General features: G+C 41.2%; 1 protein-coding gene across 1 annotated transcript; it reads right to left on the reverse strand.

Moving 5' to 3' along the window:
• Positions 1 to 15,126: 15,126 nt before the first annotated feature.
• LOC124767438 (glycine-rich protein 2-like) lies at positions 15,127 to 35,152 on the reverse strand. Its single transcript, XM_047249150.1, has 4 exons — positions 34,994 to 35,152; positions 23,198 to 23,296; positions 17,818 to 18,010; positions 15,127 to 15,226 (listed from the first exon to the last, which is right to left on the reverse strand). Exons 1-4 carry the CDS (start codon positions 35,055 to 35,057, stop codon positions 15,211 to 15,213), a joined length of 372 nt encoding a protein of 123 aa, XP_047105106.1. The 5' UTR covers positions 35,058 to 35,152; the 3' UTR covers positions 15,127 to 15,210.
• Positions 35,153 to 72,089: the final 36,937 nt, after the last annotated feature.

The raw sequence follows: 72,089 nt of genomic DNA on the forward strand, positions 1-72,089 counted from the left end.
GTTACTGTAGAAATTTTAGACACACAAGTTACTCCTCAGAGCGGAGAAAGTAGAGTGCATGATATGGTCTGAATTCCAGTTGTGGCGAGCAACATTACAATTGCACAAGTCAGGGCACGCAACCTAGCATTTAGTGGATCTGTTAGCCAGCGATCACTCTTGGAGTACTTAACGGACTTATAATGGGAATGAAGCAGTTAAAAGAAATTTTAGAAGTTTAGACCAAATGTCCAGGAGTGTAAGTGAAATGTCAGGCCAAAGAATTAAGAGAAGTAGGTAAAAAGTTGGAGGGTAACGTGGAAGAAACTAGAGATGGATGCAAAAGACACTTCACTAAGTTCACTAAGATTGACGAGGGCCAAAACACTGTACAACGATTTCGCAAGTTTGTCACACAATTAAGAGAAGAACTTAGGAAGGAACAGGTATATGAAAGTAAGAAACTAGCAAGGAGGATTGAAACGATTCAGGGAAAAGAAGCCAACGAGCAGTAGTGTTACTTGACTTGAAGCTCCTGAATAGCCAGCAGAATAAAGATAAGCATAAGATCGTAACGGCAGTCGGCAGCGTAATTTCGGAAAGTATGATAGCTTTCATGAGCAAATTTTGGGACAAATCCAAGAATTAGTAGATAAATCTGGGACGTTGAGTTGACCGTTAATGAGACAAATATAAGTTCGAGAAACGAATTTGAAAATCCAAGAGAAAATGACAAAGAATTAGGTCAAGCATTAGATCAGCGATTTCTGCTTGTCTCCCTTTCACCTAACTCCTCAAGGCTCTGTCTGTTCCGATTTTGCACACAGAGGTAATAAAGTAGTTATTTGAGTTCAAACAAGGGCAGTGCGAGATTAACAAGCAGCAGTGAAACTTAACCAATAAGTTCTGTGAACGGCTTGTGCACTTACAAAGGAGATTAAGTCTTGAAGTGGGTGGGGAAGATAACATTTCGAGTGCAAGATGAGACGATTATCATGACTATTCGGATCTTGAAGGAGATTATGATCAAGGATCGAACCATTGTGGGATGGCACAGTGGGAGCGTATAGGGATCTTCATCATGAAGGGATATGGACTAATTCGATTATGAGCATTTGCTTACACTTAGAAAATTCCAAGTGTTCCGAAACTCTTTAAACAGAATTCTCTTACAAGTCTAGATTGAGCAATTTTATTCTGGTCTACCTCTGGCATGGCCAAATGATTATCGGGTATAGCTCCTGTGCAGATATTTGAAGGCAGGAAACACCATGAGAATGTGAGCAATGGCTACAGAATATATGAATTACAATCAATTTTGTCGGACGTTCCTCGATGTGCGTTGGTCAAAGGCAGAGTAGGATCATGTGAAATACAGGATGATAATGATGCCCACCTTCTACCAGCCCAGTTTCGCCAACCTCTATCAAATTTTTTGAGTACATGCTGCAACAGAACCAGTCACTGTATCAGCCATACTGTCCATCGGCTTTTACCAGAATTTGTTTCACTAAGTTACCAATGCATCTTGGAGCACATTGTATTGATGGGTAGATACAGAGACGGCCTTGAAGCCTTTGAGAATTTGCTAGAGGAGCTAGATTATGATATTGAAGAGTGGCCACTAAATAATAGGTGGCGAGAAAAAAAACTACACTAATACACCTCAGAACACATGATGTAGCAGCAACAGATTTAACGAAGGTGACAGAATACGAAGGCCAGGGCGATCTGAAAGACATAATCACCTGTATTACAGTAGAAATTGGAACAGAAACAATAGCCAAGAATGTGGCTGGGGTCGCTGTAGGGAGAGTCGAAACAGGAGGAACAGGTAGAGGTCAAATTTCGGTAATGTAAATCTTTATGGACCACAGTCAAGACGAAAACTTTGTGGTACTGAGCAGGGTAGGAACTCGCTCAGCCAATCCAATGAGGAGCCCACCGGTAAATAGGCCATCAACGTCACAGTGGCGAGTAAATGAGGCATAAGGTGAAGGAGAACTGGCAAAATCAGACGAATCAGTTGTAAATTTTGTTGCCGGGGAAGATATAAGAGGGGTTCTGTTTGAAGAGGCGAGGGGTATCAGCCGTCAGTCCAGTGACTAGTGTCTCTGTTGGCTCGATAGCTCGTTGTAGTATTTTTGACATAGGGATGCTGGGAACATAGCCAGAGTTACGATTGCAGGGAATTCGTGTAAGAATACGAAGACGATAGAATCGGTCAGTTTCCAAGTGTCTGGAAGTGGCATGTTGAGGTGATTTTAGGCACTATTTCCTAATTGCCCACATAGAGGTACCGAACCTGGGTGGAGAAGAAGTTGTCGTGAATGTAAATGGCGCTGAAAAAAGAATCCGGTTTGAAGATCAAATGATGAGCAAATAGGATAGGTTGTCTGAAGGCAATTTCAGAATCAAGTTTGCCTAACAATTCCGAGGAACCTATCAGTCATATCCAGGTCGACGATTCTGGGATGTCTTGCCAATAACAAGACATACAAATAACTAATAGTGGAAGAGAGAATACATGTCGTGTCAGAGGTGCGCCCAAAGCGGAGCAAACAGAGCTATGCCAAGTACTGCAGCGGTATGGTAGAGTGTTTTCAGAGGCACAAGCTGTTATTAAACATTCGTTTAAGAGATTCGAGTCAAGGAACTTGAAAAGTTTGCCATGGGAACCAACCAAACCATCTAGCACAAGAGGAGAAAGTGAAAAGAGGAACTCAGGACTTGATAAAGCACGAAATAATTGAAAGAGCTGTGTATTCATATAATGTCCATTGGTAATTACGCTGAAACAGTCACACTGGTTTTGGAATTGAGCCAGATCCACACCATAATACTTCCTGAAACAGGTAGCCCATAACGCTTGTGTGAGGTCTTACAAAAATTTCATGGAGTGAGAGTGCGGTCTTCCTTTGACTTGCAGTCTGGGTATTGGCAAGTTGTATTAGATCCCATGTGTAGACAATCTACAGCATTACTCTGTTGTGCAACCTGTTGTCAATTCATGCAGCTTCCCTTGGATCTCAACATTTTGTCAACCACATTTATTAGCGCCCTCGATTCTATACTCAAAGACGAGTTCAAATCAAGAGTAATTATTTATGTCGATAAGATATTAATCGCCCAGTAAACTTGGTAAGAGAACCATAGCGTTTTAGATCAGCTACTTGGTGTATTTGAGAGGGAGATGTTACTATCAATCTTAATAATAATTTGGGCAACGGAGCATGGATTTACTAGGACATATTGTTTCTGGGGTAGTATTCGGACTGGCGCACACAAAACAACAGTAGTAAAAAATTATCCAGTTCCAAAGACCAAGAGGCAACTGAGAGCATATTTTGGGTTAGTTAATTTTCATAAATGGTTCATGGACTCTACAATTCTGTCGACTCCACGGTTGTGCAGCCTGACGGGAAAAGAAGAGGACTGTTGATGGGACGAAACAGCACAAATGAAACTTAATAGTGCTAGTTAACGCACTAATTTTGGACCACCGTGATCTAAACAAATCTTTTTGTATTACCACCAAACTTTCGGGAACTGGTCTCAGGGTGTTGCGCTTCCAAGAGACCGAAAGTAATCACCCACAATCATGGAATACAATCTCATTTGCGAGCCAGATATGTTACCTTAATTATTTCTTGAGAAAATAGGAAGTCCTGGCCATTGTAGGGGTCCTTACAGAACTTAGGTATTACCTTTTTGGATTCAAGTACGAGTCGTGCGCTGGATGCTGTATTTACAAGAATTCCAGTTCAGTACTGAACAGATCCCTGGAATGAAGAACATGACTGTGGAAGCCTTGTTGCGGACACCTGACAGTTCGCTGCATGGTCCCAATGGAGATGGACAAAACAACAGTTTTAGTTTATCCTGCTTAAAAAATGCAACGTTCCAAAATTCTGTAACAACGTCTCTTGAGGCATTAAGGGATGTAAAAGTAAAATGGTGTGAGGTATATCAAGCTGCCTTGTGGTAGTACTGTTTAATTAAGGGAAATGTGTTGTTCAAGAGAAGGAACCCTGGGGACTCTAGGTGGCTGCTCGTCATTCATGAGAAACTAATTAAGAAGTTGGTTTGTTCCACACGTCTGAGCTGATGCGAATATTGTGGGTAACAAGTGTTTTCAAATACTGAGGAAGTCCTGTTATTTTAGGGCGTATGGAGGAGAGTGTGTCAAGTACTAGAAAGGAGTAAAATTTGTAAAAAGCGAAGGAAGTGGGCGTGTCGTATGCAGCCCCAATGTATCCAAAAATTCTGTCGAGATTATGAGAGTCGGAAGCAGTTGATCTATTTGGACCAGTCCTGATATACATTCTGAATTTCCATACATATTAGTGACCACTGGGTTAACATCGAAGTTAGTGGTGCTTATGCTCCTACAAAAGGCCACAGGAATAACGATCAGTGCTGTACTTGGAAAAGCCGGCCGTTGTGGCCAAGCTGTTGTAGGCGCTTCAGTCAGGAACAGCGCTGCTGCTACGGTCGCAGGTTCGAATCCTGCATTGGGCGTGGATGTGTGATGTCCTTAGTTTAGTTAGGTTTAAGTAGATTAAGTCTAAGGGACTGGTGACCTCAGATGGTAAGTCCCATAGTGCTTAGAGCCATTTGAGCAATTTTGTACTCGGAAATTACTTTTTATGTAAGAATTTCTGACAATGAGCCCAGTTCAAATCAAAATTCTTGGTACAAATGATGAAGTGGCGAGGGACACAACCCGTTTTCATCGCTGTAAAAAAAATGGAAATGCCGTGTGGCTAGGGCCTCCCGTCGGGTAGGCCGTTCGCCTGGTGCAAGTTTTTCGAGTTGACGCCACTTCGCCGTCTTGCGTGTCGATGGGGATGAAATGATGATGAAAGACACACAACACCCAGTCATCACGAGGCAGAGAAAATCCCTGGCCCCGCCGGGAATCGAACCCGGGACCCCGTGCGCGGGAAGCGAGAACGCTACCGCAAGACCCCGAGCTGCGGACTTAATCACTGTATAATCTGTATCATCACTCATCGAAATGACCAAAAATATGATGTATGACATGGTAAAAAACTCTTGGTTATTCTGCCACAACTAATATGGTGCGTGGAAGAAATGTTTAAAATCATTTCCAGACATGCTCAATGAACTGCCTAATGACTCCATTCAGCTACCCCCACTGCTAGTATTAAACAATAAGAGACCTTAGTTTGATTAAGGAATCTGTTGCATGGCCAAAGAGTGTCTTATACGTCGCACATTTACCACTGACCTCGTTGTGAGAAATATACAGTAAGCAGCCAAATGTAGAGAAACACCTGATCACAAAGGGAGAAGACAAATCGCGTTCCATGTAGAACATAAAGTTCTCATGGGGTCTTGTAGACTATCTAATAAAAGAAACTTTCTGAGCAAGAAATTTTTTACCTCTTTGCAGTTGCCATATTGGTCATGCCAGACCCACATCTAAATACAATTGAAGTTGAAAATACAAGGGCCTACAAGGCACTCTGTTATAAATTAATTTAATGTGCTAAGCGAAAGATTCAGTTGTGTCACGTATCACCGTCTATCTGAAATCCGTGATAAGTTTTCGTTATTCGATTTAAAAAATAATTGAGGCACATATATCCTCCTGAACATCGTTTCTGCCTGCCTTCATGTAAGGAGGCATTTTCTTCTTAATTACGCCATTAAAGATAATAAGAATAGTATTCAAATACACTTAAGTGTTTATTTCACAGTGGTCCAACAAACAGATTTTTAGTGATGATATGTTCAGAATTTTTCTCTGTTTCACTTTCAGTTACATTAGCAAGCGATTGGTTTGGTGACACATCGACCGGTACACCATATACGTGCCATTATAAGCAGATTTTCAGTCTTTACAACTGGAAGTTTGCAGTCTAAATTTCTTGTCACAAAATTTTTTTTTGTATGATGCAAAACATTTTATCACTTTATATTTCATATCATCAAAGTCTGTCATCACCAAGCACCAGCAAACAACAACTCTGAATCGACCACTACGAAACAAGGTAATGGAAATTTTTTTTTGGCCAACAATAGGAGTGAACCTAATCATAATTGATCTCCTTATGATTTATCTTGCTTCGTATGCTCCTGTGATCGCTGTGATACATCCCAATGCCAAACAATATCTTTTCAGAGGAATTAAGTACACTCATTACTTTTGAGTTACATTTCTTCATTTATTTTGAATGGGATACGGTAAAGCTCCACCATATTATAAATGTAAAGTTGTCGAAAGAATAGTATGATGAAACATAAAAAGAAGGAAGTCTGATTTGTACTGTAATGCGTACAGTATATGATGTGTGTGGTAAGTGATTCGTTCTTTTCCTGCATATATAATTCTGTATGCTGTACATTGTTGCACTGATTAATAATACTATGATTAATGCCAGTAAGGCATTATTATTATGTGCTGTACAGGGTGTTCCACAGCGTCTTGACGAATTTTAGTGACGCACAAATTAATCGGTAAACAAAGATGAACATTTTAGACAAGATACTATATTATTCAAGTTTACTTATGAAATACGACATCAGGCAAATGTCGAATACTTGATGCTACTCAATACTCGAGACATTTCACTCAGTTTTTGAACACATCTTTCGTAACTGCTGGAGGAATTCTGTAAATTTCATCCTGAATTCGACTTTTTAACTGTTCAAGCTTCACGGCCGGACGGAGTGCACTCTCACCTTCAAATAACCCCACAGGTAAAAGTATGGCACTGTTAAATTGGTTGAGCGAGGGGTGTTCTCGGGAGTTCGGACGGTTTTCTGAGGGTTGACTTTCGATTAGATGCGCTGGCAGTTGCGCGGAACTTTCTTATCCTATTCAGTATTGTTCCAGGAGCAGGAATTGGATATCGCGACTGAATCTTGAAGGCACGTTTCACGCGCAAATACACAGTAGCGAAAACAGCACTCCACCGAGAACGAACGATGTTGCTTCGACCAGGACGACATGATTACTGACCTATATATGGGATGAAACTTTACACCCTGCACTACTAATAAACGGTGCGATCGTAGCTGTGTCTCATTTTTAGCGCGCCGTTTTCAAATTTAAAATCGTCAGAACGTTGTGAAATACTCTGTATTCGGTGTGCATGTACATAATCATGAAGAAAAGTAAACAAAAATTCCGCTATTTGTTCGCAGTACAGGAACTGTGGAGATTAACATGTCCGTGGATTTCAGTAAATATGGAGCAGTACAAAACAGTAACAAAATTTACGTACGTTGATTCAAATGAGAAGGATCTAATCCAAGTAAAATCTTTTTCGCAGATGTAATATTGCCAGTTCAAAGTCTGGTGACGGTTAATACAATACGTTCTGTGTTTGAATCGTTGAAGAAATGCGAAGATGTAAGGCTGAATAGCTATAAGGTGGGTCACTCGCATATATAAAGAAATGCTAGATTTACATCAACCAATGACGAATACATCTAAAATGATCATTACATGTGGTATCGTTCATTACACTTTCCCGTCCATAAAAAAGTAGTACATAGATTAGCAGTTATAACAGCATAGAGAAAACAAGATGGCGCATCAAGTAATACAATTCTTATGATATTGGGTGGGACTCAGAAACTTATCTGTATGATTACGGGTATTACCGAATACAGTTCTGTGCTCAGTTTCAATACCATATTTTGTTACAGATTCTTTCTTCGGAGAGTGAACGAGGATACACCCGTCATGTTCTATCCAGAGTCGAACTACAGCGCTCTCTGACTACCCGATATAACAACTTCTACACCCTTACGGTGTTTCCAGGTCTGCTTAATCCTTCATCACCCCCTGAAATTGTATTTTTGCTACTTTAGTTCTATAAATAGTTCTACTGGTGTATCTGGACTTTGGTAACGTAGACGTATAGTTTTTTCAGTAACTGTAAAATTTTACCATGAGTGGGAAGTCTGGCTTCTGTCGTAGGTTTATGAGTAGTGGATTACGGTGTGCGATTTGTTCAAAGTATTTTCATTTGGGGGGAATGCAGTGGGGAAGCCAGTGGTCATTTTAGTGAGATCCTCTCCTGGGAATGCAGAATCTGTAGTAGAAATAAGTTAATAGAGGAGCAGGAGCGTACGATCTGTGCCCTTCAGGTGCAGTTACAATGCGCAAAGGAGGAACTAGAGAGGTTTAAGATGGTGAAGGGTTGTGGGGAATGGGAAATGGCAGTTGGCAAGAAAGCAACTAGGAATAGGAGATATTCAGTTTTACTTTGCGTACATGCAATTGATTTGATCAACTGTGAGAGCTGAGTGGAGAGGAGCTTCGTGTAGTTGTAGATGTAGGGAACATGCAGCAATCCTCAGCAATTAGGAGGCCTAGGTTAGTTGCAAAGTCTAGCAGAAAGAAGCAGGTTGTGCTGCTAGGTAGTTGCCACAGTAGGGGTATGAACCAGCAGTTGCAGGAAGTGTTGGGGAGCGAGTACCAGGTCACCAGCATCGTGAAGCCTAGCGCAGGGTTGGCTCAGGTGACTGATAGCTTAGGGGAATTATGTAAGAATTTTACGAAGGAGGATCAGGTAGTGATAGTGGGCGAAGCAGGGAACAGTCTTCATAGGGATGGGGAATATGATGTAGGTGGTGACCTGGTAAAGACAGCTACTCAAACTGGTGGCACTAATGTGCATTTCGTGCAACTGTTTCAGCGTCGTGATCACCCTCACTTTAACGCGGCTGTTAGGCACGTTAACGTGGGGCTGGGGAGGGCGCTGATGGCAGAGGGCTTGGTTCACATCTCAGTGGTGCCAGTTGGGTCTATCAGTAGATTGGGTTTCATTAGGCATGCCCTGAACCTCAGTAGGTATGGGAAGGGGAGGCTGGCTAAGCTTATAGGTGACAGTGTAGTGGGTGGAGGTGGTGGTGGTGCTGGTGGTGGTGGTGGTGGTGGTGGTGTCACTCATGGAAAAATTCCTATAGTAGTTGGTGTTAGAGCTGCACCTTTTTCAGATTAAAGTCAGCTGATAGGTATACCTGCTTAAAGCAAGTCCCTCTAACTAAGGGCTCACCTTATGAGGATGTAATGTTTCCAAATAGAGAAGGAATTAGCATATTTCATCAAAATATAAGAGGTATTAGAGATAAAGTTATTGAACTGCTTATAGATGATGACTCTGAAATTATTGGTGTATCAGAGCACCACTTAAATAATTTGACAATTCAGAGGCTTCCTTTACCAGGATACAGATTAGCTGGCTGCTTCGCAAGGAGTTCCTTGAGGGGTGGGTGAGTGGCTATGTATGTAAAAAACAATATTCCATGAGAGTCCATAGACATATCACGACACTGCACTGAACAGATATTTGAATGTTGTGCAGCAGCAGTTGAATTTAGTGAAACTAAACTTCTAATTGTTGTTTATAGGTCCCCTAACTCCGACTTCATAGCATTTCTGCTCAAGCTAGAGAGGGTTCTTGATTCACTTTTTAGGAAGTACCAGAAACTAATTATATGTGGTGACTTGAATATAAATTTTGTATATGATGGTGCAAGAAGAAGGATGTTTGTAGATCTCCTACATTTATATGATCTGATGCAGACTGTGTTTTTTCCAACTAGGGTGCAGGGGAACAGTAGCACAGCCATAGCCAATATTTTTATTCGTTCTTCATTACTAGATGGGCATTCTGTTAGTAAAAACGTGAATGGCCTTTCAGACCAAGATGCACAAATTTTAACACTTAAAGGCTTTTGTACTCAAACCAAAGTCATATTTAATTACAAACTATGTAGGAAAGTTAATCCAACAGCAATAGAGAGTTTATTAAACCTTGTCATGGATCAAGAGTGGCAGGATATTTATAGTTCCGATAACATAGAATAGATGATAAATATAATGCTCTTCTTAACACATTTCTCATGCTCTTTGAGAGCTGTTTTCCAGTAGAACATTCTAAACTGGGTAATAGTAGTAATGGGCAGCCCAGGTAGCTGACTAGTAGGATAAGGATATCATGTAGAACAAAGTGGGAATCATATCAAAATGTTAGAAGTAGTCACAATCAAGCTACAGTAGCCCATTACAAACAGTGTTGTAAGGTGCTTAAAAAACGTTATCAGGAAGGCAAAGAGTATATGGTATGCAAACAGAATAGCTAATTCACAGGATAAAATTAAAACCATATGGTCAGTTGTGAAGGAAGTGTTTGGTCAGCAGCACAAGGTCGACGGTATAAAGTCAGTTTGCAGTAAAAATATTTCTGTTACTGATAAATCAAGTATATGTACAGTATTTAACAATCATTTTCTAAGCATGGTGAATTAAATAAAAAGGTAGTTTCTACAGGAAATCATAGAACTTTCTTGGCAAATGTCTTTCCGAGACTGATGTCTGAAATACTCCCCTGTGATACAGACAAGAGGAAAATTGAGTGAATAATTACATCACTTAAAACTAAGGTCTCTCATGGTTATGATGTAGTGTCTAGCAGAATATTGAAGTACTGTGCTGCTCATGTCAGCCCTTTATTTAGCCATATTTGTAATTTTTCCTTTAGGAATGGTCAGTTTCCTGAGCGATTAAAGTTCTCAGTAGTAAAGCCGCTTTATAAAAAGGGAGAAAGGCATAATGTAGATAATTTTAGACCTATTTCTATGCCATCAGTGTTTGCAAAAGTTATTGAAAAGGCTGTGTATGTAAGGATAATTGATAATTTTATATCACGCGGTTTGCTATCAAATGTACAGTTCGGCTTTAGAACTTGTTTAACAACTGAAAATGCTATATTTTCTTTTCTCTGTGAGGCACTGGATGGGCTAAACAAAAGGTTTCGAACGCTTGGCATATTTTTTGATTTAACTAATGCATTTGATTGTGTTAATCACAAAGTATTGCTCCACAAGTTGGACCATTACGGTATACGGAGAGTAACTCACAATTGGTTCACTTCTTACTGAGAAACAGGCAGCAAAAGGTCATTATTCACAATGTTAATAACGGCTGTGATGTGTGGTCTGGGTGGGGTACTGTCAAGTGGGGGGTGCCCCATGGATCAGTGTTGGGGTCACTCCTGTTCCTTATTTATATAAACAAAGAAACGCAAGGTATATCTATTTAAAAAAGAGGATAAAATGCTCTTAACGCCCTTTTAAGAAACAGTCTTCAATCCTTCCGATCTGATCATGTAAGTGTAGAGAAGTTGTGGAATGTTTTCAAAGAGATAGTATCGACAGGAATTGAGAGATATATAGCAAATAAATTAATAAGTGATGGTAGTGATCCCCGATGGTACACAAAATGGGTGAGATAGTTGTTGCAGAAGCAACGAAAAAAGCATGCCAAATTTAAAAGAACGAAAAATCTCCAAGATTGGCAAAGTGTTACAGAAGTTCGAAATATGACGCGTACTTCAATGCGAAATGCTTTTAACAATTTCAACAACGAAATTCTGTCTCGAAATCTGGCAGAAAACCCAAAGAGATTCTGCTCATACACAAAGCACACTAGTGGCAAGAAGCAACCAATACTTTCACAGTGCGATAACAACGGTGAAGTCACTGATGACACTGCCACTAAAGCAAAGTTATTAAACACGGTTTTCCGAAACTTCTTCACCAAAGAAGACAAAGTAAATATTCCTGAATTCCAATCAACAACAACTGCCAAGTTGAGAGACATAGAAGTAGATATCCTCGGTGTAACGAAGTAGCTTAAATCACTTAATGAAGGCAAGACCTCCGGTCCAGATTGTATACCAGTCAGGTTCCTCTCAGAGTATGTCGATAAAATAGCTCCATATTTAGCAATTATATACAACCACTCGCTCACAGAAAGATCCGTACCTAAGGACTGGAAAATTGCTCAAGTCACACCAATACCCAAAAAGGGAAGTAGGACTAATCCGCTGAATTAAAGGCCTATATCATTAACGTCGATTTGCAGTAGGTTTTTGGAACATATACTCTATTCGAACATTGTGAAGTACCTCGAAGAAAACTATTTATTGACATATAATCATCACGTATTCAGAAAATATCGTTCTTGTGAAACACAACCAGCTCTTTATACTCATGAAGTAATAAGTGCTATCGACAGGGTATGTCAAATTGATTCCATACTTCTAGATTTCCAGAAGGCTTTCGACACCGTTCCTCACAAGCGTCTTCTAACCAAACTGCGTGCCTACGGAGTATCGCCTCAGTTGTGCGACTGAATTCGTGATTTCCTGTCAGAAAGTTCTCAGTTCGTAGTAGTAGACGGAAAGTCAACGAGTAAAACAGAAGTAATATCCGGCGTTCCCCAAGTAAGTGTTATAGGGCTCTATTGTTCCTGATCTACATTAAAGACATAGGAGACTATCTGAGCAGCCGTCTTAGATTGTTTGCAGATGATGCTGTCATGTAAAGTCATCAGATGATCAAAACGACTAGCAAAATGATTTAGGTAAGATATCTGTATGGTGCGAAACGCGGCAATTCACCCTGAATAAGGAAAAGTGTGAAGTTATTCATATGAGTAGTAAAAGGAATCAGCTAAATTTCGATTACGTGATAAGTCACACAAATCTGAAGGCTGTAAATTCAACTAAATACTTAGTGATTACAATTACAAATAACCTAAATTGGAACGACCACATAGATAATATTGTGGGTAGAGGAAACCAAAGACTGCAATTCTTTGGCAGAACACTTAGAAGGTGCAACAGGTCTACTAAAGAGACTGTTTACACCACGCTTGCCGGCCCTATTTTGGAGCATTGCTGTGCGGTGTGAGATCCGCATCAGGTGGGACTGACGGATTACATCGAAAAAGTACAAAGAAGGGCAGCTCGTTTTGTATAATAGCGAAATAGGGGAGATAGTGTCACAGATACGTGAATTGGAGTGGCAGTCATTAAGACAAAGGCTTTTTTCGTCGCGACGGGATCTTCTCATGATATTTCAATCACCAGTTTTCTCCTCCGATTGCGAAAACATTCTGTTGGCACCCACCCACATAGGCATAAATGATCATCACGATAAAATAAGAGAAATCACGGCTCGCACAGAAAAATTTAAGTGCTCTTTTTTCCCGCTTGCCGTTCGAGAATGGAACGGTAGGGAGACAGTTTGAAGGCGGTTCATTGAATCCCCTGCCAGGCACTTTATTGTGAATCGCAGAGTAACCACGTAGATGTATATGTAGATGTATGCCCTCTAGTATTACGGGTAATAGGCATGTTTACTTGGTAGTAAAGGATGTTGTGTGCAGCATTGGCTCGGTTTCAAATGGTGCAGTTCATGACATAAGTTCATGGCTTGTAGAAAATAAACTAACGCTAAATCACAGTAATACTCAGTTTTTACAGTTTCTAACACACAATTGAACAAAACCTGGTGTTTTAATTTCACAGAACGGGCACATGATTAGTGAAACTGAAAAGTTCAGATTTCTAGGTGTTGAGATAGACAGTAAGCTGTCGTGGAAAGTCCAGATTCAGGATCTTGTTCACAAACTTAATACTGCGATTTTCGCTGTTCGAACGGTATCAGAAGTGTGTGATCGTTCGACACGAAACTTAGTCTGCTTTACTTATTTTCATTCGCTTATGTCGTATAGTATTATATTGTGAGGTAACTCTTCCCATTCTAAAAGGATATTTTTGTCTCAGAAACGGGCGGTTCTGGCAATAAGTGGTGTAAGTTCACGAACCTCTTGTCAACCTCTGTTCACGAGTCTGGGTATTTTGACATTGGCCTCTCAATATGTATATTCCTTATTGTCGTTTCTTGTTACCAATATTACCAAGAATAAGCAACTATCACTCGGTTAATACTCGGCAAAAATCAAACCTGCATTTGGATCGGACTTCCTTAACCCTTGTGCAAAAAGGTGTGCGGTATGCTGCTTCATTCATTTTCAGTAAGCTGCCACTCGAATTCAAAAATCTTTGCAGTAATCCAAGCGCTTTCAAATCGAAACTTAAGTGTTTCCTCATGGGTCACTCCTTCTATTCTGTCAAGGAGTTCCTTGAAAAATTAAGCTGATTCTTATTGTATTGCTGATAGCGTTTATTTTAACTTATGGACTGACTTTTTTGCGGTTCATGGAAATTTATTTTTATCTGTTATTACTTTTATGTTGTAATTTCATGTATTGACACTTTCCATGACCTCCTAGATTTGCTCCTCAATTTGTTCCATGGGACTTGACGTGTAAATAAATAAATAAAAGTCAGCATTTCACGTCCATGAGTGAACACAAGCAATGGGACCTATACATAATGATAATAACTACGGCTTGCGAACGCGTCGGCAGTGGGTTAAAAATAGGTATACAATTATATTGGATGGCATTTCTGTCGTCTTATAGGTGACCTTCTTGTGGGATAGCGTAATAAGGTAATCGATGGATATCATAATAACAGGAAGCACCCTCAGTTAAGATGGCCCCAAAATTTTGGCACCCACGTGTTTATGTGAAACTGTTTTAACCCAAACAAGTACAAGGGCTATATTACTGAATCCATCCTTTAAGAGGTACTCAGTTCCTTTATAAAAAGTCAAAATCTGCATTAAAATAAACCATAATCAACTTAATATATCTCTGAGTGAAAAAAATCGGTAATTAATAAATGTGAAATATATTTGTATCTGTGAGTACTATCAATTGCCAAAAACATTGCTTTAATGTCTGGAATATATACGAATTATTAGTGTTGCCTATCTCTGACACATCATGACATGTTTCAAGTGTGTATCTATGATGTTTCGACGACTATGAGAAGTACATGCACAGTGCAGTATGGTGTTTGTGCTCTCTTTGGTTATCGGAAGGCCGAGGGTGAAATACGGTACCTGCACGTAGCCCACTCGTTTCGAATAGCACCAAAGGGACCCATCCAACGGAGTGATCACCATCAATGGCTTTACTTGCCCTCACTCCTTGTCGCACTGCTTAGAGGTTCATTCTACCACCCTCATCTCCTTATCGGTCATATATCGGCAATTCATTACCTTATTGAATGGCGTACATGAATAGTTCTCGTTAAGTTTCGCAACAATGAACCCATTGCATCCACACTGGTCCACCACTCAGAAGGCAATCTTGTTAAGGTTGGTTAAAATATGTGTCTTTAGCGAGAATAAGTTTTTACTAGGTTCCAGTGTCAGGGTAGAGTGATGCATATTGATAGACTCTTTAAGTGTAAGCAAGCAGTTTATTTCATCCAAGTTACAATGTCACTAATAAGTAGTACAGGCTAACGATCACGTCTGGTCTTCTCATTTTCCGTGACCACTGAAACAAAGAAAGGGAACACATATTACAAAAATTGTTCGACATTTGTACCGTCAGATAAATCCATTTGTGTAGAATGTAGACGAATTTTTTTCATTTCACTACCAAATTTTATGGGTTAAATTACTTTACTTTTTCATTCATTTTTTTGTGAATAATTCCTACAGTGCAGCTTCGAGAACATTGTCTGATTGAATCATTTGTTATGCTTATAAGATGGCGTACTACTGTAGCAGCAATGAAAGTGCGTGGTTGAATTTTCAACCGCTACCGTGAGTCCACACATCAAACAGAAATTTATAAGCCGGAAGCTTTTGTATTATAATATTCTGAATATTAAATATTGCACTGTTTTACGCATACTGATCTCAATGTATCTATAATAAATATCACTTATGTTTTCTGCTTACTTTAATATGTTTAGGATTATAATTTAATTTGCGTGGTAGTTGCAGAAACTTAGCACTTTAGCACAGAAAACTACTTTGTAAGCCTTATCCAATCAACATGGATGAAAAGAACAAACGTCAGATTTGAGTGTATTGCTATCAAGTTTTACCTCTACAAAGCTGTATAAAACAAACATGTAAATACACAAACACAGAATAAATGATTTATATTTCTTATCAAATGATCAGAGCTTCAGTAATTTTCAGATACTATGTCAATTCACACCAATTTATCAGTCACAATCGCGTTTTATTATTGCAACTACTACTACTGGTTTCGATAGTTACAGTTATCGTTAGGTAGCCCGTCTGCACCATAAATATACCGTGATCAGACCAAAGTCACCTCACACGCAAAACACCAAATACCAAAACTGCTGCTAGTCATAAAAAACAGGAACGTGACTGATACTTGAATGTGAATATATTTAAAATGACAGCCTGCTTGCACCAATCACCACTGTTCTTGAATATGTTACGTTAAGCTTTGATGGCTCCTCAGTGGCATTAGCTTATAAGTAGGATACAATAGTGGAAATCAGAATAAAGGCAGGTTCCTATGAAAGTCATATACAATGTCTGAGGCATGCAGGTACAGAATTTACTATGAAGGTAGTAGATATATATAATAAATAAACAATCATGACGGAATTACACAGTTTCTTTCAGAATACGAGCTATAAAGTAATGCATTTGTATTTCCTCGATGGAAATTTGTGTAAAGTCACTCACTGTCCTGTTGTGTTATTGCATTGTTAGTACTTCATCCAACCCCCGTTCTGCCTAATTTGTTAAGCTTTGTAGTTCTTGCAGTGAAACTGTCGCCCACTCTACTCGTATTGCTCTTTTCAGCTCACACACGGCCTCAAATTGCCTTATATTGCGATAACACGCTTTGTAAGTATTTCCCAAACGTTTACTACGGGGTTGAAACCCAGGCTACGCGCAGGCCAGTTAAATATGTCGATATTATCATATTCAAACCAGTTTTTTGCTGTGCAGAAACCTCCACGGGTGCATAATCTCGTTGAAACATTAGATTTTCGTCCGGTAGGTCCTCATACATTCTAATCCTTTCTGTCTCGTTGTACATATTAGAGTTCATTCTAGTGTTCGTCCAAGCAATGTGTGATTTACCCTTAGCGTAAAGTGATGCGCAAACCATAACACTTCCACCACGAAAACTTCTGCTCATTTTTACCTGCTCCTCTGTCCTCCGGTCAAGTAAATCGTATTGAAATCCATCCGAATCATCTAAATTAAACTTCTTCTCTTCACTGAAGAGAAAGTTTCTGCAGTCGTTTCTTGAAAGTAAGGTGTTTTCGTTTGATGAAATTTGTAGTAAACGTGTGGCAGTTGCTGACAATTACAAATAAGAAACAAGTTGAGGAGAAAAACTTTTGGTGACCGTTACTTTGCACAAACGTAACTATCTCGTTGCCTGAGATAATTTTTTACTTTGCCCATATTTTCCATTCTGTCCATATCCTGCACCGAATCTAGCGAATTTATAAATCACTGTACTTGAACGGTTCAACGTCTTGGCGATATGACGATTAGAAAGTCCCGTATTCACTTAGGCACCGATTTTTGCGCTTTCATCACATGATCACAATGTCACACTCATGGTTTCAGTACACAGCACGCACTGTCACTAATGGTGCCTGTCTCCTATCTGTAGGAAACACACACACACACACACACACACACACACACACACACACACACATACACACTAACACCGCACAGAGCCGACTGCCTTTACGCCGAGTTCCACCCTCTACCACATGAATTGTTGATATCTTGTTATACACTGTACTACTGCCATCAAATGCGATACCATTTGACTGCATTTGTCAGTATACTGGATTTCATACTACTCCATATACACTGCGTGCAGTTATTTCAACCAACAATACTAATTTTTCTACAAATATCAATGCCTTTATGCTGACCTCCTCTGCTGCATGTGAATGTATGAGTAACTGGCCTTTTACAGGAGTCAGAGAAATTTCAGTAGAGAAGAGATAAAACCAGTCTGAATAAACGTCGCGGTAAATACGGCGTCCACTATGTGAGTGGGTTTCGTTTGATACGTCCATATCGGCTGTAGGTGTAGGAATTCAGGCGGCTGATACTCACTACTTGCCGCCGCCGCCGCCCCCAAAGCTGCCGCTGGAGCTGGAACTGGAGGCCTGGGAGCTGCTTTTGGAGAAGCTGCCGCTGCCGCCGCCGCCGCCGCGACCGCCGCCGCCTCCGTGGCCGCCACCACCGCCTCCGCACGTGTTGCAGCCGCCGCCGCCGCCACCGCGCTTCACACGTGCTGCTGCTTCACCTGCGGGGGCAACACTGACGTCATTACCGCCTGTTACTAAGCACTTATAGCTGTGCTCTATACGTAAATGCTAAATTCCAGCAGAAAGTTACTTTTAACATTATATTGTGTGTTTTGCCTTGGTCCTCGTGACTCTACCGTCATCTTACCAGTGAAATGAATTCATCGAACTATGAGAGGAATGGTGACATGAGTAATGCGAAGCGCTTTACATGACGTTCTTCCCATACACAACGCGCTGGCGTTATTTCACAATAATCCATACCGCCACCGAGGCATATATGGCATTTCTCGGCATAAATTTGTGTGTATGATTTACTGTTCTGTCAAAGTCATTCCCAGGAAAATAACCTTTGTTGTGGGGAGGCATACTATCAGAACATTGGACTAAAGAGACAGCATACCTAGTGTTACCACATCGGACTGTACACATATTCTCTACTCTAACGTGGAAGAGTTCACTCTTTGAAATCAGCTCCATTTTAGGTTGCAGTTCCTTTTCAGCCAAACACCGGACTAGTTTTGTGAAACTTCATTGTAGATGACCATCAGCTGTTTATTATTTTTTCTGTGTTCAGTGCTACCGGTTTCGACCAGTAGACCATTATCAAGCCGAAACTTTGCAAAACGTCGGCTTCATAATGGTCTGCTGATCGAAACCGGTAGCAGAGGGCATAAAAATAAAGAGCTAATGATCACATACAATGGAGTTTCCCACTCATTTGACAGCTATCAAGCCTCATCTCATCACAAATCTAAACCGGATTAGTTCTTAGACAGAGAGCGTGTGTCCCCAATTGCGAATAAATGAGGAGGAATTTCCAGTTCTAGCAACTGCCTTACAGACGAGGGAGATCTCCCGAAAACCTTGACCGAAAATACTGGACTGGAACTACGTTTAACTTATTCCTGAGCCAATACTATCCATTTACTCCAGACAGAAATCCAAAATTTGTGCATTTGTGTCTTTTATTTAGTATTTCCGTTAACTGTTTTGGAGGTTATAGTTCATTGTTCAGTTTGTAACGTTCGTTCTCGATTAGAGTTATGCAATTTAGTATCGAAATAATTCCTTGCCCATATCCTAGGTTTTCTACCATTCATGGAACGATGTTTCGCCTACAGTAACATTTATCAATTTCTTGAAACAGTTTGTAAACGGTTAGGTACTCATTTTTAAGCACGATCTAATGTTTTAAGCAGAAACCAGTATACCTATACTTAAACGTGCAAAGAGTAAATTAGACAATGATACTTAGGCTTGGAATCCAAATGTGTGAGGGAAATCGTTTTGACAAAATTAGATTCTACATAATTAGTAAATGAAAAAAAAAACTAATCCAGAGAGAAAAAGCTTCGGTGGTAATTCTGTACAGAATACCGGGCATTCAGATTCGGTGGTTTCGAGTTTGACTTTTGTGCCATTCAAATTTTTTCTCCAATTCAGGTTCAAATGAATGTTAACCACAACGTACTTACGATCCAAATAAAACTTAACTGTGTCTAAAGCGGTTCTCTCTCCACTACGTATTCTTTTTTCGTGTTGGATGTTTTTCGTGTAGAAAATGATATACTTAGCTGAATGTTCATACTGTGTCCTGTCCTCTGAATTTCGCTAGGTTGCTTGTATGGGGCTGTAGTACTGCAGGATTCTAAAAGTGCTGAGAGACGAGGTACACCAAATGTTTGTCCATTATAATCAGCACTAACTTATTTTCACGCTATGTTTGTTAATTATTAACAGTTGTATATTGTCATCATCACTTTACACATCATCTACCACTTTCCTAGGGCCTTGGTCTTTCGTCTTGACTGAATAAAACATGGCGGAGTGTTGTTGTACTTGTTTCATAATCATGGCGTTGTATCCTCTATTGTATTCTGTTTCTGTGAGCTTTGTCGAGTGTAGTTGGTCTCGACATTGGTGTTCAGTTCTGTGTCGCATGGGCTCCATATCGAGGTTAACGGTCAGCCTAAAGCTATATGTAACGTGGTAAACGAGAGCCGCTACCTGTACAAGCTACCTTGGTCCATATCCCTCATCCGAGAGTATTTTTCTCTTATCGCACACTGACTTATGGTCAGTCTATTTGTGTAACTAACTTAACCTTTAGGAATGTTGCCTTCTAAGACATGAAGAGTGAGGAGATCTTGTTGAATTCCTCAGACCGAGTAACGGATGTCGCTATGGTTCATCTCCTAACCTGACTGTAGTCTTTACGAGTCGTGCGACGGAGATTTTCGTTCCTTGTAACTAATATGTATCAATTTAACAATATTAATGGTTTTCATAAATTACCTTTGCTTTAATTTTTATTTATTTGATGTTTTATTATCTACTTTTATTAATTCCACACGTGAAATGTGTATATTTCAAATTGATTAGCAAATGTATTCTTGTGTTGTACTTTTACATACGTTCATAGTGAAAATTCATTTTGTAAACAATTCTCCGGGTTAAAAGCCGTGTCTCCACAAAATCCTTTCTTCCAGGAGTGATCAAGTTTTTTTCAGCCCCCGAGAACGAAGTTAGTACTAAGGCAGTGTTAAGTGTTGTTGATTCTAGAAGGCTTCTGTTCACGAGCCCGAATTTTGTTCCAACACTGAAAACATCATCTGTCAATTTAAATTCCTGAATCTGAAAAGAGTAACGAGCTGATCATTTGACTGATACATTAAATGACGGGAAAGAGCGATAGTCAAAGTGCTATATCTGAGACCGCTTGTTTACAAAATCTTTTTATAGTGCAGTCTGATTTTACCATGTCAGTACAATGCACTGAAAAAGAAATGAAGACTAGGTCACAACGTCAAAAACCCTTGATTCGCGCCATCAGTGACAGAGAAGAATTAAAAAAAAAAAATGCAATTATTGCGACAGTCGAAGGAACGCCACGTCGTTGATCAGGAACAATAAAGGCTTGTGAACAGAAGAATCGTGAAGATATTTAAGATATTTATATGGAAAATACGGGGAATGTTACTCTACAACAATGAAGCCAGTGGCAAATTTTGTCAGAAATTTATGGCTGCTCACAACAGCAACAGCACGTTATATGGGCAATAGCAGACGGCCGAACTACAATTATTATTATTCCCTTTAGCAACAAACATAATTCGTTTCCATTGTAAGGTTTTGCCTCACAATTTGCTAGTGAAATAAATTATTTCCTACGTGAGATTTCGCGTTTCACGTGCTTTAGTTACCATAGGTATTTCGTTGTTTACTATATGACTTAACTGCCAGGAAGAAACTCTCGTAAAATACAAGTTAAGAACTACTGAAGAGCAGTATTTCACTTGCTTAGCCATAACCACGTCCCATTAATCAAAGAAACTAAAGAAATCCAACAACAAGTTAGTAATATGTCGTTCTGTCAATCATTTTGAGAAGAATTCATTGCCTAGTTTCAACCGCTCCACAGCAAACGCTGACGGAAAAAAAATCGCAGCATCAAATGTAGAGTAGTGAAATTTTTTGAATACATTCGTTTAAGTAACGTATTGAAATGGCTAACATTTCTAGATCACAAGTTAACGTACGCGCGAGGCAAGCCACTGCAAATGCCAACTGCTGGTACATTAATAACTTTTTTAAATACCAGAATGTTGAGTACAAGCATGCAAACATGCAGGTTCCGGATGTCAGTAGAGGAATGGAGTGCCACAGCTATTACACTTAGTCGATCAACACAATGACGGTTAATGCTGTTTGTGGTTGACGATGGAGTTGCCGTCCGTTGACGTACCGTATGAGCTTGATTGGAGACACATCTGGTGTTCGATGAGGCCAAGCCATCATGTGAACACTCTGTAGAGCATGTTGGATTAGAACAGGGTGATGTGGGAGAGCGTTATCCTGTTGGAAAACACATCGGGAAGCTGATGATGAATGGCAGAAAAACAGGTCGAATCACCAGACTGACGTACAAATTTGCAGTCAGGGTGAGTGAGATAACCACGAGAGAGCTCTTCCTGTCATACGAAATCGCACGCCAGGCCGTATCTCCAGGTGTAGGTCCAGTGTGTCTAGCAAGCAGACAGGCTGGTTGCAGGCCAGCTGACCTCCTCCTAACCAGCGCATGATCATCACTGTCACCGAGGCAGGAGCGAATTTCACCAGAAAACACAATAGATCTCCACACTGCCCTCCAATGAGATCTGGCGATGGTTTGGGGTCAGTGGAATAACGCTAGGGGCGTCTGACTCGGAACTGTCCTTGAAGTAACCAATTTTTAACTGTTATTTGTGTCTCTGCGGTGTCACCTGGTGTTCAGATGGCTGCTGCAGAGGCAGTGCGATGCGCCAGAGCCATATGCCGAACCCGGTGGTCTTCCCTCTCAGTAGCGCTACATGGCCGTCTGGAGACCAGTCTTTTTACGACCAAACATTGTCTTGAACATGGTGCCAACAATCATGTACAGTTGCTAGATTTCTGCCAAGTCGTTCCACAACATGAAAAAAGGAACATATGGCTTCTCGTCGCTCTATTACACGACCTAGTTCGAACTCATTGATAATGACGTTCTTTGTCGCCTTAAAGGCATTCTCGACTAATATCAACTCATTACGGTCGCAGGTTCGAATCCTGGATGTTTGTGATGTCCTTAGGTTAGTTAGGTGTAACTAGTTCTAAGTTCTAGGGGACTAATGACCTCAGCAGTTGAGTCCCATAGTGCTCAGAGCCATTTTTGAACTCATTACGTCCTATCTCAAAGGTAACTAACGATCACGGCGGTTACAGCATTCGCAGTAAGGGGGGAACTTTGAACAGACATCACCTTTGAGATGAAGAAACATGCCTACCAAATTTCGTTAATGTGGCATAACTCCTTGGCGTTGCGGTTTTCTTGTCCGTCAGCGTATATCCAGAAAATATTGCTACAGTCGGTTTATTGTGCTGTTACGTTGAAACAAGATTTATGTAAGAGGAATTAGGGAGATTTATAGAAATTTACGAGACGAAATTTTGACTAGCTAATGCAGTAACTTTAATGTATTTTTCTCCCATGAAGTAATGACAGCAATGAAAAGGGCATAGGATGATATTGTGTAAAATATGTGTTCCCACCAATACCTGTTTCCAAGCTGTGAGTGTAGAGATTAGGAATACAGTATAAGTAGCTGTAAAAGTGAGTGTAATCTAGAGAGAGAGTGCTCGTACTTATAGTTAGTTTTTCAGCTTACCTTCGGCAGGCTGAGGAGCAGCTGGGACTTCTTCAGAGGGCACCTTCTCTTCGTGAATCTTGACCGCTTCTTCATTGGCGTCTGGCGTCGGTGCAGCATCTAGAAGACATGCAGCGGTTGTCACATGTTACATAGTTTGGAGGAGTATTGAACTAACGACTATGGTTCTAGGAACTGCAAGAAAGGGAGATGCTGTTCACAGTATGAGGGTCCTATTGAGGAAGTCTGACACCGATATGGCTCAGTTTCTTTTGCCAGCAGGGAAATATTGTGATACGATCACTGTTCCTAACCTGTGAAGAACCAAATGCTGTAATTCACTTAAGAGTTTAAATACAGTTCGTTTCCCCCGTGAGCAGACATTTATCGTTTTTACTCCCTTTAGTATGTACACTGCTAAACAACTATTAATTAGTTGCTCACGTGCAAACAAATCACAGTCACTCAGTCATTCAAACTAACGGTACTGGCGAGCGCAAATACACAACACAATCACACACACAAATAAACAAGCGGATGAGTGGTCACCCCATCCCGTAAGACCTTATTAAATTACTTTTTTTTACTAGCCTTACGGGTCTCAGAATATGTGTATTTACATTACGGTGACAATTTCCTCGTCTTTAATGTATTTCGTCATTTTGGTGTGATGACCGAGGAAATTTATTCCATTTCATGAGACATACGTTAAGCAAAAGAGTAATCAAAGTGCTAATGTTCATGACAGGTCATTAAGCATAAAAAGTTGATTCATTTTGATTTAATAAATTAAATTGGTATCCAAAAAGGCTTAACTAATGCATATTTTTGTTTCATTACTTTGATTACCGCAGGTTATCTTCTTTTTGTACTTTTGTCCTGCCTCGACGAAGGATCGGCATGATTATGAACCCATTTGGCGTGGTTAATTTAAGAGGTTGCCGGTTGTACCTCCTTTCGCCACCCCATTACCACCTGGGACGGAATATGTGTATCCCAACTGACTGCGGGTAGTGTTACTCATGTGAAAGTGAGAGTAAATGCTCTAAGTGTTTGCAAATCAGGGAACTGAGGTGGAACTTACAGGGAGAGGTCACACCGTTGGGATCACGTATTTACTTCAAACTTTGTACACATTTAATAGGTCATTAAAACAACACAATGTGCCAATAGTAAGATGCACTACGCTGGCAATTCCGAGAAAATTGCAAGAAAAGTTTTACGTGTCTGTTACGTAACTGATGTATCTGTGGGAAGGTGACAGACCTTTGAGTTCATGGTGGTAAGGTGGTTAGCGTTCGAGCTTCGTAAGACACACGTGTGTCAGACGACGGTTCGACTTCCACTCATACCTTCAATTTTGTGGTACAAGTGTAAATTCTGTGATATTCAAAAATGCTGCCCCTACACTATTCGATCGTGCTACGTCATCAACGTCTCACCGCTACGCAGGCTAATTACTAAATGGAACCAGCCTTCGTGTCTACAGCCCGAAGCGTCGACGTGCAGAGTAGTTCCGAGTACCTTAGCACACTGCGTGGTTAGGGGATTTTGCAAATCACTGCAGACATATATTTTCAGGAAAACCCCATGCGTTTCTTCGTTTACTTGTCGATAGGTATAAATTGTTTGTTGTAAAAATTAAATTTAATTAAAAATAGTAAGTAAAATAGTAAATAACACGAAATTCACTAAAACTTTATCCTAATAAACGTGGTTTTTCAGTTATATTACCTCTCAAATGTCATACAAATTAAATAATATGGCCAGTGACGAAAAATATACAGATTAAAAGTTCTAGCGAGAGTCGAACCGTCGCCTCATACACCTGCGTCTTACTTAGCTCGAAAGCTAACCACTTGCCCACCATGAATTGTGCCATCCAGTACCTACGCCGGATACATTCATTGTATAATAAAAGCGTAAAACTGCTCTTACGATTTTCTCGGAATTGCCATATTAATGCACGGTACTACTAGCTCAGTGTTTTAATGGCCTACTGAAAGTGTACAAAGTTCGAAGTAAACGTGTGATCCCAACATCGTGGGCTCTCATTGCAGGTACAAGCTCGATATTCACCTAGTGCGGCGCCTCTCACGCACGGAAAATCGCGCGCGAGCAAAGCGAGATGCAGAGAGTGTTTGCACGGTGCGTCGTTCCAACTCGGCTTAATTCGCCTCAACTTGAATTGTTTGGTGAAGCCGCCTTAGTGCACTACCAATTGCGTTGATATACGGATTATTGAACACTGAAACAAGTAAGTGCACGACTGTTACTAGAATAATGAAACAACCTGCTCCGAAAAAAGCAAAGATTTCCGAAAGTACATTTAAACCGCAGTAGGAAGTTTCTTGTGTTTTTATAGCAGTGACGTTATCATAGCCAGCCGTCTAATCTACAGTACGGTACTTAAGTGTGTAAGGAAACAGCCTGTTGAAAGACACAGCAGAAAATTGCTTTCAGTAAAGTAGAGTGACATCGTAGGTGACGCCAGAGAGGAAGAATTAAGGTAGTTGCATAGTCTTGCAGCAGAGAATTACGTATCCGCAAATGAGTTTTGTTCAGCACATTTATTTTAGTCAAATCAAAGATCCTTCGAAAAGAACTGAAGTCTGTTTACATTCCTCTCAAATTTGTATTCATTTGCGTTTTCGCTTGCTTTATAACTAATTTAGGGCGAAGAAGATGAAGGGTACTGAGGAAGGATTCTTTGAGCTAGTTATAAAGTTGCTCAACGTTTAGCGAGAGATGGGACGCCGTTTAAGGAAGGGCATTTAATAAAGTATATTTTACTGGACTCCCACTATAGCTCCAGAATACAGCAGAATATCTTTTTCTACGATGACATGTCCTGCGAAGCAGTGGTATCTCCGGCAATTTGCACGAACAATTGGCAGCCAAAATTGAAAACCTCATAGCGTACTCCATCGTACTTGGTGAGCGCAGGGTATTAGCGACGCGATTTAGCCATTTTTTTTTCGCGTGGCGTGAACGATGACCTACATGTGGCGGAAGAGCTACTGATATTATTTCAGTGTAGGGCGCTTGTGCAGGGTCGAATATTGTACAAGCGATCGAAATGACAGCTGAAGTAATAGGACTCACTTGGGAAAAGCTGTTTTCCGTAACCAAAGACGTGGCGCCAGCAAACCGTGGTCAAATAAAAGGGTTTAAAGGCCCACTATGGTAAAAGCTTAAAACGCCGAATTTACCTTCCGTGCATTGTTTTGCACTCCAAGAGGCTATTTGCGCAAAAGTTATCGGTGTTCTAGATGTGATGAATGTAGTTGTGCCTATCGTGAACTGTATTCGTCGTATGGGCTCATTCGTCGTCATTTCAAAGAATTTTTGGTTTTATTTGAAGAGAAGTATTCAGATATCCTTTACTATGCAGAGGTACGCTGATTGACCAAAGTAAAGGTGATTCCCAGAATCATTCGGCTACGCCAAGCCGTGGCTCAGTTTTTGGAGGACAAAGGACTTCCGAAGTCACTTTTGCCTGACACTGAACTAGGATTCTTAGGAGACATTAAGGCTGTCCTAAATGATTTGTCTCAGAAACTCCAAAAGGAAAATAACCCCATCAACAATATGGCCGCAAAAAGAAAAGCTTTCCAAGGAAACACCACCTCATAGAAAACCGTAACAATTTCCTGAGCTAGGTAAGCGATATTCAACTTTTATCTTTAATAATGCACCCTGATTTTTAAAACAGTTTTATTCAAAACGGTACAATGGTTTTATTTGACAGCATCTTTACGGGAAGGAGCGCGATTTGTAAAATATGTCAAGGTGCTAACATTCCTTTGAAAATGAGTTTAGCGAGCCATTCCAGTTAACGTACCCAATATTTATTACTTCAAAGGAACTTTATACATTACTTTCACTTATTAACATTTGGTTTTGTTTCCGTTACAAGAAATTACTAACTTGCAACCGATAGTTAATGCGTTTCTAAAGCCCTTTTCGATAACAGTTTAAAGTGTGCCTCCCGATTTACGTCTTGAATTATTCTATTTGCAAACCGATGGTCACCAAAAGCATTTCATTTACATCACCAAATGTTTTCTCGAATTCTATCATTATGTGTCAGAGGAAGAATTTCCAAAGATGCACAGACAAGCAGCGAGGATTATTCCTATGTATTGTTCCCCATGTGTATGTGGAAGGATTTTTCTGTTTGTCTTATACAAAAACTAGATTGCGTGCAAGTATTTCTGATTGAAATTTAATAAATGCTGTAAGAATTTCTATCAGCCGATCTCTTGTTCCAGATCTTTGTTGCGTAACTGCGAATAAAGAAAAGGAGAAAATGGAGGAGATAATTTTCTGTTCTAAACAAATTTAAAATTATTATTATTATTGAAATCTTTTTTGCACCGGTTATCTTGTCCCATCAAACTAAGCTGTCTAGCATTTGGCAATGACGAAGAAACCGGTGGAGAAGTTTTGGAGAAGGTTGAGAAGGCGGAGCAGGGAATACAAGCATAAGGAAAGAAAGAGACAGCGTCATTGAGCAAAGTCGAGGAGTGTGGGTTTACAGTGTCGTCAATACAACGAAGCCACCTTCTGCATTCTGAACTGCGCGATGCACTGGAGCAAACACCCTGTGAAGCCCTGACCTAGCTGGAAACCGCATAAGAACATCTAGGCCGGCCAACATGCCGACTTTGTCGTTAATCCATCGAGCAGATTCAGTCCGGGGCCAGTGCGCCTCCCCGTGCGGGAGGCTTCTCTTTAACACGCACGGTTATTCGGTAGGGTCAGTGACCGATGCGGGTATCCGTACAGTAATGATTCTTATATTTCTACATTATGTTAATTCTCAGGAAAGTGAAAGGCCCACAAAAGTTCCGCGCATGACAGATACAAAACTTTCGTCCTATCTTCTTTAAACGAATGGTACAATGGAAAGATATATTACAGTCACCATCGTAGATACCTTATTTTAGAATCACAGTACAAAATGAAGATTAACAGAATAAGAAATATTAGGCAGAACAAAGATATCAATCACGAACAAATACTACATTAATATCTATCTTAGACTTCATACATTTAATCAGAGATGTAGAACTGTTTTTAATCGCCTTGTCTCCAGTTTCCTTTCTTGCTCACGTATAAAAGCTCCGTCGACATTACTGAAGAAAGGGCTACATGAGACTCTCGTGCAATCTCATGGTCAGTTATCACTCAACACATGGCACTGACAACTGACAGATCTCTTTAAGAAGTACAACTTTGCATTTAATGTGATGACATTGCAGTAGTGCCTGACTGGTGCAGCGGCGAATGCTAATTTTAATTATTTCAGTGATCAGTTCGTGCTCTTCAGGCTCTCTGTATCATCGCTTCAGGGCAACACAACCAGTTTCCATTAGCCTTTCAAAAATTTAATAAAAACATAAGTGATTTAAAACAGGTTGCTAAAGTAAACATGAGTGGAGTTACAATAATGAGACAATATGGCATGATAAGTTCTCGGAAACAGAAATGCAAGTTGACTGCCCTAGTTAGGGCCATCGGAACAATCTGGAGGGAAATGATGGTATCCGTTCTACTGGAATAAAGCGTGCAGTCATTATCATGCACGGATATTATTTGGGATTTAGAAGATAAACCTTGAGTTCCCTTTGAACAATAGAGATATGATTTAGTTGTTTGACAGTGTGAGGGGGTTAATTTCAACGTTGGATGCCAGCTGTGAGGCGGTAGCTGTGTGACTGAATGAAACATAAACGGTTTTCCTCTGATGGCTGTGTTGTTTGTTCCAGTGTAGTTGTGAAACACATTTTATTAGTAATTTCTTTACCGTATGGTATATCTTTGTCATCATCAGTGTGCACTTATAGTTTTATGTCTGAAAATATTAAATGTTCAGTAACAAAGAGGTTTGGAAAATTATCCTAAATATTTTGTTCTTATTAGTGATAAATCCGTAACTATAAATATTCATTCATAAAATGTATTGCTTAACAGTCAATATTTTCACGAAAGCATGAAAAGTGAGAATCCACTCATAATGGAATAAATGTGCTTAGGCGCAGAAATTAAGAAGAATTCGTATTTGGAAGAACTGAGTCCTATAATCCCTCTGCAGCACACGTTTACTTTAGCTCACTGTTAACCAAACTATGATTACGTGAAAATATTATTTACTCATTTGTTCAGAAAGCTCCTTATGTTTTGCGATGTATTGTCCCTGTCAAAACGGTACAAATAATACACCATATTCTCCCACATGTACCACGCTATTTAGAGTTACACTTAGAGCAAGATGAAGCAACAATCGTATATGCTTTTAGGTTATATAACTCCTTGTGAAAGCCTCAACTAATGACATTTCCGGGAGTCTTTTGAACTTAACACACCTGAGATCATTAATCTGATTCCACTACTGTGCAAAGTTACACCTTCTGAATTCAAGTAACTTTTTTTTATTTTAATTAAGTAAGAAAAACAACTGCATCCTTCACACCAAATACGAAGGCTATTCGCTGTTTATACCAAAGACACATACTAGTGGTCTAAATTATGATGAGTAGTAGTGATACAGGGTACTATCCTCCACGCACCATAGGTGGCATGCGGAGTATGTATGTAGATGAAGATGTAGATGTACGCACTAAGAAACACGTTGTGCACTAGCTTGGGAGGTGCCTACGTGAGTTCTGTCCGTAAAGAGCACGAGCGTAGTGTTAACGACTGTTGATTTGGTACGCAAGGAAACCTGAATGCAATTATTTACTGTTTATTTACTGTTTATTTACTGTTCCTCGAACCCCTCTATGCAAATTCCGTACTGTTTCCCCATCGTTATCTCAGCAGCACAACACAGATGGTTGGCGCTGTCCTAATACACTCTTATACGGAAGGACTGGGGCTCCTAACATAATGTAGCTATCCAGAGTTATGTTTTTCGTCGTTTCCCTAAATCGATTAAGATTAACGGCGGGATGATTCATTTAAGAAGGACAGAACCGGTTGCCTTTTCCTTTCTTCCCTACTTAGAACTTGGCACTGTCTCTAATGACGTCGTCGGCGACGGAGAGCTAAACTAATCTTCTCTCCCACCTTAAATAATTAGCGAAACAAGACACACGAATTTCCCTCTCATTGTCGGAAAACGTGAGTTTGGGGATAAGAAGTAAATGTTAAATCCGTGGGGACAAAGCTCTATGCGGACAGTAGCTCAAGGAAAGGAAACAAGTAGTGACATTGGTAGTTACTTGTTTTTAACCAGGGCCTGAAATCGTATGGTGAATCCTGAGTAAACAGAATTCACCATGCATCAAGTAAATCAGGTTCTGATACTTAAACTTGGAATCCAAATATATGTATGATGGATATAATTTTGACAAAATTATCATCTACATAACGAAATGGTTAGTTCTCAACAGAATATGAATTAAAATTCGCCATCCCTCAAGAAAGCATAATAGGACCACTTTTAACCTGGATAAGTATAAATAATTACTCATACGATGTTTAGCACGCATATTTTAGATGAAAGCATTATGTACAAGAAAGTTTCAGCTTCGAGAATTTCTACCAACAATTCTACACCCCGCTGTACATAAGAAAAAACTGAAGCATTTCTTTCACTCACCATGTCCTTTTAAAAATCAACATGTGTAGGCGTTTCTCTCAGTCGAACAATAAAGCAAAACACTCACTTCTTCTGTGAGTTAGCATGATCTCTCCTTTTGTTTCCCCATCAATCTCGTCATATCTTTTCTGTTCTCTTCTTTTTTTATGATGTACGACTTCATCCCGTTTCTCCCATTTTGGCATATTTTCTCTCACAGGCATTGCTACCATGACCCATGACCTAAATCTACCTGTTAATTATTTCTTTTATTCCACTTTTCACAAACAAACGTTAAGTTTGGTCCACTCTACTGTAGTTAATATTAAAATTACCAAATATGCAGCAAACAGACGCAAAATTATGTTTTATTTATTAGATTTGCAAAAGTGAATGAATAAAACATGATTTTGCGACTGGTTCTGCATATTTGGTAATTTTATGGTTTACGGTCGTTGCACGACTTGGGAACCACATGGAGCCCACCATTCAATAGTTAATATTGTTTTTAACATTCCTGTTATAACTACATACGATATTAACCATCAGTGATATTACAATAGTTGTATCATAACTAGTGTGAAGATTTAATACGAAGAAGTTCTGGCTAAATGTAATAGAAGAACGGCACGAATATTCTCAGCTTAAGCACGTCAACCAAAAATAAAACAAAGTAAATAACAAATACCAGAGAAATGCAAAATGAAACAGAACATCATTGTGGTTGCAATGAATAGCTCCTTGCCCCAAATACGGAAGAATGGAACATAAAATACATAGATTCGATGTCTAGAAGAAACATTTCGAAAATGAATGGAGTGCAATGTATTAAATCAATTGTAGGAAAGGGAAATACAAAACGATTTGTTGTAAGGGGACTGAGAGGGAGTAGTTCAGTAGCAAAGGGTATAGCTTGAAATATGGCCTTATGGCCGATTATTTAGTACTGTTTGAGATCACCATATTGGTTTAAACGAAGAGACGAATAATCCTGAGCCACGTTGTTCATTTTTGAATGGCTAGTTCCAACAGCATGAGGGTAGGATCCTTGTATACGATGCCGTTTCGCGAAGTGCTATCTTCTAGGCTTAAAGAAGCAGTATTCGAGATCAATTTTGATTTTACTATCTCCATTGTTTATCATGTGGATTGTTCATTAAGTGAAGATAAGAGACAGTGTGATGCTTATGGAAGTATGTGGACAGTTTCTTTTGCGTTTCTCCATTGATGAGTGCAAAGTTAGGATATGATCAAATAATGTTTGCATGTACGCAGTTGCGTAAAAATATACTATATGGTGGCCAGCGGGAGAACTTTTAAAGAGTCTTAGAATATGGTTGAATAACATTACACGAACTAAATTTCGTGTTTATAGTACGGTTGGAAGGGACCTACATTTTTTAATTACATGTTAATGAGAATATTAGATATGGATGTCCTTATACAGTTCAATAAAATGTAAATACTTCCGTGTTCGTGTTAGTGATGTAAAGCTTGTGAATGTTATACGAGAATTGTGCTAAAACTGAAAGGCAAGGTGTCTGGACTCGGCTACGTAGTGTAATCACCGCCAAATGGAGCTCTCATACCAGCTCCGCCGTTATATGCAGCAAGAAGATAGGAGAAAATATATTTTATCTTGTCCCTACTTTCAACGACCCAGATATACGGTCAGCTACGAGCCTTGTAAATGGAACCATACTATTTCAAATATGTGTGCGTTCTCAAGTGGAAATGAACGTATTTTCGGAAACAAGTAAACAGTCGAAAGGCTAGATATAAATACGCAGCCTGGCGTTAGAAACCGAGTAATTGCGTCAGTATCTCGAACAACACCAGGGTTAAGGGGATTAACTATACAATAAATTTACATGTCCCTCTGCATACTATAATTTCCCGGCACTTCGTTTCGATATTCATAAGCAATAATTACAGGCAGGCCTAAGCTGCTAATACAGATTTATTAGCATTGTTCCCTCTTTACAACAAGTTTGTTTCACCTATAGCGCCAGTCTCAAGGAAACTTGTAGATGTTATTGTTGGTGAGTATACTTAATGGTTATAAAAGTTGTATATATAGTAAAGGTCAGTTTACATGCCTGTATATATTTTTATCTGGTAGGAATAGACACCCGTATTGCATCAGCAAGTAAACTTCCGATTGTCTAATGTTGCTAGATTGTCTTGTAAGCTGTATTTGTGCAGAAATTTTTTTTCGTGAAATATGTTTGACTGTTTGAATGACAGTTTACTCTAGTTGATACTTAATTATCTCAGTGTCATTTTTGCAAGTCATTGATGTTAGTTGTGTGTCACTGATATTAGAGTATTTTTATGATTTGAATCTGTGAGTACCTTTTGTTTTCGTTTCCTGCGTGTTTCCTCATGCGTTCTCGTTTTCCAAAATTTCAGTGAGATTTTCTAGGTAATTTTTGACTTTAAGATCTACTTGTTGAGTAACAATATCGTTTGGGTGATTTTTGTGTGCATATATACGCCTGATTCTTCCAATCTATTAATAGCGTGTCCTTTTGTTATTTTGTGTAGCATTTGTAACGCATGTTCGATACGTTCTGCTTTGTGGTTTCGGTTTTTGAGTTTAAGTAAAAGCTTGTTTGACGGCTGTTGTAATTTATTGTGTGTTCTTTGAGTCTAATGCTAAAATTCCGTCCCGTTTGAGCGATGTAGAATTCAGCGCAATCGTTACACGAAATTTTATACATACCTTTGTTGACAAAATCAGGCATATTGGTTTTTACAGATCGAAATATCGTTTTTAGATTTTTGTTTTTTCGTAGTTATAATCTTATGGTTCTTTAGTTTAATATTTGGAACAAATATCGAATAAAATAAACGAAACCTTAAATAAAGCACTCATAGAACGCGCATTCCGTATAAACAACAATCTAAAAAGGAAAATTCCATCTGCAAAATAGAAATCACTGATTTTGGCAACACAGGCATCTACAACTGCGCTGAATTCTACATCGGTAATATGGAACGGCATTTTAGCGTTAGCTTCAGAGAACATACAGTAAATTGCACAGCAATCAACAAAGTTTTTACCTACACCTCAAAAACCGAAACCACAAGGCACAACATATCGGAAATGCATTACTAACGCTACACAACTGTGAAGAGCTTGGAAGAATCAGAGCTATATTCGCACAATGAAAGTCATTCAAATGATATTCTTAATGAACAAATCGATCTAAAACGTAAAAATTGTCTAGAAAATATTATAGACATTTAGAAAACGAGTCGGATAAAAAAACACTAAGGACCGAAAAAGAATCTAATCGTAGGTACAAATCATAACAAAACTGTATTATCAATGAAACACAACTAATATCACTGACTACCTAATACTGCACTGTAATCGTAATGCATGAACAAGAATAACTGTCATTCCAGAAGTTAAAAGTAACTCACGAAAAAAATTATATGCAAATAGAACTTACGTGACTATCTATCTACAAACAAACAGTCAAAAGTTTACTCATAGATACAATAGGCCGCATATTCCAACTACACGCAAGTATATATGTAAACTGTCCTTTGTATACAGCTGTTGTAAACCCAAACATAAGTAGACTCACCAGCTGTATCATCAGTAGGTTTACTTAGCCGGCTGGAGTGGCCAAGCGGTTCTAGGCGCTACAGTCTGGAACCGCGCGACCGCTACGGTCGCAGCTTCGAATCCTGCCTCGGGCATGGATGTGTGTGATGTCCTTAAGTTAGTTAGGTTTAAGTAGTTCTAAGTTCTAGGGAACTGATGACCTCAGAAGTTAAGTCCCATAGTGCTCAGAGCCATTTGAACCATTTTTTTTAGGTTTTTCTTATGAATGGCGCTATAGCCGAAACAAACTTGCAGTAAAGAAGGAACAACACCAAGAAAAATTTTTGCAGTTTACCTGGGATTGTGCGTTATAAAATCACATATTATGTCGTATTCTACTCGGCAAAAATAATACAGCCGGATATATACAACCTTGACGCAGGAAAATTAGTTCTTTGAACAAACTGATAGTGTCTGTTGACCAAAATAAGAGAAAGATGGTTGAAAAATATTCTCTCTGCTCTTTTGGCAAAATGGACATACCGGTCTTCCAAAAAGGCATAGACATAATCGGCTTGGTACGAAACACTAGACTATAGGCTTGTGCGGACGGATATCGTGTTACAGCTAGCAAGAATTCCTACAACAAACGTCGCGGTAGGGGCCTTACCCGTCCAGGAGAGGAGAAGGACGCAGAGCGTCGCTGCGAGAGCGATCTGTGTCAGGCACCTCATGTTGCGGACTGTGTCTGACCACGGCAGTAGGCGGCTTTTTATAGGGCGATCGCGGCGTGCTCCGTCACGCTGTCCAAGAGCACACGGGGTGTTTCCCCTCTACCGTCTGCATCTGCGGCGGACATATCTGCAGCGTCGATGGCCTTGCACGCCAGCCTGCAGCCAATTAGGCTTTGTGATCTCGAATAGTGTTTCACATACCCCGCTGACGCAGACGTCAAGGCTGGATCGCACATTCGCGAGTTCCGAGAAGCCACCATTTCCTCAAACCTCCCCTGCCATATCGTAGTCGCACGTTCATCGTTTCAGCCGTTCCAGTCGCTGATGCCGAGTCTGGGAGCTGTCACAACTCAAGGCCAGAACCCAGAGCGGCCGACAGGAGAGTCTCAGATTTCTTTCCGTGATGTCCCTGTTGGCAAAAACAAGTGCACATTACGCACAGATTTGCATGAGTGATACGATATCATGGAGGCGTGTCTCAAGAAGTACCTGGAAAAACCTGTTTTGCGTCACTGGGTATCATAAAAGTAGCTTGCCAATGTCTATACGTGTATCAACATCTTTGTGCAGTAAATGATTCGCACTAACCATTGTCGAGCGTCAAATCTACATGGAATTTTGGTTTCGTCTCTTGGGCCTAGATAGGATCTGGTATACTGTGTTTATTATAATTAACATTGACAACTAATACGTTGAAAAACACTGACGGAAGGAAATCACAACACTGAAAAATAATTAATGTCGAATAGTGAAATTTCGGAATACATTTGTCTAGGTAGCTTATTTAAGTGACTAACATTGTAAGACCACAGGTTAATGTGAGCTCGAGATAACGTATTGAAAATGTGAAATGCTGCTACATTAACAACCGGTGTAATATTGAATACAAGCATGCAAACGTGCATACATTGTGTTGTACAGGTGCTGGATGTCAGTTTGTGGGATGGACTTCCATGTCTGTTGCACTCGTTGGTTAATACTGGTTGTGGATGACGCTGGAGTTGTCGTCCGACGATATCCCATATGTGCTCGATTAGAGATGTTTTGATACGAGCAGGTCGGGGCATCAATCGACACTCTATAGAACATACTGGTTTACAGTAGCGATATGTGGGCGAGCGTTATCCAGTTGGAAAACACTCCCCTGGAACGCTGTCGATGAGCGCAGAAAAGGTGAATCACCCTGGCGAACAAATTTGCAATCAGGGTGCGTGGGATAACCACAACAGTGCTGTCATGCGAAATCGGTCCCCAGACCATAACTCCAGGTGTAGGTCCAGTGTGTCTAGCATGCAGACAGGTTTGAATGCAGGCACTCAACTGTCCTCCTTCTAACCAACACACGGCCATCACTGGCACCAAGGTAGAGGCAGCTTTCATCAGGAAACACAACAGATCTCTGTCCTGTCCTCTAGTCAGCTATCACTTGACACCACTGAAGTCGCAAATTCTGGCTGTTTGGGCTCAGTGGAACGCACGCTACTGGACGTCCGGTTCGGAGCTATCCTCGAAGTAACAGATTTGTGACGGTTCGTTGTATTGGGGTGCCTTTTGGTTGTCAGATTGCTGCTGCTGCAGAGACTCATTATCTCAATATATCGTCAACGTAGATACTAAAAAGTATCGGAGACAAACTGCATCCACTGGATGACACAGAGACAAGACGATCTTATGAAGAGAGACAGACAGTTGAGATGTGTAGGCAGAATGGTAAGCCATCTTGATTAGTGATGCAAGAACCCAATACTCCAATAAAGAAAAAAAGTGGGAAAGAAGGTGTGCCCAGTGGATCATTTAGCGTTCTTTCAGAGACATCATTCTGAATGAAGCACCTTGGAATAATAGGCTTTGCACAGTGGAGTAAAATTTTGAAATCGTCGCTCTATGCAAAGGTGGAATGCCAACAAGGAAGGACAGCTGATGCTGCATGTAATATGGCCACAAGACAGAGTTAATTGCTACATGTCATCAGAGCTGGGCATCCAAGACACAAATCCATCAGAGAGACATCGCAGGGAGAGAGGGATGCCATCATCGTAATAACCACACAGAGTGATCAGAGGAGTTGACCAGACCAGAGAAACAAGCCTAGTGATATTATTGCCGCCTCACAGCAGCAAAGCACACGGGCCAGCCTTTACAAATGGTGACCAGTGCGGGGTCTACTCAGTTCGCAGCCATCGAGCCTGATGGTTTTTGGATTTATGATGGTCTATTTCCAGCTTGTATAGCCATCTACTACAGTCTTTGTTGGAACATCAAGTCCCGCTATAAGCTGCAGCGCCTCCATCAGAGTCAACACTAATGGAGAACCCTTGGTGCCATCATCCATCAGGGCTTCTGGTGAGCTAACCAGTGGGTCCACAGAGCAAACCATGATCCATCCCTGTGGTGGTGCACCCTGCTGTGGTGCATGCCACTTCTACCCCCCTATGCAGGTAGCCCGAGTAAGTGTGTATCTCTCGCCAATGAATGTTTACTTTATGAATGATGTTTCAGTGGCGGCTTCGCGCGTCTGACAGGCCATGACACACTGAGCGACTGCTCATCCACGCCGAGGGGTGCTGAACAAGCTATATACACACCCTGACAACCTACGGTCACCACCTAACGCATCGTCCGATGCCCGAAAGCGCTATAGAGAGTTGTGAAGATTCTTGCGGGAGATTTAGCTATGATGTCATGATTCACATGCCATTTTTCATTCTGGTATTCTGGAGGCATGGCAGATTTGTTTCTATCGATATAAAACCAGGCAGAAAGCATCCCGAAGCTGACAGTAAACCACACCGCGGCCAGCTCGAGCACACACTTTCACCTGGACGTGCACGAAGTGCTATCAAGAAGCGGGCCAAAGAAGAAGCCTCAAAGAGGCAGCCCAGTCTGCCAGCGGAATCAGCCAAAGCCTCAGCAGTGTCTATAGTGGTTTCTACGTCATTTTTAATGACTAGGCTCTGATAACAGACTCTCACGGACTTGCTCCGTGATGTAAAGACAGAACCAGTCGGATTACGTGCTATCATTTCTGCTTTTTGTCTCATCACTCACCTATTCCTCGGCACCCACCTCCGGCGTATTCAATAGTTACTACTCAAACTTGGAACCTGATTCCTGCATTTTTCCCGACGTCTGCTGTCAGTTTACAGCATCCTCAGTTTATTTTTCGTGTTGGATGGTTTTTCTTTAGATTCAATATTCGGATCCACAAACTTTCGAATGATCTACATCTCCAAACATAATTCCGATGCCAACCTGGCTCTCTTGAAGGCAATATCCGCTGCACGTGCCGCCAACAAGTGAACTGGACGCTCTTCCCAGAACACTGTCACTGCATTGACCTCCAGTTGGCGGCTTTATCTGGACAGTATGTGGGCAGGAAGCGAGGAGCACGAAATACTTTAAGCTGCTCTGAGCATCGCCTGCAACACTGCAGATGAGGAAAAAGGCGCAGGCTGTCAATCACTCGCCTCTTGACACCACGCCGCCTCGCCTGGAGATAAGTTCATCACACAAATTCACGCCAACAGCCAATGTCTTTATGCAGCGCCGAAAACCCCTAGTCGTGAGGTAAAATAGTTTTACCCACCCCCTCCGTTACACGTCCGATTACCGGGCCGTGTCCGTGCACCGTCGAACTGGTTCTGGGGTTTTGTATTTATGATGTATACGTAATAATAAAGGTACATTTTTTGCCTCGTTTACTAAGTTTTCACGATACATTGGCGCCCAACATGGTTCAAATGGCTCTGAGCACTATGGGACTCAACTGCTGTGGTCATAAGTCCCCTAGAACTTAGAACTACTTAAACCTAACTAACCTAAGGACATCACACACATCCATGCCCGAGGCAGGATTCGAACCTGCGACCGTAGCGGTCGTGCGGTTCCAGACTGTAGCGCCTTTAACCGCTCGGCCACTCCGGCCGGCGGCGCCCAACATAGTGTCACACCATTTTTCTACAGTGGGTAGAAAAATAGCACCCTAAAACACCAAGGAAACACCTCTGGCCTTAATTATACCCTGAACTTACTGTAGTTTAAATGGTGCATTGGGCCTTTGGCGAATAGCGTCGTTTGAAAAGAGGTGAAATTGCTACTCGTCGGGGCACACTACGCCATCTGTCAGCTACAGTCCATATTGTGAGGACGTGCAGCTTCTCATGTCGCTGTGAACAAAGGCTCCCCTCGAGGTTCCCAGGTTATAAACGCCCTTTGCATGTGCTTAGCTTCATAATTCTCGCTCTATAATTGGTTGAAATGTGCCTGCATTCACTGACAGCAGCCGTTCCTTCCGGGCGTGAAAGCGGGACGACAACGACAAGGCGTGACTCCCATCTCTAGCCCGTGCTCGTTATTATCTTATTACGACCACTGTTGTTACACCATGTAATACGGCTGTGAGTAGGACACCGTATGTTGTAAACACATTGAACATACCTCGTTCATACACCAACAAACTGGGAAACTTCGTCCCCGGTATCAGCATCGGCATGTCCAAACACGAAAGCTGCTGCCTGCAGTTCTGCCACTCCTCCATGCCGATCAGCTTCACTGTACTGGTTCCATGCAAGCCACTGACACATACACACCACTTCATTGCGATGGCTAAACGTCAGAGGTTAGGGTTAACATGGCCACATGTACCAGGCAAGCGAGTGCAGTGCTCGTTGCTTACTCAAAACTATAAATAAGTTTTTCTGCATCAAAGCGACCACTGTGCTCTTTTAAAGGACTCAACACCTCTGTAACTGGTGAGCTTAAGTACAGGTAATTAAAGGAAAAAGTAAAAGCAACACATGTTAAGTAGTAAGTGGAGATCTGTTAATACACTACTGGCCATTAAAATTGCTTCACCAAAAAGAAATGCAGATGACAAACGGGTGTTCATTGGACAAATATATTATACTAGAACTGACGAGTGATTGCATTTTCACGCAATTTGGGTGCATAGATCGTGAGAAATCTGTACCCAGAACAACCCCTCTGGCCGTAATAACGGCCTTGATATGCCTGGACATTGAGTCAAACAGAGCTTGGATGGGGTGTACAGGTACGGCTGCCCATGCAGCTTCAACACGATACCACAGTTCATCAAGAGTAGTGACTGGCGTATTATGACGAACCAGTTGCTCGGCCACCATTGACCAGGCGTTTTCAGTTGGTGAGAGATCTGGAGAATGTGCTGGGCAGTGCAGCAGTCGAACATTTTCTGTATGCAGAAAGGCCCGTACAGGACCTGCAACGTGCGGTCGTGCATTATCCTGCTGAAATGTAGGCTTTCGCAGGGATCGAATGAAGGGTAGAACCACGGGTCGTAACACATTTGAAATGTAACGTCCACTGACTATGGGAGCAAGAGGTGCCCGAGACGTGTAACCAGTGGCACCCCATCCATCAGCCGGGTGATGGCGATGACGAATACACGCTTCCAATGTGCGTTCACCGCGATGTCGCAAACACGGATGCGACCATCATGATGCTGTAAACGGAACCTGGATTCATCCGAAAAAATGACGTTTTGCCATTCGTGCACCCAGGTTCGTCGTTGAGTACACCATCGCAGGCGCTCCTGTCTGTGATGCAGCGTCAAGGGTAACCGCAGCCATGGTGTCCGAGCTGATAGTCTACGCTGCTGCAAACGTCGTCGAACTATTCGTGCAGATGGTTGTTGTCTTGCAAACGTCCCCATCTGTTGACTCAGGGATCGAGACGTGGCTGCACGATCCGTTACAGCCATGCGGATAAGACGCATGTCATCTCGATTGCTAGTGATACGAGGCCCTTCGGATCCAGCACGGCGTTCCGTATTACCCTCCTGAACCCACCGATTCCATATTCTGCTAACAGTCGTTGGATGTCGACCAACGCGAGCAGCAATGTCGCGATACGATAAACCGCAATCGCGATTGGCTACAATCCGACCTTTATCAAAGTCGGTAACGTGATGGTACGCATTTCTCCTCCTCACACGAGGCATCACAACAACGTTTCACCAGGCAACGACGGTCAACTGCTGTTTGTGTATGAGAAATCGGTTGGAAACTTTCCTCATATCAGCACGTTGTAGGTGTCGCCACCGACGCCAATCTTTTGTGAATGCTCTGAAAAGCTAATCATTTGCATATCACAGCCTCTTCTTCCTGTCGGTTAGATTTCGCGTCTGTAGCACGTCATCTTCGTGGTGTAGCAATTTTAACGGCCAGTGGTGTAATTTATATGAACATTAATGTTATCATTTTATTTTCAGCTAGTTTCTTCTCTTTCGGATGATATGTTGCGAACAAACAGAAAAAACAAACAACGTACGCTTAAGCTCAAGTAGAAAACCAACCCACCACAAGTATAACGTTGTACTTGTTTTGCTGTCTTCGGTCGTGGTGATGAAGAAGGAAGCTCAACGCTTCCTCCACATAAGTCTGACAAATCTGACGACGTTTCCTATTGCTAAAACGGAACTTTATGCTCGCACGTTGACATGCTGTTTCCACAATGGCAAAATTGGCGAACACCTAAAACGACGTTTACTAAAATAAGCACTCAGACATAACCAACATATTGTTAATGCTTCGTAAGCTGATGTGTGATAGAAGGAAGTAGTAGGGGAACTTGTCCACCCACAGGAAACCGATTCTGGTTAGCCTCTCTCCCCATATATGTGGTGGAGTTCTCGGCATTTTTCTCTTTCAGGATGCTTTTATTTTCTCTGCCCACTTCCTATCATTTACATCACCTCCCCTTTTTGTAAGTATTTCGGTCTTACAAGTTATTGTTAACATCAACAGTTTCCTTACATATGGCTCCCGTGTTTGCAACAAGTTTTGGCAATTTGCAGACGTGGCTAGACATGCCACTGCAGCCAGATCTATATAGGAGCAACGTTTCTTTGTTACACACTTTGTTGGAAGCGTTCGGTCCTAAAACAATTCCCACTGTGCATTTTATATATCACGTGTTGTAGCTGGTATGCTGAATTACCGCTGTCTATGACCAGAAACAGAGAGGTTGCTATGTATATCCTTCTACTGCCTCTGTGTAGATGAGTCATATCCAATTCTTCGTTATTGACGTTGTAATCACTATTATCTGTCTGCCTTTATTTACTGCTTGATCCAGTTATGGCTGCTACCATTAGTTTTAAACAAGAAGTTAAATGTGATACTCATGAGTATCTAAATTATGAAGAACCTCGCGTCAGACGACGAGCTCAGATTGTTTATCTACTGGATTTACATAAACCTTCGAAGGTTACGACAAGTTCTTTCAGTAAAAACCTTTTCGCTTTTCCGTTATGGTAGTTCTTTCAGTTCCACATAAAATTTTCATCGATCTTTAGTTCTCTCTCTCTCTCTCTCTCCTTCTCTAACTCTCTCTGTCTCTCTCTCTCTCTCTCTCTCTCTCTCTCTCTATACGTCGATACTGCAAGTTTTTGGGACCAGGTGACACTGGGAGAGACTCCAGATCTGTTATTCGGCGTTTCATAAGTAACAGTTTGTTATGAGAAATCTCGGAAATTCATACCTACTTCGCACGTAGAAACTCGAATGCAGAAATAGTCGAGAGAACACTATGTTACTCACATTGTACCGCAGTTTACTTGGAGACTTTCAAAGGTGTCATCCAGTCACACAAGTATTCAAGTCTGGTCCGCCATTTCGTCACTGTGGCATTTGCAGTGGAACTGTAGTTGACGTGAGGAAGCTGTTCCCCATCTCATCCTGGTCTGTGCTGGACTGCAGCTGTACAGCTGGTGCCTTCCTAATCGAGGTGTGAACTACTTTTCCTTCCTTTCTGTCATTCCATTCTGGATTTTACTAGTAACAATGTAGATGTGAACGTATACTTTCTGCACCAATTTCTGCATTTGTTAATAATTCGATGAGTTTCAATTAAAACACGGTCTACCTGCTTCGTTTCAGGTAATTAACGCAAATCTGGGCATACTTACTCTTCTCTCGAGTAGCAATGAACCAAAGGGGTTCTCCTTTTTACCTGTTGCTTCAATAAGTGCACACCAGCTAGGGAGTTAAAAAGAATAGACTACAAAGGCCCAGAAGTTCCCATAGGCCTCACATTTCTGCAGTCAGTGCTAAGTGGTGCTTGCGGTGGTGTGAAGAGCGCCACCACTGGACAGTGGATGACGGGAAACGCGTGAAACTCGGTACTTTGCCTTTCGGGGGCAAGAGCTCTACCATCTGGGCTACCCAAGCACGACTCACGACCATTCCTGACAGCTTTAATTCCGCCAGTACCTGGTCTCCTACTTTCCAAACTATCTGGAGAGAAATGATGATATTCGTTCTACTGGAATAAAGCGTGCAGGAGACCTTGTGTAAAGTTTGGAAGGTAGGAGACGAGGTACTGGCAGAAGTAAAGCTGTGAGGAGGGGACGTGAGTCGTGCTTGGGTAGCTCAGATGGTAGAGCACTTGCCAGCGAAAGGCAAAGGTCCCGAGTTCGAGTCTCGGTCTGACACACAATTTTAATCTGCCAGGAAGTTCCATATCAGCTCACACTCCGCTTCAGAGTGAAAATTTCATTCTGGAAACACGTGACTTGGAGCGATGAATCACGCTACATCCTGTGACATTGAGATGGAAAAGCTTGGACATGGCGAATGCCTGTAGAATGTCACCCACCATCACCGATAGTGTCAACAGTGAAGTACAAACTAGGTTACCTGCAACGTGACTTTCCTCACCGATTCTGCGAGAAACCTCCTTATTCCTAACATAATCAGTCCACCTAATTCTCAACATCCCTTCGTTGTACCAAATCTCCAACGCTTCGATTCCCTTCTTTTTCGGTTTTTCCATAGTCCACGATTGACTACCATATACATTCAAGAGCCAAAAAAACTGGTACACCTGCCTAATATCGCGTAGGGCAACCGCGAGCACGCAGAAGTGCCACAACACGACGTGGCATGGACTCGACTTATGTCTGAAGTAGTGCTGGAGGGAACTGACACCATGACTCCTGCAGGGCTGTCCATAAATCCGTAAGAGTACGAGGAGGTGGAGCACAGCAGTTGCAGGGCATCCCAGATTTGCTCAATAAAGTTCATGTCTGAGGAGTTTGGTGGCCAGTGGAAGTGTTTAAACTCAGAAGAGTGTTCCTGGAGCCACTGTGTAGCTATTCTGGACGTGTGGGATGCCGAATTTCCGTTCTGGAATTACTCAAGTCCGTCGGAATGCACAATGGACACGAATGGATGCAGGTGATTAGATAGGATGTTCAAGTACGTTGTAACCTTCCCACCGAATTTTTAAAGAAAAAGAAATGACAATACTTAATAGAAATGGGAGCCAAGTGTAACCTCCCCACAATATTTTTGAAAAAGTCTGGGCAATATTATTTAAGAATGCTAATGGACACTGCTCTAAGCGTAACCTGCCCACAATCAAATGTACTGACAATGGCAACAAAAATGTGAAATACGCAATCTGACTCAAATCTAAATTCTTCACAAAATTTAAAGTCCGTTCAGTGACAAGAAAATACAATTAAACCGAAATATCGGTCTTTGGCCCTGTATAAAACAATCAGAATTAAAGCCTTACCTCAGAATACATGGATGTCACATATCTGCTCTTGTTGTTGCGCACCGCTTGGAGGAACTGCATTGCGAATAATAATATTCTCCTTTTTTTTGTGATTCTAGTGAAATTTTTCTTCAAAAGAAGTGGAATGAAATGGGAAGTGCAACGAAATCTTTACTTCGATAAAAAATAAAATTTTTGAAAAATGCTTTGAAATCAAAATTATTATTGGGGGACTTGTTAGAGATTGATTACAATAAATAAAATTTTTAATTATCTAATGATTATATTAATTAACAGTATACCTTATTCACCATCTTGACCAGTGTTGCCGACCGCCTACATCACGCAACCGCACTGGGCTGCTACTACTGACCGACCGCTCTGCATGACGACTACAGACTGAGTACTGCTCTCAACTAGACAGAGCTACAGACTCGCAACGACTGAACTGACAGACTCGCAACGACAGACTGACTGCTACTCACTGAGAACCGCTCGCAACACTCGCGCGGTCAAGCGCATACTCTCTGGTCACAGATGCTACAATGCCTCGCCATCGCTGCTATGTTACATACGTGTTTCAACGTGTCACCTGTCAGTGTCGTATCTAGATGTATCAGGGGTCCCATGTCCCTCCAACTGCACTAGCCCCACAGCACTGCAGAGACTTCACCAGCTTTAACAATCATCTGCTGACATGCAGGGTTCATGGATTCATAGGGTGTCTCAATTCCCGTACACGTCCATCCGCTCGATACAATTTGAAACGAGACTCGTCCGAGCAGGCATGTTTCCAGTTATCAACAGTCCAATATCGGTGTTGACGGGCCCAGGCGAGGCATAAAGCTTGGTGTCGTGCGGTCATGAAGGGTAGACGAGTGGGCCTACGGCTCCGAAAGCCCATATCGATGATGTTACGTTGAATGTTTCAACGCTCATATTTTGTTGATGGCCCAGCACTGAAATGGTTCAAATGGCTCTGAGCACTATGGGACTTAACTTCTGAGGTCAGCAGTCCCCTAGAACTTAGAACTACTTTAACTAACCTAAGAACATCACATCCATGCCCGAGGCAGGATTCGAACCTGCGACAGTAGCGGTCTCGCAGTTCCAGACTGTAGCGCGTAGAACCGCTCGGCCACACCGGCTGACAGCACTGGAATCTGCAGCAATTTGAGGAAGGGTTGCACTTCTGTCACGTTGAACGATTCTCTTCATTCGCGTTTGTCCCGTTCTTGTACGATCTTTTTCCGGCGTTAGCGATGTCAGAGATTTGATGTTTTACCGGATTCCTGATACCCACGGTATATTCGTGAAATAGTCGTACGGGAAAATCCCTACCTCGTCGCTATCTCGGAGGTACTGTGTTACACAGCTCGTGCGCCGGCTATAACACAACGTTCAAACTCACTTAAATCTTGATAAACTGCCGTTGTAGCAGCAGTAACCGATCAAACAGCTGTGTCAGACACTTGTTGCCTTATATAGCCGTTGCCAAACGCAGAGCCGTGTTCTTGGTATTTGCACACCTCTGTATTCGAATACGCGTGCCTACACCAGTTTCTTTGGCGCTTCAGTGTAATGCTATACTCGAAATGTACACTCTCAGAAATTTCTTCGTCATATTAGGAACTTTGTTTAAAACTAGTAATCTTCTCTTGGCCAGGAAGGCCTTTTTGCCAGCGCAAGTCTGTTTTGATGTCCTCCTTGCTCCATCTGTCATGGATTATTTTGCTGCCTAGATAGCAGAATTTCATAAATTCACTTACTTCGAGATCCGCAGTTCTGACGTAAGTTCTCACTGTTCTCATTTTTGCTACTTCTCATTACTTTCGTCTTTCTTCGATTTACTCTTACTCCATATTCTATACTCATTAGACTGTTTTTCCATTCAACAGATCCTGTAATTCTTCTTCACTTCCACTGAGGATAGCAATTTCATCACAGAATCTTTTCATTAACATCTTTTCACCTTGAATTTTAACTCCACTGTTGAACGTTTCTTTTATTTCTGTCATTGTTTTTCCGATATATAGATTGAACAGCATGGTTGGAAGATTACATCCTTGTCTTACAACCTTCTGAACCCGAGCACTCCGTTCTTAGTCTTCCACTCACTTTCCTCTCGGTCGTTGTATATATTGTACATCACCCGCCTTTCCCTATAGCTTACCCCTATTTTTCTCAGAATTTAGAACATTTTGCATCATTTTATATTGCCAAACTTTACCCAGGTCAAAAAATCCTATGAACACATCTTGATTTTTCTTCTGTTTCTCTTTCATTGTCAACAGTAAGGTTAAGAAAACGTCAAATTCAAAAGGATACGTTCACACTTTACAGAATTTTGTACTCTGCACGGTAGAGGAATAAGGACTGACCTGCTCAGAGTCGCGATCTGAACCCAATGGAACACCTCTGAGTTGAGTTACAACGCGGGCTTCGGCTCTTGAAGAATAACGGGTTGACATTGCTCCACACACTTTCCTGTACGCCACTGAAAGCGTCTTCAGCAGAATTCAAGCCTTAAGGCGAAGGGTGGATGCGCCCTGCTTCAACATCCACGTCTACTAACAGGTGTCGGGATACCTTTGGTTCGATGGTGTATGTCAACCATCGGTCTAGAGCTATATCCATGTCTTTAATGTTACACAGTGATCCAGAGACGTGTCCTAACAGCTGAAGTTACCTGGAAAAAAATGTGTTCCCTATTAAATGCGCAACTTTTATTTTTTTTCATTAAACTTCAGTTGCTTAAAACGTAGGTATACGAAACGTTAGTCTGGAGTTCTGCTAAAGGTTTCTTCTGCTATTTCAAACCTTCTTTCCTGAAAAATGGCAGTTGAGATCATAGGTGAGCCCAACACCTGAAGCAAGACAGGGGCATGTTTTGTAAGTAGGCTGTTTAGGTTCTTATATTGGTAACGCCACCGCCACGTAGCGCTCTGTATGAAAATCACTGGCTGCTCTGTGTGCAGTCTGTGGCTGGTTGGCATTGTTATAATACTCGCCATTGTAGCGTTGGGCAGTTGGCTGTTAACAGCGCGTAGCATTGCGCAGTTGGAGTTGAGCCGCCAGCAGTGGTGGATGTGGGGAGTGAGATGGCGGAGTTTTGGACAGAGACAGTAAATTTTTAAGACTGGATGCCATGAACAATCACTTTTGAACACTATTGAGGTAAATACATTGTTTATTCTCTATCAAAATCTTTCATTTGGTAACTATGCCTATCAGTAGTTATTGCCTTCAGTAGTTTGAATCTTTTATTTATCTGGCAGTAGTGGCGCTCGCTGTATTGCAGTAGTTCGAGTAACGAAGATTTTTGTGAGGTAAGTGATCTGTGAAAGGTATAGGTTAATTTAGTCAGGGCCATTCTTTTGTAGGGATTATTGAAAGTCAGTTTAAGCACAGTCATATATAATTTTTCTAAGGGGACGTTTCAGTTTTTGTTTATAGATACGTTAGTTGCTGAATTAGTATACTATCTTGTGACTCGTCAACTGCTTGACTTTCTTAGCGACGATTTTGTTTTTGAAATTTACAATAGATGTCAAGTTCACAAAACTAATCTAACAATTTTCGGAAAATTCAGGTTGGTTGGTTGGGTGATTTGGGGATGGTGCTAAACAGCGAGGTCATCGGTCCCATTAGATTAGGGAGGGATGGGGAAGGAAGCCGACTGTGCCCTTTCAAAGGAACCATCACGACATTTGCCTAAAGCGTGTTAGGGAAATCACGGAAATCCTAAATCAGGATTGCCCGAGGCGGGTCTGAACAGAAGTCCTCCCGAATGCGAGTCCAGTGTGCTAACCGCTGCGATACCTTCAGCTGAAGGTGGTTGTTCTTTATTGTTATGAGAGAAATACAGTCAGGGAAGAAACATTCAAACAATGGATAAAATTAAGTGTACTGTCGTTGAGTTACTGATGTGCTGACTCGTTGTTTGCGCACACAGTGCTTAGAACTGCGACGTACAGTCTCGAGAGCTGAAGCCTTGAGCCGTCTCCATTCCGATACTGCAAGTCAGTATTTCTTACTTGCCCCAGGCTAAGTTAAGTCGCAGCTAAGTATATCCCATCGGAAGATTAACTGATGGGTCAGTTAGTCTTACTTGTATTAACAGAAATATTAGACAACGGCCGTGCCACGTTGGTAACACCAGTTCCCGACTAATCACCGAAATTAGGCAACGTTTGGTCCCGGTAGCTGCTTTCGTTTTAAGGAGACGCAAGTCGCCGTAGTGGCCTCCAATTGAAAGATGGTTCAAATGGCTCTGAGCATTATAGGACTTAACATCTGAGGTCATCAGTCCCCTAGAACTTAGAACTTCTTAAACCTAACTAACCTAAGGACATCACACACATCCACGCCCGAGGCAGGATTCAACCTGCGACCGCAGCGGTCGCGCGGTTCCAGACTGAAGCGCCTAGAACCGCTCTGCCACACCTGCCGGCAATTGAAAGACCTGCACTGGGCCATGGTGGCACAAAAGTTGTATTTATTTCACAGAAACTTTCTTAGAACCTATTACTATTTATTGTCGACTTTTACGGTGGTAGATATAAAAGACAAACTTTAGCAAATATCACTAGCGCAAACGGTAGTGTCACTGAAAATTTTAACTCATTACTAAATGAGACATGAGATGCAGCGGTCATTGTTGCACTTCTACAACACAGTTTCCTGTCTTGACCAGAAATATTTTATTGAATCACTTCTCCCTGTATGTTTCGGCCACTGTTCTTCTTCAGAGGGCTTTTACCAGCTCGATACAATGTACATTGTCATGGTTACTGATGCTTGCTGCTGCGCTTTGTAGTACTAACTGTGACGAAGTCTTTGTAGCATTTCGGGTTCATATCAGTTGAAGATAGCCAGTGACCGAAAGGCGTAAGAAGAAACGTTCGATCAGAAAACAAATTGTGGCCAAGACAGAGTAATTGTGCTGCAAAGAAATTTGTGAAACTGACACGTTCTAGAGAAATGTATTGAAGGTTACAACCATGATTTCCCCGTGGCTATAAGCATTTGTCAAGATTTTTAAAAAATGTTAATACCCACTGTAGAGACCTTTTCGCTCTTAAGCCATTGTTAAGTAGGAACACATACACAGGTTGGACAAAAATATGGAAACACCACGAGAAATGGATGCTTGAAAATAAACGCAGATCTTAGCCTAGTCTGCAGGTTGCGCTGTTGGATGACCACAAAAAACACCAGTGAGATGTCTTCAATACGTTGCAAGTGTCAGTCGTAAGCAGAACAATGCTCAGTGTATTTGTGAGGGCAGTACAGCGGAGCTATGTGAGTTCAAACGTGGAAAAATTGTTGGCGTCCATGTGGAGGTTTCTTCCGTCACCAACGTAGTCGAAGTGCTCGGTGTTTCAAGAGGCACAGTATCAAAGATTTACTTCGCATACAAGGAAAGCACAAAGCGGATGGAAGTGTGTTCAGTGGTCGTAACGGACGGCCACTGAAGAAGACTGTGACGAAAAATTAGAGGCCGACAGCTGCAAAAGTCACTGCGGAACTGAATGTCGCAGTCGCGAACCCTGTCAGCACCAAAATAACACGAAGGGAGGTCCATAATCAGCGAATCGTAGGGAGAGCTGGAATTCCAAAACCACTCATCAGCGACTCAAACAAGAAAACGTGCTACCGAAGGCACAAAACCTGGACAATGGAGCAATGGAAGAAATTCATTTGGTCGAGTAAGGCATGTTTCACTAGATCCAACTTATGATCGAGTTTACGTCCCAAGAATTGAAACATGGTGGTGGTTCGGTAATGAGTTGGGAAGCCGTATCAATAGGCCCCATGTCGCATTATTGGCAAGGATTATTTGATCACTTGGAATAATCAGGTCCATCCAATGGCGCAATGTTTGTCCCCCAGAGGTGATGTTGTGTCCGAAGACAATAGTGCCACTGTTTACATAGCTCGCATCATCCAGGACTGGTTTTGTGAGCACGAGAATAAACTGTCGCATCTGCTGTGGTCTCAACAGTCACCAGATCATGACACAGGAGAGCAGTGTACGCTGTCGCTGCCCACCTCCGTTATCGTTACCTGATATTGCCACTATTTTGCAGGAAGAATAATGTAGGATTCCCTTGAAAGCCATACGGGCCCTGAGTTTATCCATTCCGAGACGACTGGAAGCTGTTTTTAATGCTACACCGTATTAGACATGGTGATTTGTTGCGTTCTTGGCCTTTAAGTAGGAACTTCAGAAAGTAAGTTACACATGGCGTCCCACGCTAAGATCATTGCGCCACAAGACTGGCGCATTGTTAGAAAAAGTCCTGATCTACTGCAGAGACAATTCTCCTGCGGTACGAGTAACAGGTGCATAACGGTGTGCGACTGAAACGGCAAGGGAAACTGGAATCATCTCCCATAGTTGAACTACGTGGGGCAGTACAATTTTTGTGGCCGAAACGTCTAAATCTCACACAGACGCAGAGTGAAATTGAGGCGGTATATGGACCAAATGTAATTCCATGTCCACCCGTCGTAAAATTGTGCCAAAATTTGACCAACGGAGACACAGACGTGGGTAATGCTAATCGGGAAGTCTAAATGTTGCTCTACGCGATTTCCGTATTTTCGGAAAACTGAAAGGACGAGTGCGGAGATGTCCCAACTATGAAGACGTTCACACAGCTGCTTTCAAATGGCTCTGTGACGAAGGTGCGGGTTTCTATCGTGGAGGAATCAAGCGAGTCGTAGAACGTTCCGATCATGTTTATAGAGACTTGGTCACTACGATGCACACTTTGAAGTCTGGTGCACCATTCAATAAAAGTGACTTGGCCCGAAAAAAAATAACTCGCAGCTTACTTTCTGAAGTACTATCGCACATGCACGTGAACAACAGTTCCACTCCAACCACGTTTTAATTTTGGTGTACTTATGCATCAATAGAAATTTTACAACACGTAAGTCTATACTGGCTGACAGAGAAGTAAATTCTGCATGGACAGTTCGTAACATCGATGCCAAGACGTATGCTGAGACGTACCAAGACGTGTTCATTTGCCAACCTGTTTTTTTTAACATGTTATTCACAATATCACTTACTCTCATTACTTCTTGTTGCACGTGTTCGTCAATGTACGTTTGCTTAGCTTTCTTTTGATGCATGTGTGTGTCAAAATGAGAAACCTGTCAGTGTAGAAATGATGTCGATGCGACTCTGTGTGATAGTATCGCTTCACAATGGTTGGAAAGTCGAAATCGGCGTATAGTGAATGTTGAAGATATTTATTTACGAGAAAATTACATGGCCAAGGTGGGGTCATGGTTGCAACAAGGAATAAATTATTATCGGCTTGCCCACAGGTATGCGTGTACTTCCCCGGTATAAGAGTTTTTGCATTTCGTTTCTTTTTTCTTCATGTCTAGCTTGCCGTTTAAGAAACTGAGTCACGCTCCAGATGTCGGCCAATTTATCTTCCATCGCGACCACGCCTTCGTAATAGCCCCTGGGTGTAAACAGTCCACAACGTCTGATACAGGTTGGCCAGATGCAGAGGTATCGGCGCAGTGGCAAAGAAGTTTCTCTACACACATAATAACTAAAGCTTTACAGACATGTCATGAACAAAAAGGTTTACTCTTTTTCGAAAGTTCAATGTCGTCTGCACACTTCCGTCGTATCCATTTTCCATTGGAGTATCTCTTAGTAGGTAATATATGACATAATCGTTATATGTTTGCTTTTATTTGCGCAAGGGTTACTGATTATGCCTCAGCTAAAAAAACCTAAAACTGATGTATGAACTTTTACTGCTATAAGAAACATTTCTAACCATGTCATACAGCGACATTACAGAAGCAACCGAAACAGATGCCAAATTTAAAACAACGGAAAATCCCCAAGACTGGCGAATTTTTACAGAAATTAAGCGCGGATTTCAATGTGAGATGCTTTTAGTAGCTTCCACAACGAAACTCTGTCTCTAAATCTGGCACAAAACCCAAGAGATTCTGGTCTTTTGTAAAGTACACCAGTGGCAAGACGCAAATAGTACCTTCACTGCGGGATAACAATGATGATGTTATTGATGACAACACCACTAAACACGGTTTTCCGAAATTCCATCACTTAAGAAGAGGAAGTAAATACTCCGCAATTCAAATTAAGAACAACTGCCAGTATCTATAACATAAAATTAGATATCCTAGGTGCAGCGATGCAGCTGAAAATGCTTATGAAAGGTAACGCTCCCGGCCCAGATTGTATAGCAGTCAGGTTGCTTTCAGAATATCGTGATGCAACAGCTCTATACTTAGCAACCAAATACATTCACTCGCTCTTAGAAAATTGCGTACCCAAAGATTTGAAAGTTGCACAACACACACCAATACCCAAGAAAGGAAACAGAAGTAGTCCAGTGAATTATAGACCAATATCACTAACGTTGATTTTAAGTAGGATTTTGGAATATTGCTCTAACATTATGAATCACCTAGAAGTAAGTGATTTATTGACAAATAACCAATACGGATGCAACAAAAATCGTTCTTGTGAAACAAAAGCTCTTTATTTTCACGAAGTAATGAGTGCCATCCACGGGGGACGTCAAATGGATTCCACATTTTTAGATTTCCGGAAGGCTTTTGGCACCGTTACTCACAAGCGACTTCCAATTAAACTGCGTGCCTATGGAGTATCGTCTCAGTTGTGTGAATGGATTCGAGGTTTCCTATAAGAAAGGTCATAGTTAGTAACAGCTGACGGAAAGTCACCGAGCAAAACAGAAGTAGAATATGGCGTGGCCCTAGGAAATTTTGTAGGTCCTCGGTTGTTCCTGATCTACATAAGCGATCTAGGAGACAATCTGAGCAGCCCTGTTAGAGTGTTGATACGTTTTTCTCGAGATAATATAGTTTTGGAACTCAGTTATGTTATTTGTGAATTACAGCACCATTGCAGCGCAACGAGAAATGTGTTACATACATAAGTTACATATTTTTTCCTGTAGAATTCGAATCTACAGTAAAAATGGGATGTTCCTATTTCAGATTTCAGAGTTGCCTCCCACCCTATATCTTGAAGGTAGTGTTTTCAAAAATACTGAAAAAGTATTTCTCCTTGTTTTAATCCGATTCGTAGTTTTTCAGACATTCCGCGGTCTCAAGATAAAAACCTCACTCTGTACAAACGCAGTAGTAGAGTATGGAGCCTTCTGTAGAGGTCCGAGGTGACACATGTGGTTGGGAAGCTGATAGCAACTCCGTTCCTCCGCAGGACTGAGTGACGTCAGGTGACGTGAGCGGTCGACGCCGTGTTTGAGATTGTCGCTCTCGCCTTCCCACAAGCTTCAAGCCTCCGCCTCTGTTTTTGCTCCCCCATGCCCTGCTATATTTGTTCCCTGGTCTCTGTTAAAGTCTTTCCAAATTTCATTTTATGTCCATATTCAGCCATGACCGACTTCTCAGCTTTCCTTGATTTAACAAATCATGAATGCCCTCAGTTTGTCCTGTGTAAATGCTACCTCATTCACAGGGAACTCTTTTCACGGCAGGATCTCGAAGAACTGCGTTGTCTTTAAGAGCACTACACACGCCGTATCTTCGAGGCGGGCCAGAACATTGGTCTCATTCTATATCTCTTTCGCATGTGTTCTCTCTTGCTAGTCGTTTCTCCTCAGTATGGAAGGAAGCAGCTGCCTTGGATGTTTCCATCAGTTCATGATGCAGGTTTCGTCAGTGGCACCTGAAACCTCTTGCCATTTCTCGCTCCCAGTAACCATTTTCTCTGAATAAGCTCTTCGAATTCCAAAATTCAGATTCTGTATGGCCGTCATCAGAAATAATCTTTTCCCTGTGTACTAAACTGTTCAGGACCGCTTTCTGGTCTACTGGGTGGTGAAAACTGTTGGCATTCAAGTACCAGAGTGCATAGATTTATTGTACAGTGTATGACTAAGCTGGCCTCCTGCCTTCTGCCCAACTAAAATATCCAACAATTTAAGCTTGCCATTTCCCTTCAGCTCGACAGGAAATTTATGTTGGGACAGATACCGTTCATGTAGTTTCCAAACTGCTGCATTGCATTCTCATCATGAAGCCATACCAGGAAGGTGTCATCACGTATTGTGGGAACTAAGACGGACACAAACTGACAGAGATCAGAGCTTGCTCCTCAATGACAGCCAGTGACAGTGGGGATCCCATGGCCAGGCAGTCATCTCATAATATTTGTTGTAGTATGAGAAATGTATTAAGGCATTGTGGAACAGCGACGATCCCAGGTGGAAACTATTGAGTCAAAAGATCCAGCATACTTGTACTGGCATGCCTATAAGAAGTGGCACAATCTCCAGACTAACCATTATTTCGTTTTCGGCAATCTTTATTTTCATAAGGTCTCAACAGATGAATGCAAGTTAACAATGTGATCTTCACAGTGCCCCAGTTTGAGCACTAATAACCTGACAAATGTTCTGCCAATCTGTAAGTACGCAAACTGATTGCACTAATAATATGACTCAGAGGAATGTCAACCTTTTGCATCTTCAGCAATCCATAAAGCCTGGAAAGTCTGGCAGTACATGGCATTAATTTCTTCACCATTCCTTCTGTTGTACCAGAGTCCTTCATTAATATCCTTGGCTTTCTGATGGTGATGTCTGTTGTATTGTGACCAAGCTTCCAACTTCCATCATCTTTCAATAGATGTAGCACATTCATGTGGTAGTCTTCAGTGTTCACAACTGCAGTGGCATTTTATTGGCTGGCTGTGTATCAGGAAGAAAGACAGCTCTATTGGGTTAGGTCTTGTTTCAACACATATCAATAAGACTTTTTTCTGAGTCGTCAGTCTTCTGAGTGGTTTTATGCAGCCGACCATGCATCTATCTCCTGCACTAAACTCTTCATCTCAGAGTAGCACGATAATCAAACCTGAAACAGACAAACCAGAAACATTAGACGAGTTACTTTAGATATTTTATAGGATGAAAGTTCTTCTATGGATTTGTGAACCGGTTATTGGCAGGTAGAATTGTAAACATCCTGTAGAAAATATACTCCTTTCCTGTGCTATGGAGGGAGTTTGCAATTCAATAATTACTGCTTGGTCTTAACATATTGTCTTTGGCGGTTAATAGAGCTTTGAAATTTGTGATACCAGAGACAGTACATAAGAAAATTATCCTCTACACAAAGCACTTATAGCTGAGGAATCATGGGCAGAGCATGGTAAAACATTAGACACTCTGTTGTGGGCTACCACTCTTTTATATCTCTAGAAACCTGAATAAATCCGAATTTTGGAAAAAAGAGATAAATTTCTAGGGACACATCATGTCATCAGAAAGGATCTGACTGTATCCTGACAAATGAGACACAGTTCATGAGTTCTGAATACATAATACAGAAATTCAGTTGCATGTATTTTTGGATTGAGTAAATTTTTTATAAGCGTTTTATCAAAGTGGAATATGTCTTCTTGCTTATGAGGCCTGACTGGGAAGGGAATTGTGTTGGAGTGGAACGAAGAGGCTCACTCAAAATTTGAGGGATTTAAGGTTTTGCTATCCACACCACTGTTCATTCAAGAAAGAGAGATTCTAAAAAGAGTTTTGTCTGGCATCTGATAGTTCGCGGCGTGTGCTTTTTCAAATATGTAAACAAGATGATGAAATTATACCTTTAAAAATTTTTTTAAGTAATTTATCTTCTTTCTGGTGGAATGTCAGCGGTTATGTTACATTTTTAAGTAATAACATTCCCAATCACATGGTATTATAAAAAGAAATTATACCCTGTCCAGTTTCATTCACGAGTCAAGTGCTGAACAAAGCAGAAAGAAATTATACTGTTACTGTGGGTCAGCCTGTGACCAAAATATAATGGTTCACCAAGCGTGGGTACTATCTTTATAGGCGCATGACCAAAGATACATGGACTGCATACTGAACTGCCAAAAGTCATTAGATATCGATATGCACATACACAGATGCCCCCCATGAACCATGGACCTTGCCGTTGGTGGGGAGGCTTGCGTGCCTCAGCGATACAGATAGCCGTACCGTAGGTGCAACCACAACGGAGGGGTATCTGTTGAGAGACCAGACAAACGTGTGGTTCCTGAAGAGGGGCAGCAGCCTTTTCAGTAGTTGCAAGGGCAACAGTCTGGATGATTGACTGATCTGGCCTTGTAACAATAACCAAAACGGCCTTGCTGTGCTGATACTGCAAACGGCTGAAAGCAAGGGGAAACTACAGCCGTAATTTTTCCCGAGAACATGCAGCTTTACTGTATGATTACATGATGATGGCGTCCTCTTGGGTAAAATATTCCGGAGGTAAAATAGTCCCCCATTCGGATCTCCGGGCGGGGACTACTCAAGAGGATGTCGTTATCAGGAGAAAGAAAACTGGCGTTCTACGGATCGGAGCGTGGAATGTCAGATCCCTTAATCGGGCAGGTAGGTTAGAAAATTTAAAAAGGGAAATGGATAGGTTGAAGTTCGATATAGTGGGAATTAGTGAAGTTCGGTGGCAGGAGGAACAAGACTTCTGGTCAGGTGACTACAGGGTTATAAACACAAAATCAAATAAAGGTAATGCAGGAGTAGGTTTAATAATGAATAGGAAAATAGGAATGTGGGTAAGCTACTACAAACAGCATAGTGAACGCATTATTGTGGCCAAGACAGATACGAAGCCCACGCCTACTACAGTAGTACAAGTTTATATGCCAACTAGCTCTGCAGATGACGAAGAAATTGAAGAAATGTATGATGAAATAAAAGAAATTATTCAGATTGTGAAGGGAGACGAAAATTTAATAGTCATGGGTGACTGGAATTCGAGTGTAGGAAAAGGGAGAGAAGGAAACATAGTAGGTGAATATGGATTGGGGGACAGAAATGAAAGAGGAAGCCGTCTGGTAGAATTTTGCACAGAGCACAACATAATCATAACTAACACTTGGTTTAAGAATCATGAAAGAAGGTTGTATACATGGAAGAACCCTGGAGATACTAAAAGGTATCAGATAGATTATATAATGGTAAGACAGAGATTTAGGAACCAGGTTTTAAATTGTAAGACATTTCCAGGGGCAGATGTGGACTCTGACCACAATCTATTGGTTATGACCTGTAGATTAAAACTGAAGAAACTGCAAAAAGGTGGGAATTTAAGGAGATGGGACCTGGATAAACTAAAAGAACAAGAGGTTGTACAGAGATTCAGGGAGAGCATAAGGGAGCAATTGACAGGAATGGGGGAAATAAATACAGTAGAAGAAGAATGGGTAGCTTTGAGGGATGAAGTAGTGAAGGCAGCAGAGGATCAAGTAGGTAAAAAGACGAGGGCTAGTAGAAATCCTTGGGTAACAGAAGAAATATTGAATTTAATTGATGAAAGGAGAAAATATAAAAATGCAGTAAGTGAAACAGGCAAAAAGGAATACAAACGTCTCAAAAATGAGATCGACAGGAAGTGCAAAATGGCTAAGCAGGGATGGCTAGAGGACAAATGTAAGGATGTAGAGGCCTATCTCACTAGGGGTAAGATAGATACCGCCTACAGGAAAATTAAAGAGACCTTTGGAGATAAGAGAACGACTTGTATAAATGTCAAGAGCTCAGATGGAAACCCAGTTCTAAGCAAAGAAGGGAAAGCAGAAAGGTGGAAGGAGTATATAGAGGGTCTATACAAGGGCGATGTACTTGAGGACAATATTATGGAAGTGGAAGAGGATGTAGATGAAGATGAAATGGGAGATATGATACTGCGTGAAGAGTTTGACAGAGCACTGAAAGACCTGAGTCGAAACAAGGCCCCCGGAGTAGACAATATTCCATTGGAACTACTGACGGCCGTGGGAGAGCCAGTCCTGACAAAACTCTACCATCTGGTGAGCAAGATGTATGAAACAGGCGAAATACCCTCAGACTTCAAGAAGAATATAATAATTCCAATCCCAATGAAAGCAGGTGTTGACAGATGTGAAAATTACCGAACTATCAGCTTAATAAGTCACAGCTGCAAAATACTAACACGAATTCTTTACAGACGAATTGAAAAACTAGTAGAAGCCAACCTCGGGGAAGATCAGTTTGTATTCCGTAGAAACACTGGAACACGTGAGGCAATGCTGACCTTACGACTTATCTTAGAAGAAAGATTAAGGAAAGGCAAACCTACGTTTCTAGCATTTGTAGACTTAAAGAAAGCTTTTGACAATGTTGACTGGAATACTCTCTTTCAAATTCTAAAGGTGGCAGGGGTAAAATACAGGGAGCGAAAAGCTATTTACAATTTGTACAGAAACCAGATGGCAGTTATAAGAGTCGAGGGACATGAAAGGGAAGCAGTGGTTGGGAAGGGAATAAGACAGGGTTGTAGCCTCTCCCCGATGTTGTTCAATCTGTATATTGAGCAAGCAGTAAAGGAAACAAAAGAAAAATTCGGAGTAGGTATTAAAATTCATGGAGAAGAAATAAAAACTTTGAGGTTCGCCGATGACATTGTAATTCTGTCAGAGACAGCAAAGGACTTGGAAGAGCAGTTGAATGGAATTGACAGTGTCTTGAAAGGAGGATATAAGATGAACATCAACAAAAGCAAAACAAGGATAATGGAATGTAGTCGAATTAAGGCGGGTGATGCTGAGGGAATTAGATTAGGAAATGAGGCACTTAAAGTAGTAAAGGAGTTTTGCTATTTGGGGAGCAAAATAACTGATGATGGTCGAAGTAGAGAGGATATAAAATGTAGGCTGGCAATGGCAAGGAAAGCGTTTCTGAAGAAGAGAAATTTGTTAACATCCAGTATTGATTTAAGTGTCAGGAAGTCATTTCTAAAAGTATTCGTATGGAGTGTAGCCATGTATGGAAGTGAAACATGGACGATAAATAGTTTGGACAAGAAGAGAATAGAAGCTTTCGAAATGTGATGCTACAGAAGAATGCTGAAGATTAGATGGGTAGATCACATAACTAATGAGAAAGTATTGAATAGGATTGGGGAGAAGAGAAGTTTGTGGCACAACTTGACCAGAAGAAGGGATCGGTTGGTAGGACATGTTCTGAGGCATCAAGGGATCACCAATTTAGTATTGGAGGGCAGCGTGGAGGGTAAAAATCGTAAAGGGAGACCAAGAGATGAATACACTAAGCAGATTCAGAAGGATGTAGGTTGCAGTAGGTACTGGGAGATAAAAAAGCTTGCACAGGATAGAGTAGCATGGAGAGCTGCATCAAACCAGTCTCAGGACTGAAGACCACAACAACAACATACACAGATGGCGGTAGTATCACATACATTAGGTGTAAAAGAGCAGTGCATTAGCGGAGCTGTCATTTGTACTCATTTGATTCACTTGAGAAGGTTTCCGACGAGATTGTGGCCACACAATGGGAATTAACAGACTTTGAAGATGGAATGGTAGTTGGAGCTGAACGTATGGGACATTCCATTTCGGAAATCCGTAGGAAAATCAATATTGTGAGATCCACAGTGTCAAGACTGCCGCGAATACCAAATTTCAGGTATTTCAGCTCACCAATGGTAATGCAGTGGCCAACGGCCACCCCTTAACAACTGAGAGCAGCGGCGTTTGGTTTGAGTTGTCATTGCTAGCAGACAAGCGATACTGCGTAAAATAAAGTAGAACTCAATGTGGAACGGAAGAAGGAAGTATCCGTTGGGACAGTGTCGTAAAATTTAGCGTTAATGGACTATGGCAACAGGCGACCGAAGCGAGTGCCATTGCTAACAGCACAACATCGCCTGCAGTGCCTCTTCTGGGCTTGTGACCACATCGGTTGAACCCTAGACGATTGGAAAACCGTGGCCTGGTCAGATGAGTCCCGATTTAAGTTAGTAAGAGCTAATGGTAGAGTTCGAGTGTGGCACAGATCCTACGAAGCAATGGACCCAATAAGTCAACAAGGCACTACGCAAGTGGTGATGGCTGTGCAATGATGGGGACGGTGTTTACATGGAATGGACTGGGTCCTCTGGGCCAGCTGAACCGATCTTCGACTGGAAATGGATGTGTTCAGGTACTTGGAGATCATATGTTACCAAACAACGATTGAACATCTGAATATTCTGGATAATTCGAGCGAATAACTCGGCTACCCAGATCGCCCAACATGAATCCTACCATGCACATATGTAGCATAAACTGGTCATCATTTCGTGCATAACATCCTGCACCGACAACACATTAGGAGCTATGGAATGTCTGCAGGGACTTCCAACGACTTGTTGTGTTCATGCTGGGTCAAGATGTTGCACTAGTCTCGGAAAAAAAGACGTCCTACACGATGTTGGGAAGATTCCATGACTTTTGTCACAGTGTAAACTGCTGCGGCCAAGTTGATGTATGGTCGGCTAATACAGTGGACACTGTGCCTTCACGAATATAAATTCAAAATCGTTTTTGGTACGTAGAATGTTGTAGATGATACGCTATCCCATAGTCTGATTGGACTCACGCCACGAAGCAATCGAAAGTTAGAAGTGAATAGATTTAACCTGATGTGCCTGCAGCAAGTTGCGTAAATCAGTGTACTTCAACAATATGGAGAGACGAATTAGGAGAATTCTCAATAAATAGAAAGTGTATCAGAAGGTGAAGCCGCCCATTCTTTCGTATAGGGATGCTTTCTTCCCTGTTCTTCCCACTCGGTTGTGAGAATATGTAGCAACAGACTTGTTTAGCTCACTTCTGAAGTTTGAGTAGTGCAACAGCGAAACATGTTGCGACTGTGTTCGTCTGTCATTTCCTCCCATGAGGTCGGGCGCATAAGGAAGGCCATTTTTGACTATGGACTTCAGTTTTGGTTCAAGTATTGGCAAGCCACTTTAGGAGAAAGCGAATGAAACCGGTACCATCTTATCTCTAATGCAGCAGGAAAAATTGTGCTGTATTCACTGCCACAAGCAGCACCATAACTGGCATTGCTCGCTGAATGAGTTTCAGAATGCAGTGACTCAGTTACTACATGGATCTACTGGTATTTGTTCAATAGCGATGCTACAGATCCGATGTAAACATGATTGTGAAAGGTGAATAGTAGCGACATACAGAAGTCGTTCTCACTGCAGTCGAACAGCTCCAGAGGGAAGCTACAAGTAGGCAACGCTGGCAGAAGCGTCGGATTTGTACCTCAGTCTGAAAATGGATAACTGAGTATTAATTCGGTCATATAGGATTTTGAGGAAACACCAAATTCTGTGCACTAAGTTTTTTAACGTGTACGTTGGTGGTTTCCACGTCAGGGTGGCCCATGCAAACACCACGGAAACTGAGACATTACATCATTATCACTCATTTGAAACTGCTAAAATAGTGAATGGTCTTGTAGAATAAAGGTAGTACACTCTTTCCTTCAATGCTGTGTTGGTTTATCAGTGCGGTGGTAGGTGGGAACGATCTTGATTCATTTAGTGTACTCTGTGATTGAATGCAATAATGTCCATGTTGAAGACAGTAGTGTGTTTCAGTTGGTTTGGAGAGCTCTGAACATCATGGAGTGGTATGGTGCATAATTCGAAATGTATAACTTCACTAAATGCGTTGAGAATGTTGTAGCCGGTGGAGACTGATTCAGGCCGAGAGACAGCGCTTGGTATATTTTCTTTTTTGTGCTGGGCTATATTTTTGCTGTTCCCTCCGGGAAAGTGATACAGGAATTTTTTGCCTCAGGGATCTTCAGGGAGCTTGAGATTAAGCTGGAGAATAAAGCAGCTGAGCCACATGATGAGAATGGAGAAACGTGGAGTCCAAATTATTGGATGACAGGGAGTACAATCAATAATTTTCTATCAATCAGAGTAGCAATTGAGGCGATTTCCATGAAAGACGTAGACTTGAGAAACTCGTGAACTACGGACACCCTTGAGTAACTTGAATAACATGTTGTGGACAAATGCTGTGTGTTTATGTACAGGAAGAGGTGCTTATATGTGATGTCGTGAGACCTAATGCTGAGTCCATTAGAGAGAAAAGAGGAATTTTGTTTCTGGATGCTTTATTGAATGTCTCAATTTTCCTAAGAGAGTCGGAGTTGTTACCAGTATGAAGTGAAAAGAGGTTGCGTGTAGCTACGAAGTTTAGCAAATTAATGTCCTTATCCAAAGAATGTTGTGAGGTAACTCAGATATATTTTTTTCTATCGATAAACTGTCGAGCAGCACTCATATGGAATTGTACGTGGATTCACCCACACGAATCACTCCGTCCGTATAGATGATACAGGCAAGCACTTCGTTTATTTTTTATTTGATGACGTGATTTTGTGTATCTTTTATTTTGTTCTGAAGGACTGTTCGCAAGTAATGGAGTCAACTAGTTCAAAATGGAATTATCCGAAGTATAACTGCAGATTCTTGTCTTAAATGGGCATACTTCAACAATGTCGATAGAAAGAGAGAGTTTCGTATGGGAAAGTAGCAGAATGAAGACAGGAAAATAGCACATGCAGTTAGTTGTCTAAAGACATCAATATGATGATTTTAGTGATTGTGGAACATTAGATATATTACCCCTTTTCGTCCATTCCATGATGAGCCCTCTGAAGGCACGATTTTATATATATACACCTATGATTCATTGTTTGTTTATAATCTCCCTGCATACTTGTAAACACCCAAGTTGCTATGTCATTCATTGAAAAGGGTTTCAGTTTCATTGTTTTGTGTTCATCTGTTGCACTTGTAAAGTAAACATTAAGGGAGGAAGGTATCATTGTTCCTATTTGGAAACATTTGTTTATTTTCATTATACTTCATTTATTCTAAATTCCCACTCCTGTAACGTCAACTTTCAAGTATGAATGTTGAGCACTGAAGACTGCTATCTTACTTAAAATGCGGTATTTTTATTTTTCATAGCGAGCCCTCACAGTTATAAAACTAACATTTGTCGAATAGTGTGACTATTTGCAAGTATTACTATTACTTGTTACTATTTCTGTGCAACATAACTGTGTAAATTTGTCCTTACATGTATGAATGTTAAAAAGAGCCTCGATCTGGGAGTCGTGAGAGCAGTGCGAGCGGCCTTGAAAGACCAATAGCATGCGCCCAGCTGTTGCAGCAACTTACATAACGAGGAACAGCTCGGCTGGCAGCTTGGGGGCTGCGACAGGGTCCCTCTCTTTTCCAGCAGGGTCGTAACGTCTACGGGCTACGGCATTGGTGCGGTCGTCGACCCAAGCCTACTGAGGGATGAAGTGACGCCCTTTCAAGCCAAAGAAGAGGGCGACGGGAAACTCGCAGAGCCAGTACGTGATGCTGCCAACACTTTGGAGCTTACACATGCTCTTTGCGCTCCTTGGGCACTGTATCAATCAGATGTCGCTGAGAATGGCAGATGTGGAATGGAAGGCATATGTTCTGGCACTAACTGTCTCAGTACCAGAGTAGTACCATGTAATAATTGTCAACGTGTGGGTACTTGGAGAACCAGTTTCGAATAACGCTCCATTGACTGAGGATGAGACATTTTGGCTGATAGTCGTAACCTCCATGATTGATAGCAGTTAGTGTTACTGGAAGGATGCTATAGACTTTCATAGGCAGTACAATCCCAAAATGTATACCTGCTTTGCTTCAAATGACAGTCAGAATGGAAGGGGCTTAATCTGAATATGCATACGAGGCAGAGCACCCTAGAAATTAAGGATGTAGGTATATATCAGAACAACAAGGGACAAACCAACAAGATTTCGGACCATGGTATCGTCAGAAGACGAGGGGCGAGAAAGGCTGAACCAGGTGGGATGGCAAGAGTACTGATGATCCAACAAAGTGTTTCCTCTTCTGAGATATCCCTCTAAGTACCACTGGAAGACTTTCCGTCCCAATGAGGGCCCTAGGCTACCATAGTAATACTGTGTTGTGTGTCGAGGGTACAACAGAAAGCAACGTCAAACAGGTGTATGTTGGCATGCGGTATTTCGTAAATGGGTAGTTTAATCGTACTGTGCTCATTACAGAGGTGAACACTGGGGACAGTCTGCGCTATAAGGCATTGTAAATGCACAAGTCAAGTACTTTGGTATCATGCAGTGTGATGTCAACTTCTGGCTATCTTTTTATTTTTATTTTTATTTTTTTTTTTTTTTTTGCGTCTCATTCATTCAGTTGTCCACATATTCTGAAATGTCAGTTTTAATGTCAAAGTGATTGTGTTAATTAAGTGGTGCATAGACTGCTATGGTAAGATTTAGTTTTGATTCTAGTATGTCTCTTGAGGGTGGGGATCCCCTCTTTGGACAGTGAGTGACTCAGTGTTATACTCTGAGTGGGTTCCATAATTCAAGTGGCATCAAACTTGATCATTTTTAAAGCCAATTCTCAACAAAGTTTAGTTTCTGATTGACAATGCTCAAGTGTATTTTTAACACACATACAATAAGCATTGCCAGTAAGAAGGTGGATTTTACTTTATATGTTTCAATGTTTTTTGTTTTGTTTGTAGGTCATTAGTCTACATACAAAGAACTTCGGCCAAAGACAGTTTAAATTTTGCTAATGGTTTCTTTAATACTTTCCACACTGACATGTAACTTCAGAGCTCCCGTGCACTGTGTGTGACAAATCTTGATATAAAATTCGTTTATGTGAAAAAAGTACGGTCACTGTGTACATTTATGTTGCTCGACTGATTATCATTGATGATACACTTCTAGTAACTATGGATTTCTTTTAACACTGTCATAAAGTATTACTTTTTATGTGAACATTTGATTTCAAACAATAATCGTTGTATACATGTGTTCCTCAATCAGTTATCACTGATGACACATTTTAGTACATATACATTGTTATATGAGCACTGCAATTATGCATTCTATTTTGCATAATTCCTAGATATCAACCAAAAATTATTGTGTACATTGCTGACATTAAGCTCACTGGAATCACGTTTATTATTTGTGCAAGATACATTTGAACTTTGTGGTCTCCCCCTTGTTTCTATTTTTTTTAAATGCTTGATGCTGCTTTCCCATTGTAAGGGCAGTACCAGGCCATTTCCTTTCTGAGGTAGTGGGTGATGAAATGGGACACTGTATGTTTCCCCTTTCACTGTTCATATATGATTGGTTGTAGCTGGACTGCAAATGTCAGTGTTAGCAGGAACGGAGTAGAAAGGATGGACATTAGTGTATCATGGTTGATGACAGCTACCAGATCAGGCGTGGTATCCTCCACCACCTGTTTGAAAGGGCGCCGTTGCCTTGAGGTCCGCCATGATTGGCGCTCGTTTTCCAGCATGGTAAGTGAGCAGTAACTCTGTTAGAGCGTCTGGCTGGTATTTGGAGTCGGGCATCAAAATGAGTAGCTTAGTTATAGAATCAACTAATCTATTTTATTTCAGACTTAATCTGAGTTAAAAAAGTGATATGAAGTTCCTTAGTTTTGATTATTTTCCTGTGAATTCTCTGGGGAGATTGGTAACTGATGACTATACCTTTGTATGAAACTTGACCAGTTGGTGTATGCGCCAAAGAATTACGAGTCTTCAGCTCCATAGGAAAATTTTTTGATAATGATCAGTCGTCGCCAGTCCTTGTGCGGTTTTGAAACTATTTCACTCCATTTTCGTGATCGTTTCCCGGTGAACAGTGTGTGCAGATTTTCCAGTACCCCATCTGACAATGCTTTCAGTGCCAACCGTCTACAGTATGTAGCCTATTAATTTCTAGTTCTTACCGGTAACCCAATTCCGTGTACAGTTTTAAGCCGTGTCCATTGTTATTTTCTGTTCAATGTGATACTCTCATTAATTTCTGTGCGTCTTTAGTTCGGGCTTCGCTGCGGTTGTTAACTCTTGTCTCTTGTCTAGCTTACCGCGCCCGGGTTCCCGGGTTCGATTCCCGGCGGGGTCAGGGATTTTCTCTGCCTCGTGATGACAGGGTGTTGTGTGCTGTCCTTGGTTAGTTAGGTTTAAGTAGCTCTAAGTTCTAGGGGACTGATGACCATAGACGTTAAGTCCCATAGTACTCAGAGCCATTTGAACCATTTGTTAACTCTTGTGCGCCATACCGAAGTGTATGCACGCCACACTGGAGGCCTTCCAAAAGCCATTTACGTTTGCTCTTAGCATCTCTTTATTGTAAAAACAACTTTGATGTGAGCCTCACCTGCTATATGCTATTCTCTGTCTCTGTCTCTCTCCCTCTCTCTCTCCCCCTCTTTCTCTCTCTCTCTCTCTCTCTCTCTCTCTCTCCTCTGTCTATCTATCTATCTATCTCTCCATCTCTCTCTCTCTCTCTCTCTCCTTCAGCATGCCCATAGCAACTAGTAGTCGATGTGGCAGCCCAGCATGCGATTAATTGCATGAGTATGAGTATGTACGAGTATGAAATATTGGAACTAGGCTGAGCATGCCGTTAATTGCATGAGTATGAGTGTGTATTAAATAATGTAACTAGGCTGTGCCTGGCCAAAATGTTCTTGTTAGATCATATCCTGCATGCCTGACCAACCAATTACAACACTGGTAACTCTTGTATGACTTGATGACTATGTAGGTTCAGTATTGTGTAATAACGGTATTTATTATGTGCAAAGTTGACCCCCCATACTTTTGATTTTAAGAGACTAAACGAGCATCATAACTGAATTATAAATCCCATTTTTCATGTAAATAATTTGTCAATTACTTTAACAACTTGAACCAATGCTAGTTCCTGCCACATCATTTTCATCTTCTGGGTAATCAACCGTACTCCGAAACAAGATACTAATTGAATAACAATAATGAACTACGTATAACGGTCGAGAAGTGATTTCTCATCTGAATAGTGGCATATCCCTGCGCTATTTGTTGCGTTAGTACACCATTATCCTCTTAAGAACATTCAATTATCGGACCAGATTATAGACGTTCTAAAACAAGTGTTCAATCAGAGGATCGTATGCCTCTGGAAGCGTATCTCTAACAGTTGATCCTCGGCGTGGAGTAACTGGGAAAGCAAGGCAAATAAACAACTGCGATATTCCGAACTTGTTTTGAACATCTATAACTGAAAGTATTTTTCGATCAATAAAAAAATCAAGATATTGCCCGATAATGATCCGAATGAGTTTTGTGTGCAGCAGAAAATCTGAATCTTATAACAATGTGATCACATAGGAGGCCTGAACTTGTATATGGCTTCAGGAAAGGTAATGACATCAGGGAGACAGCCCTGTCGTTACGCTTGATAATGGAAGAAAGACTTAGAAGACCTTTTTATTGAATTTAAGAACCTAAAGAAGCTTTTGATGACCGAAAATTATGCAAAATGTTTGAATTTTTTGGGAATATTAGAAAAGGTGGCTGATCTAAAATATGTACACAAACTACGAGGGAACAATAAGAATGGACGACAAGAACGAAAGTGAAAGGAATACAGTGTTAAGATTCGCTGATGACTTTGCTCTCTTCAGTGTAAGAAACAAAATTAGTACAGGTGAAGAGAGCATCCCTTGAAAAAAATTACTACTATCAAACATAGGCTTTAGTTTCAGGAAGAAGTTTCTGAGAATATACGTTTGGACCACATGATCGTATAGCAATAAATAATGGACTGTGGGAAAACCAGAAAAGAAGAAAATCGAAGCGACTGAGATCTGGTGTTGTAGAAGAATATTGAGAATTAGATGGCCTAGTAAGACGAGAAATGAAGTTTTCCGCAATATCTCAGCAAAGAAAGGAGTATGTGGAAAACATTGACAAGGAGATATAATATGACAGGATGTTGTTGTTGTTGTGGTCTTCAGTCCTGAGACTGGTTTGATGCAGCTCTCCATGCTACTCTATCCTGTGCAAGCTTTTTCATCTCCCAGTACTTACTGCAACCTACATCCTTCTGAATCTGCTTAGTGTATTCATCTCTTGGTCTCCCTCTACGATTTTTACCCTCCACGCTGCCCTCCAATACTAAATTGGTGATCCCTTCATGCCTCAGAACATGTCCTACCAACCGATCCCTTCTTCTGGTCAAGTTGTGCCACAAACTTCTCTTCTCCCCAATCCTATTCAATACTTCCTCATTAGTTATGTGATCTACCCATCTAATCTTCAGCATTCTTCTGTAGCACCACATTTCGAAAGCTTCTATTCTCTTATTGTCCAAACTATTTATCGTCCATGTTTCACTTCCATACATGGCTACACTCCATACGAATACTTTCAGAAATGACTTCCTGACACTTAAATCTATACTCGATGTTAACAAATTTCTCTTCTTCAGAAACGCTTTCCTTGCCATTGCCAGCCTACATTTTATATCCTCTCTACTTCGACCATCATCAGTTATTTTGCTCCCCAAATAGCAAAACTCCTTTACTACTTTAAGTGCCTCATTTCCTAATCTAATTCCCTCAGCATCACCCGACTTAATTAGACTACATTCCATTATCCTTGTTTTGCTTTTGTTGATGTTCATCTTATATCCTCCTTTCAAGACACTGTCCATTCCATTCAACTGCTCTTCCAAGTCCTTTGCTGTCTCTGACAGAATTACAATGTCATCGGCGAACCTCAAAGTTTTTATTTCTTCTCCATGAATTTTAATACCTACTCCGAATTTTTCTTTTGTTTCCTTTACTGCTTGCTCAATATACAGATTGAATAACATCGGGGAGAGGCTACAACCCTGTCTTACTCCCTTCCCAACCACTGCTTCCCTTTCATGTCCCTCGACTCTTATAACTGCCATCTGGTTTCTGTACAAATTGTAAATAGCCTTTCGCTCTCTGTGTTTTACCCCTGCCACCTTTAGAATTTGAAAGAGAGTATTCCAGTCATGCCAGGATATATGTTAAGATATCAAGGAATAACTTCCGTGCAAAGGGCAGACACTTTAATGGAAAGCAATAACTGATGACGCTGGGTGTAGGTATTTAAAATGAAGAGACTGGAACAGGAGAAATAGTTGTGTTAGGTTGCATCAAGATAGTCATAACAGTGTTGATACAAGACAAATAATAATAATTCTTGTACAAGGCGGCTGACATTCCCAACTACCATAATAAGTCTGTCTCCTTCTCCAAACAAAGTCTTTCAGTAGCATTTCATCTAAGTTTACATATTTGTTGGTTGTGTTAAGTAAGAACTTCGTCTCTTCAACGTATCAGACCCACGATGGCCGATACGGACTTAAAATTTCAAAACCATTGTTATTCAGGCGTGTCCATCTTAACCTGCATTCAGTATGTACCTAACAAGCGGCTTGTAGTAAGACTGCTTGCTTATGGAATATCATCTCAGTTACGCGACTGGATTCTTGATTTTCTGTCGGAGAGGTCACAGTTCGTATTAACTGGTGGAAAGTCAGCGAGTAAAACAGAAGTGATTTCTGGCGTTCAGCAAGGTAGTGTTACAGGCTCCCTGCTGATCCTAATCTATAGAAATGATTTAGGAGACAATCTGAGCAGCCGTCTTAGATTGTTCCCAGTTGATGCTGCCGTTTAACGTCGAGTAGGGTCAACAGATGCAAAATGATTTAGAAAAGATATCTGTTTGGTGCCGAAATTGGCAGTTGACCTCAAAGAAAGATAAGTGTGCAGTCATCCACATGAGAACTAAAAGTAATCCGTTAAACTTCGGTTACACGATAAATCATTCAAACATAAATTCAAGTAAATATCTAGGGATTACAGCTACAAACAACGTAAATAGGAAAACAACCATAGAAAATGTTGTGGAGAAGGCGAACCAAGGACTGCGTTTTATTGGGAGAATACTTAGAAGATGCAGCAGATCTACGAAAGAGACTACTTCACTACACTTGTTTTGGAGCACTGCTGCGTGGTGTGCGATCCTTACCAGATAGGATGCACGGGGTACATTTGGGAAGCTCAAAGAACAGGAGAATGTTTTGTATTACCAAGAAATAGGGGAGAGAGAGTCACCGACATGATACATAATTTGGTGTGGATATCATTAAAAGACATCTACATCTACGTAATCTACATCTACGTGATTACTCTGCTATTCACAATAAAGTGCCTGGCAGAGGGTTCAATGAACCACCTTCAAGCTTTCTCTCTACCATTCCACTCTCGAACGGCACTTGGGGAAAACGAGCACTTAAAATTTTCGTTCATAGCCCTGATTCCTCTTATTTTATCGTGATGATCATTTCTCCCTACGTAGTTGGGTACCAAAAGAATGTTTTCGCAATCGGAGGAGAAAACTGGTGATTTAAATTTCATGAGAAGATCCCGTCGCAACGGAAAACGCCTTTTTTTAATGATTGCCACTCCAATCCACGTATCATGTCGGTGCCACTATCTCCCCTATTTCGTGAAATTACAAAACGAGCTCCCATTCCTTGTACTTTTTCGATATCTGTCAGTTCCACGTGATACGGATCCCACACCGCACAGCAATACTCCAGAATAGGGCGGACAAGCGTGGTGTAAGCAGTCTCTTTAGTAGACCTGTTGCACCTTCTAAGTGTTCTGCCAAAGAATCGCAGTCTTTGGTTTGCTCTACAATATTATCCATGTGATCGTCCCAATTTAGGTTATTTGTAGTTGTAATCCCTAAGTATTTAGTTGAATTTACAGCCTTCAGATTTGTGTGACTTATCGCGTAATCGAAATTTAGCAGATTTCTGTTAGTACTCATGTGAATAACTTTACAATTTCCACGATTCAGGGTCAATTGCCACTTTTCGCACCATACATATATCTTATCTAAATCATTTTGCAAGTCGTTTGATCATCTGATGTCTTCACAAGACGGTAAATGACAGCATCATCTGCAAACAATCTAAGACGACTACTCAGATTGTCTCCTACGTCGTTAATATTGATCAGAAACAATAGAGGGCCTATAACACTTCCTTGGGGAACGCCGGATATTACTTCTGTTTTACTCGATGACTTTCCGTCTGTTACTACGAACTGTGACCTTCCTGACTGGATATCACGAATCCAGTCGCACAACTGAGGCGATACTCCGTAGGCACGCAGTTTGGTTAGAAGACGCTTGTGAGGAACGGTGTCGAAAGCCTTCTGGAAATCTAAAAATATGGAATCAATTTGACATCCCCTGTCGATAACACTTATTACTTCATGAGTATAAAGAGCTAGTTGTGTTTCGCAAGAACGATATTTTCTGAAACCGGGCTGACTATGTGTCAATAAATAGTTTTCTTCGAGGTACTTCATAATGTTCGAATACAGTATATGTTCCAAAATGCTACGCAAATCGACGTTAGTGATATAGGCCTGTAAGTCAGCGGATTACTGCTACTTCCCTTTTTGGATATTGGTATGACTTGAACAATTTTCCAATCTTTAGGTACGGATCTTTCTGTGAGCTAAATATGGAGCTATTTTATCAGCATACTCTGAGAGTAACCTGACTGGTATACAATCTGGAGCGGAGGCTTTGCCTTTATTAGGTAATTTAAGCTGCTTCGTTACTCTGAGCATATCTACTTCTATATTTCTCATCTTGTCAGTTGTTCTTGATTGGAATCAGGAATATTTACTTCGCCTTCT

Source organism: Schistocerca piceifrons, chromosome 1, assembly GCF_021461385.2.
Source record: "Schistocerca piceifrons isolate TAMUIC-IGC-003096 chromosome 1, iqSchPice1.1, whole genome shotgun sequence".
In the NCBI taxonomy this organism is placed as follows: Eukaryota; Metazoa; Arthropoda; class Insecta; order Orthoptera; family Acrididae; genus Schistocerca; species Schistocerca piceifrons.

Excerpts from the sequence above, each read along its gene's own strand:
- LOC124767438 (XM_047249150.1), bottom strand. The coding sequence starts at position 35,057 with ATGAGGTGCCTGACACAGATCGCTCTCGCAGCGACGCTCTGCGTCCTT. Across the intron at positions 23,297-34,993 it reads CCTTCTCCTCTCCTGGACGG|ATGCTGCACCGACGCCAGAC; the intron begins GTAAGGCCCCTA and ends CATGTCTTCTAG. Across the intron at positions 18,011-23,197 it reads TGCTCCTCAGCCTGCCGAAG|GTGAAGCAGCAGCACGTGTG; the intron begins GTAAGCTGAAAA and ends TTGCCCCCGCAG.